This window comes from Haliotis rufescens, unplaced genomic scaffold (assembly GCF_023055435.1).
Source record: "Haliotis rufescens isolate VD_foot unplaced genomic scaffold, xgHalRufe1.0.p SCAF_3, whole genome shotgun sequence".
Classification (NCBI taxonomy): Eukaryota; Metazoa; Mollusca; class Gastropoda; order Lepetellida; family Haliotidae; genus Haliotis; species Haliotis rufescens.
Window position 1 is genome coordinate 6,326,409 of NW_025964001.1, and position 72,089 is coordinate 6,398,497.

The 72,089-nt window shown below is 39.2% G+C and overlaps 3 protein-coding genes across 3 annotated transcripts; all 3 read left to right on the plus strand.

Annotated features, from left to right (window-relative positions):
- Positions 1-5,025: 5,025 nt before the first annotated feature.
- On the plus strand, positions 5,026-11,596 carry LOC124131910 (glutamate receptor ionotropic, delta-2-like). The gene is made up of 4 exons (XM_046495441.2): positions 5,026-5,350; positions 7,201-7,415; positions 9,643-9,914; positions 10,268-11,596. The coding sequence occupies exons 1-4, from the start codon at positions 5,128-5,130 to the stop codon at positions 10,479-10,481; spliced, it is 924 nt and encodes a 307-aa protein (XP_046351397.2). The 5' UTR covers positions 5,026-5,127; the 3' UTR covers positions 10,482-11,596.
- Positions 11,597-29,067: 17,471 nt separating this feature from the next.
- On the plus strand, positions 29,068-30,516 carry LOC125384326. Its single transcript, XM_048403304.1, has 3 exons — positions 29,068-29,142; positions 29,343-29,673; positions 30,218-30,516. The coding sequence occupies exons 2-3, from the start codon at positions 29,547-29,549 to the stop codon at positions 30,514-30,516; spliced, it is 426 nt and encodes a 141-aa protein (XP_048259261.1). The 5' UTR covers positions 29,068-29,142; positions 29,343-29,546.
- Positions 30,517-31,523: 1,007 nt separating this feature from the next.
- Positions 31,524-32,722, plus strand: LOC125384250 (glutamate receptor ionotropic, kainate 5-like). Its single transcript, XM_048402900.1, has 2 exons — positions 31,524-31,776; positions 32,473-32,722. Exons 1-2 carry the CDS (start codon positions 31,544-31,546, stop codon positions 32,696-32,698), a joined length of 459 nt encoding a protein of 152 aa, XP_048258857.1. The 5' UTR covers positions 31,524-31,543; the 3' UTR covers positions 32,699-32,722.
- Positions 32,723-72,089: the final 39,367 nt, after the last annotated feature.

Genomic DNA, 72,089 nt, shown 5'->3' on the forward strand with positions numbered 1-72,089 from the left:
TTCTGTCTAATGGCATATTTATAGTATGTCACACACCACAGACATGTTCCAAATGGATTAAGGACCGTTGTAGTGAAACGTAATTATCTTTATTTACAATAGTCTTAATGCATCAGCTCTGTTAGAACCTCGTAGCTTTACATTCATGTGCCTGAAGGTCCAGTTTTGATTTCCTATGTATTCACTGGATAGACGGGTCTTTTGTCCACAATGTTTATTCCTAGCGACATCACTTAATTTGATCGATTGGTATCGATCTAAACTCGTCTTGTTCTGCAGTATACCATTGTATTGGCAAATATCAATTATTTGTTTTCTTTTTAGTCATGCCATTATATGTATTTAGTAATGCCTTTGAATGGGATTATATTGAAAGTCTATCAATATAACTCTGTAGTCAGTAAAAGAGAGCTCCAACTGTTGAAGCTGTCACGAGTATATTTTCAGCATTGTTTCCAGGACTCATCTACAAAATGTCGTACATTCGTAGCTTTTGGATACATATTGCTTTTACAGGTCTCATGTTGTGTAAACAATGTCAATATGTATTGTCTGAAGGTAAGTGGAATCAATTTGTCATAACGATTTTAACTTGCTCTCAGTTAAAATGACTTTCACATAATTAGCGCGCATCTAATGGTCTGATTTCGTTAATACAACATATTGATACATTGACCGTTGAGCACGTAGCATACAGCATGCTATGCCTGTGTAAAAGTTATACATGAAAACACTTAATATCTCATCATATGTTTAATGTGGTGGTTGTATCTGTTCTAGAAAGAAGGTTGAATGCCACTTGTCTTTCCGATGATCTAAACGACGTGATAGACGTCTTAAATTGGACTTCGGTAGCATTTATTCAAGAAAGAAACGAAGGTAAAATGTTCGGCGGATTTCCTTAACTCTGTCAACAGAGCGATATCGAAATACGAAGCGGGCGTTGCAGTAATGTTATTCTCCTTCAGTTCAGATGAAACGATAATGACGAAGAGAACATGGAAATGAAATCAAACTGATTGTTCAACCATTTCTCAAATGAACTTCAATTGTATTAAAAATAATTGCTTAAAACACTAGTAAAATAGTTCTAGTTTGAAATAATCAGTGTTTTTTCTTTATTCAAGGAATCCGTTTCACTGAACACATGAAGCTACAAATATACTGTTTAGATAAACTAGACAGACATATTTTAAGGGATATTCACACTCTTCTCTTTCCCGACATAAATGTGATCATTGCATTGAATGACACATCAACTCGGTGGCTTTTGGAGCAGGTGAGTCAGTTACCAGTATATGGCTTAGTGATCCACGCAAATACAAATATTTAATCTGACTTTTAAATGTGTAAGAATGCTCTCATATTGTTAAAGAGATATTCACACTGTTTTCCCGACATAAATGGGATCATTTCTCTGAATGGCGTGGCTTTTTACTCTCAATCAAGTCACCTCTATTGTGTACATATTTGAGCATTGAGTTTGCTTCAATTCTGTAGTCCCATCTACTACATGTATTTAGTATGCATATGTACTGAGACTATAGGGATCAGGAATATTTGGGGGGATATTTTCATGAAATTGTGTGCTCAGCCTTCACTTCGAAAAATATCCCAAAAACTATTCATGATCCTTTACTTTTCGTGTTCAGTATATATGTTATCGATTTATGCTTATGTAAATATATGACATGAACATTTTTCACTTATTTCAGCTGGACAATTTTGATTTCAATTCAAACCGTACAACAGATTTCAGACATAATTCGAGAATTATCATTCTGGCGAACAGCATGTCGATGCTACACGCAATGACAGTAAATCACCTAGAGAACGTTGCTGTCATTGTGCAAGATGATACATCCTGTGAATTTTCAGTACGTGAAATTGTTTCGTTGTAAACACACAAGAGATGGTTATTACATCAACAAAATGTTGTTCTTTCTAATGTTGCAACAAAAACGAATAAGCAGTAAACATTATACATTTTAATAGAACCGAATAATGCGTTTCCTTAGTCATGTTCTTGACATGGTGACAATATCACACACAATCACAAGAATGCATGGTAAATTTATAAGGGATAAAAGAAGGCAGCTATCATGTTTCTTTATTATATTTGAGTTTCGTCAGATTGGAAAATGGAATCTTTTTATCCGAGTTTTTCTCGCCATAGATTGAAGCGCCAAAACATAATACATGTACCTTGCACAGATCAGGTTCACCATGCTCATGATGAATGTATCCTTAAGTATTCGAGGGGCGGTGAGGTAGCCAGGTGGTTAAAGGTTCGATTCCCCTCATGTATACTATGTCCGAAGCCCATTTATGGTATCCCCCGTCGTGATATCGTGATTTAGCTAAAGAGGCGTAAACCATATTGACTCACTCACTCACTCACTACTGTATATGATATATACGGTGGATTCCAAAGTGTGAAGAGTAATTGTGATGTCTCGCCACGTCACGTCTAACAGAAGGATTGAATTAGATTGACCAACGACTCAATGATAAATTTCAACCGAATGTACAAAAAGGATTATCAGTATATTGGCAAATTTTAGTTAATATTCGTTGTTAAATTAAATGTAACGTAAATGAATTTTAACATAAATATAACGTTATCAGATTTGAATTCGACACCATATTGATAAGATTCCAAATGCACATTTTAACAAAAATGTATTTCAAACAAAATGCCATTTCAGGACAGTTCCTCAAATGTGTTTGTTTCATATTTTAGACCAACCCAAGAGCACACATGTACACATTGCATAATACTCCAGAAGGGAAAGTATTCATCTCCGTCCCTGGCAAGAAAGAAACAAACGCAACCCATTTGACAAGAATGTATCCCAACACACAGTATGGATACAACAACAGGCGACTGTTGGTCTCTACGCAAGAGGTATATGTCTTGATTTGTCCTTAATTTTCCCTACGTCTCATCACAACTAAACTATGTAGAGTGGTTAAAACTAAAAAAGCCTAAAAGTCATTTTATTTATAAAAGTACAAGGTTATTTTAGATACCTCGATTTGCTGCACTTTCCGCGTTCATTTCATTTCAGTCAAATCCATACGTCTTGAAGCAAATCATCAATGGGACGGCAACATACACTGGCTATATCTTTGATATCCTGGAAACAATCTCCAAGAAACTAAATTTCAGGTATTATTATTATTTATATATACAGATTAAAATAAACAAATGCAGCAAAGTGGGTTTCGGAGATCCTGGCTCAGTCAGACTGGTTAGGCTCATCATCAGCTCAGGGCACTTGCCCCCTCTTCACGAAGCCCAGACAGTGAATGGGAATTCTCCCAGGAAACGCTGCCCAGTTGCACCCACCAAGTACTTTTCGGAGAATGTGACGACCCCCAACACTGCAGCCTTCTGCATTACCCAGATTGTCAGAAGGGTTGTATCTTGGCAGCAAACCCGGTTACTCTCCCAATGTCAGTCAACTTATTGGGAGGTACCAAACCTAAGGCACCGAGAACAATAGGGAGTCAGACAACTTGGTACTTGGGATGCAAGCGTGACATTTCGTACATTTGCCATATTCTTCCTGAACCTTGTAAATCACATTAATGTCACAAGGGATAGAAAATTTAATGATATATATGTTTTTATTGGATTTATCAAAAAGGACAAGATCGGGTTTGTTGGCCTGGATCAGTCTGAAGCTGTAAACGGACCTATTCCAAAGAATTTGTATGTATCATTTTCGGTGACGCCCTCTACATATTCCGGGTCGTACCATGGATGGACGTCTGTGTCAAAACCACAAGCATGTCGAAGACGGTAATAAAATGATCGAGCTACACCATCATGTCGCTTAAGATACTGTGTTTGTAACAAAGCAAGGAATCCACTGACAATGTGTTGGACCGTCTCATTAAATTCATTGCATAATCTACATTTCGTATTTATATTTTGATGCAAAATCACACATTTGTAAGTGACTAGTCCTGAGCAGGAGACAGAAAGCCTCCTGTTTCACTTTTCAGGCTAGCCGACTTCATCCAAGCGACAAACTCCGTGAAGTTGTTGTCTTCTCAACATGCTGCATATAAGCTCGATGCAGCCTCTCCTGGGCCGTTTTCATATGGCACTTCGCTTGGTTGACACTCACATCTGTACCGTCCAGCAGTGCAGAACCATAAATAAGATCAACATTGACATTGAGATGTCCCACATCCTTGGCTCGTTTAAGAAAGCTGCGGAAAGCTTTGTTTTCATCATGAGTCATGCTATGCTTCACAAGTGCGCCATCAGACAAATGAATATGTGCAAAAGAGCACAATACAATTCTCTCATGAAGAGGCTCCATTTTCATCCAACCACGCCCTCGTGGAGATTAGTATGTCGATTTCATTTTCATTTTCTATGCCTAACAGTTATGATGTCATAGAAGCGCCTGATGGTCGCTGGGGCGTATTCGTAAACGACTCTTGGAATGGCATGGTCGCCCAGCTCAACAGAAGGGTAACTATTTTCTGAGTCAACCGAAAGTTATGTCCTTGAGAAAAAATATTATTATATTAGTAAATATGCATACAGTGAAACGGCGTTAATCCGAAAATAATCAAATTTAAGGATGGATTAGTTAAAACGTTCTCCAATGAATAAGGGGTTTCTTGACTCAGGTTGGGTTAAAACTAATTGTGCCCCAACTAATGAAATGCATGATTATAATATGTTCAAAACCCGTGAAGATCCAGGGTAGAATACGTCTTCAGCAACCCATGCTTGCCGTGAAAGGCGACTGTCGTAAGAGTCGACTAACGGGATCGGGTGGTTAGTCGCTCTAACTTGGTTGATGCATGTCATCGTTTCACAATTGCGTGGATCGATGCTCATGATGTCAATCACTGGATTGTCTGGTCCAGACTCGATTATTACAGACCGCCGTCATTTTAGCTGGAATATTGCTGAGTGTGGCGTTTAACAACAAAGAAACAAATATATGTTCAATGAAGGTGATCTACACCTCGTTCATCATTACCTTTCAGGAAGTAGATATAGTAGCTGCCGACCTTACTGTTCACTACGGAAGAGCACAGGAAATAGATTATATCTACCCGGCCTTTAAAGTTGATAGAACGGATATAATATACAGGATGAAGACTGACACCACAGGGTCTTTCTACTTAGTCGCAAAGCCACTGAAAGTTGAAGTCTATCTTACTTTCGCCGCAGCTATTGTGGGACTATTTATTGTATATAGTATAGTTGAAAATTACAACAGTATCTTTACTGCGACATGTGATGGAACATCGACAGTCTTCCTTCGACAATTACCAAGTATTAGCTGGCAATTCGTTGGCTCCGTTTTCAGACAAGGTTGGTGAACATTTTTTTCGACAAGATGCTCTGTTGACATGAAACATTAAATGCTCTAATTCGTTAGAACTATTTCGCGCTGTATTTGTAATCCATTTGTTGAAAATTCCATGGGAGATAAGGGAAAATAAACTGGAAAAAACAGGCAATGTCAATATATATAAATTGTGTTTTTGTAATATTTTGATTGAACATAAAATGTGTAACACAGGTTTGTGGGCGACATTTTCTGTAGCGTTTATAAACAATATTTTTGCATTTGTAACGCACGTGGTGCTTTTCAATCCAAAATATTAATCAGGCAGAAATAGCAGAAATTCCGATTCATATGCATAACTAAACAGATCAACCAGGATAGGAGCACACTTGATGGCCATGGAGATGGTATTTACTTGTTACCTAATTGTCCTATCTCACAATTTCACATAGATCAGGTTCAGATTGCATGAGGAGGTCCAACAATTTCATCCGAAATACTGTCCCAAATTGGCGTGTGACTCCTTCACTCAAGGTTCAATCTTTTAATTCTGCATTTGTACCACTGTTCAATATTTAGAAAACGGTTCATGTGTCCCTTTCAGATCACTTGCCTGAAAGTCCAATGAGCGTTTGCCATGGCCTGGTTGACGTTTATCGCAGTATCCAGTGTGATATAATTAATGTAATTATTGTCCTTGTCGCGCGTGTCGTCGCCAGAATGTCGTGTCTGGGTAGGGCAATTTAATCCAAGAATCACAGGCTAAGGACTATAAGAACAGGAACAGGGACAATCACATGCTTGTTCCAACCAATGAGGACACCCCAATTTCTTCACGATTTTCGAATCAGGTTTTCAAAATGGCCGCCTTTGCAGCCGTCAATGAGCAAATGTCGTTGCGCACTGTCCGTCGTCCGTTCCGTTGTCCGTCCTTGTTAACGGTAACATTTTCGACATCTACTCTGAAATTATAACTTCCAAGTATTTTAAATGAATGATCTCAACTCTGGTTTCTGTAGATACTACTCACTGAATTCCAAACCGATTTGGAACATGGCCGCCATATCTATATACCCATTATTCGGCTAGTACTTGGACATCTCTTTTTCAAAATGTATTGACATTTAGCATATACGTAGTTAGAAGTGGAGCCTACATATATCTTCTGGGTTTGTTATGTGGTATTAAGGATTTTGTCTTTGATTCGACCTTTGATTTGATGGTTTGTGCCACATTTGTGAACATTTTGTCATAGGTATACTATAGTAGGAGCAAACTTGGAAATTATCTAAGAACCCATCTAACCAAAGTTTAATTTACATCAACCTTGTCTGCGATTATCTATTTCACCACTTTTGCATGTGGCCCAATTTATAAACATGCTAACATACTAGTACCTTAGCACTTATGGTTGCAGTAGAAGAGTTCCTTGAACGTGTTATTTTATGACCATCTAGGGGGCACGGGTGGCCCAGTCGTCTAAGGCGCCGCGATTCGCTGTGCAGAGTTGCGTCCCGTGGACACGCCAGAAACCTTTGATTGTGGGTTCGAATCCCGGTTCGCCCTGATTATGTTTCTAGGTTTGTCAGCACCATACCCGTGCTCGTGGGTTTCCTCCCACATTAAGCTGACAGGCCGCGATATAACTGGAATACTGTCAAAAGCGGCGTTAAACACAACTCACTCACTTACTATGACCATCTAACCCCCATATTAGTCTATTCTTGGGAAAGGCATGAGGTAGTAAGTAGCCATTGTGCAACGAAATCCCAATGCAACATGCAAAATGCACTACCCTGACTTATGAAAGTCAGTAGCCAAGCTGTGAAAGTAACATCCTTTTCATTTTTAACTCTGTTTTCTGTTTTATTAGGATTTCAAACAGAGCCACAAACATGTGCCGGAAAGATTCTTCTCTCTTCTTCTTGGTTGCTCGTTATTGTCATCTCGTCTGTATATAGTGCCAATCTGATGGCCGTTTTAACAGCTGGGACAGGATCGTTAAAGATTTCAAGCATCAGTGACCTCGTCGACAGCGACTACACTGTAGGCATGTACGACCTCGGTATAGCCATTGACGTTATGAAGGTAATAGTATAATAAATTATTTAGATAAAGATTTCCGAGGGTTTACCACAGGTTTGATGAACTAAATATCGACTGTATTTGTATCAACTAAATATTAACCGCATGTTTGAGACTTGGGTAGAATGTACTTTGTATGTACTTTGTATGTATGGCTGCACTGTTATAGAAATTAACCTCCTTCTAATTGAACTGCTTATTTATTTGTCTTTTGGCAGGGATGTAAAAGAGTTGTTTAAGGGATTTCGAAATTTCAAATAGCTGCCATTTTCAGCTTACAAAATTGAATTGCACATGGACAATATGTCTACCGTAACGAAACTATTACAATAGCATTCAAGGCCTCGGTAAAACTTTCAGAACGTTTTTTTGTTGACATATTGAGGACATTTTCAAATTTGACGCATCAGTGACGAAAATGATGTCCGATGCATTCCCTATTTTGAGTGCGGCGATAAACAACAAACTAATTACACAATGATGTGAAGGGATAAAAATCCTATTCAAGCAGAAAACACAAAGCAATATTAATAAAAGCGAGGATGCTCTTATTGTGTGAAGCCCTTGAAACTAAAACTTTCAAAAGGTTTTATGGTGGACATGTGGAGGACATTTCCTAATTTGACACACCACAGACAAAAATGATGTCCATTGCAATTCCCAATTGTATGTGTACAATGTGTTTCCGTCTGTTTGTTCAGGTGAACAATTAACTTGCCTTTGCATTTGCTTGTGTCGGGTGTTACCACTGGAGAAGGATACGCTCACCTATTTCGCGAACAGATATTATCACTATTTGAAAGTAATTCAAACACATGCTCATGATAAAGTCGGAATCGTAAATCGACTCTCCTTTTTCTTATATTATGGAAAAGGTTTTGTCGCTTTTATTCGTAATAAGTGACTTTCAAATAGTGATGATACCAGGTTTGCAATGAGATGAGCATATCCTGCCCCACTGATGGCACCTATTACATACACATAAATAGGCAAGTCAAATGTTCACCTGAAAATACCCGGGAACACATGGTACATATCAAACACATGAACATGATATAGTCGGAGTCGTAAATTGACTCATTTACAAAGAGATGTTTTGTGGCCATGGAAAGGGTTTTCTCACTTTTATTTTGTATGTGTTTTTTGCTTGAACAGGATGTTCATCCCCTTCACATCATTATTATTAGTTTGTTGTATATCGCCGCGCTCATCAATACTCCAGCTGTATGGTGACTTCTTGTCAATCATCGATACATTAAAACCAGCATTGTATATATATTTATTGATTGCTGGAGACAAATTGTAACCCTGAATCTCTATGGATATTACAAAATATGTTATCAGAGATCTGACGACATTGTACGGGTTATAGGGTAAATGATATTTTTCGGTGCATTATTATTTGCAGAAGCTCCAGGTATGCCAGACTGAGGGCATCTGCAAATGATAATGCCTTGAAATGTAGCGTATCCGTTATTATATATATATATATATATATATATATATATATATATATATATATATATATATATATATATATATATATAGTGGAGAGCTTTGTCCTTAACATGTAAATATCCTGAAACCAAGTATGATTGACTGTGTTGATGACTAATTATTGTTCAACCTAAATCACTCTAAAGTTCACACACTTGTGTCAGTCATGCTGGGGTGCCTGGATCCCACATGGAACCAGCGTGCTGAAACCGTTGTCATGCTCAGTTCATTCATCAGAATGTTTTCAACTTTCTCGTAAAAGATGCCTACTGCATTGGATGTGTTGCATGTGGTGAGTCGTCGATCATCCTTAATCTTTCTTATGGTGGCAGTTGAAGATGTTTGATCGTCTTTGAGTCTTCCTAATTAAGTTGACAACATGTCCGCATGGAAGGCTGTTGGGAGTTTCAGTTGGATCCCGTTACGGACATACTTGATGACAACGCGGAGGCAAATGTACTGTGAATAGAACTAGAGAATACCCAGTCACTTTGATGCCTACAGGAATATAGTGACTTGTTATGTATTTGGTTCAAATACAGCCAGTGAGCATTGAAAGTATTGTGCTTATTTTAAACTGTTATGGGTGTACTTTTGATTATTCATAGTTAGGCTCAGAACCTTTCCATCACCCGTCTTACCTTTTCATATTTGTTTATTTGTTTGCATGTGATAACATCATTCCAAATTAATTTATACTTTAATAACATGCATATTTCTTGTATTTGAACAGTCATCCCAAAGGACAGATATTCGTCGACTTTACGACAAAATGAAGAAATTAAGTGATCACGACACAGAAATATTCCTCAATGATGAAGATAGGCAAATGGCAAGAGTCAAACAGGGAATGCATGCTTTCGTCGTATATTTATCCTTTGGGGAAGCACAAATAGCTAGCGACTGCGATCTTGCACTTGTTGGGGAACCTGTGTCCTGGTCGAATGAAAGACTAGCACTTGCAATACCAAAAGATTATCCGCTCAAGTCAGACATCGAAAGAGTGTACGTAAAACATTACTTTGTCCTCACAAAGATAATTTTTAAGCAAATCAGTTTGTCTCTTTTCATCTTCTAAAAAATCCAAATAATTCCTGACAACAGCTTGACAGTTTTTTCTATAAGCAGCAATATGAACTTCATCATGTAGGGGTCGGGTAGCCTAGTGGTTAAAGCGTTCGCTCGTCACGCCGAAGACCCGGAATCGATTCCTGACATTGGTACAATGTGTGAAGCCTATTTCTGGTGTCCCCCGCCGTGATGTTGCTGGAATATTGCTAAAAGCGTCGTAAAATCAAACTAAGTCATTCACTCATCATGTGGCGATTCATAAATGTTCACTTTGAATACTATTTCAGCATGCGTCAGCTAAAAGAGAGTGGTATTATGGAGGTTTGGTGGAGTAAGCGGTTGGCGAATTACAGTGACAATTCCTGTGGCGTCAAGAGAAGTGTTAAGACAATAACACTACAGGATGTGTTAGGCGGATTTCTTGTTGTGTGCGGAGGAATTGGGTTGTCTTGTCTGATGTTGATAACTGAGTTGTGTCGACATCATGTGCACAACATCTGAAAGTACATGTCTTTGTTATTCGTGTTGCCTGGATCCCAGCAAGGAGAACCTGGCCGTCGGTGCCAGAAATGCCCAATGAACACAAAAGACCTGTAAGAACAATTACAGATGGAGCTTGTTTTGAGTCTAGGCCTAGGTTCTAATATTAATATACCAACGGGAAATAGCAACAGAGCTTTATATAAAATGTTGTAAATGTTTTGTTGATGTAAATATGAATTGTCAATGCAAGAGGATACAGAATGGATGTCTGCCTGTGTGTTGGAGGCATGATACTCACACACGTGGAATGTGAAAAGCACACAATGGTTGTTTAGCTGTCACGTCCTCCTAAAACACTTTTGTTCAATCATAAACAACGATTATGCAATAACAAGGCTTCTTGAGAATCAGCGTCTCCGCACCGTGGGCATGCTGCGAACAGGAATTGAACAAAACGAAGGTGTTAAACATTTGAATGTTCATCAGAACACAATAACATCTCTTTGGAGACGTTATCTACAACAAGGTAACGCTCATGACTTTCCAAGGGCCGGTTGTCCACGTGTGACATCACATCTACAAGACAACCATATTCGGTAGGTGCATCATCATTCATCTGATCAGTGTTTTATCACAACACCATCACTGACAAAGCCCATACCTGGTCACATGAGACAGAGCGACACGCCATAAAAGAGAGCTTGTGTTGAACTTTGGCCTGAAGAAACAGTGACCATGGCAGTACAGCAATATTAACAATATCAGCAACACGTGCAACATGATGGCGGGCAATATCCTGTTGCAACGTGATGTAACGTCCCTACATTCTACTTGTCTGAGTGTCACGCTTCCCACAAACAAGCAAACATCCATTCTGTGCGCCGTTCTTAAAATGCCCGTGGAAACTTAATCACGAGCGTTAAAGTCGCGGAGATGTCTTCATGTATATCCACTGAAAGATGCATTACTTAATTTAAGAATGAATTCATTTTTAACCTTATCTGAAGCACAGTTTTATCCGTTAGTATACTCCCTGAGAGTTGAATATTTATACACACTCCAAAAAAAGAAACGCACAGGTAAATTTCTAGAAATTTATTGTACTAAATGAAGTCGATATATTTAATTTAATATCATAGATACCAATATGAACTTTTGGAGCTCAATAGACACAAGTTATCGTTGTACAAAGGCATTGAAAACTGTTCGTTGTCATGTCACATAAGGCCACGAGGTGGCGCTGAACTCAGTATCACGTGTGACCGCCCCGGGCAGCAATCACGGCTCTGCATCTCCTCTGCACTGACTGGATAAGTGTACGAATTCTGTCCTGTGGAATTCTGCGCCATTCTGCTTGATGTGCGTTGGCCAGTTGTGGGAGTGTCAGCGGCGTGTTCTGACGTTGACGTACACGTTGATCGAGTTCATCCCAGAGTTGATTGATTGGGTTGAGATCTGGAGATCTGGAGATCTCGACGGCCAGGGCAGGTCGTTGATGTTGGCACTATGAAGGTAGTCTACCGTGACACGAGCTGTGTGCGGTGGACTGTTGACCTGTTGAAATAGCTCCCTCTGGCGGTCAATGATTGGAGGAAGGTGAGGTTGAAGAATTTGATTCATGTCGCCATTTGCTGTCAAATTTACCTGAACCACAACCAGGTCAGATCTCCTGGTGAAGGATATGGCCCCCCACACCATGACACTACCGCCACCGAAACTGTCGAATTCACGTACACAATGTGTGGCAAAACGCTCATTTCGACGACGATAAACACGTTGTCTTCCACCTCGCCGGTGAAGAAGAAATCGTGATTCATTGATAAACCACACTCGTCTCCACTTTCTCAAATTCCAAGGCTGTAAGGTATGGCACCAACGCAGGGTCGCTGTCTGTGGATCTGTTGCAAAACAGGGACGATAACTGGTCTTCTGGGTCGGATTCCCGCCTCACGAAGATGGTTCCTGGCAGTCTGGTCTGATATCCTCCTCAAACCAGGGATGCGCCCTGCAGTCTCCGTAGCTGTGGCACTGCGATGACGTAGGTGGAACAGTCGAATGTAGCGATCCTGTGCAGGGGTGGTAACTCTTGAGCGGCCGGTTCACGGACGGTCTGCAGTGGAATTGAACTGTGTGTATCGGTCCCAAAGGCTGTGCTGTGGTGGACGTTGAAGTGGCGTGCAACAGGAGACAGCGATTCCCCTCTTTGGATACTTCCTGTGGCGATGTTCCGATCAGCAGCGCTGAGTCTCGGCATTTTCGAACTTGAAAAATGTTGACAATTGAATGACAAATTATTGGTTTATTCCTGCCTTTCATAGCCACTCCCACGAGTTACGAATGCCATAACGTGCACGTGCATTTTGCATTACTGTTTTCCTCCATGACATGTTTGAACAAGTGTCGACAATGGCTGCGTTTTGACGCACCGTTTGTCCAATATCTAGCCACCAACATTTTCCAATTACATATATCCAATTCATATACCGGATTTTTTGTTGTGAAGTCAGGTTCAGTGAACTACATACTACCTGTGCGTTTCGTTTTTGAAGAGTGTATATCAATGTTTATGTTCTGTGTATATAAAAATAAACGCATGTGTATTGCACGGATTACATTCTGTCTGCTTACAGTAATACCTGACTAATATATCCACACTGAACTGATACGACTGCAAAATGACATCACAAGTCTATATGATAAACTTGATAAACGCGAAGGTCGTAAAAACGAGATATGTAATTTCAATAATTGCTCTTGTGTTTTCCGTCACGCTATTAAAAGACTGTTATGGTCTTAGAGAGGCTGTCATGTTGTGGGACTACAATACCCTGATGATCCACTGTGTCCACATACTGTTTAAACGTACTGCAGGAAAATATTTGGCAAGTGTTACATATATTTAGAAACTCGTAACCATAATCTACCTATTGAAACTGGCAGACGGAGAAAAATACCTTTAACCGAAAGGATAATGCACACTTTTTAAATTATCTTACATAGGTGATGAATTCCATTACAGTAAAGTACGATTATAACGAACTCAAAGGGACCACTAATTTTAGTTCGTTATAACCGTAGTTCGTTATAAGCATATATACAGTATAACTACAGCAAATAGTCGGGACCAAATGTAAGTTCGTTATATCCGTCAGTTCGTTATAAGCGTGTTCGTTATAACCGTAGTTTACTGTATTTGTGAATTTCATTTTCTACACAGATTCTACTACATCAAACCCAATATGCATTAAATATATTACTTTATTAAGAATTCACGATTAGGAACATTTGGAAAACTGTCCAAATTCTGTAAAATCATCATGGCATTGTTTAAACGTAGCAAGTAACTTTTCCTCTTATTGAATTGTACGTATATTGCTACCCAAGTGAATCTGTATAAATATACATGCATGCTCGGCAAAGCTGTTTTTGTATCTATTCTATATTATTATGTATATGTATTATGTTGTTGAAATATTTTTTTACCTCTGATGCCGCTGATAGCGGCCTGAGTGTAAATAAAAGTTCCGTTCAGTTCAGTCTCGGTTGTAGTGTGATAATGTACAGTACTAAATTCGATACAACTTCGTTTTGTTTGATTTTGAATGATACAACGTTTAAAGAGCTGTCTAATCACATGATAGTTATGACAAACAATTATATTGGAAGTAACTGATGAAGAGTGATGGGACCTTTGATGCCACTTCCCAAACGAACTATGGCAGCAAATAAATCCCCGGTATTTATTAATTTCCGTAAACCATCAATGATGCGGTGTATTATTTATATAGGACAACACAACAGAGATGTACTCACACTGTGCATCAAACCCGTGGCTAAATTCAATTATCGATATTTCTTTTGAAGTATTTAACCAGTCGATGTCTGTCACTGCAACGAAATGGCATCGAACATTATGGCAATCGATCTTGTCTATGGTCTTATCGCTATCTTCAAAACGGCATGTGCCAAAGTGATCACACGCACCTGTACAAACTAAACAATCTTTTTGTCAACTGAAATGTGTGTACAATTTCATTATCAGGGTTTGGAATGTTCAATTAATGTATCGTTTCCAGACGGACGTTTACCGCAATTTGACAGCTATCGATCTGCACAAGCATATCAACATCACTATTTAATATCATGGTTTCACCAAACATTCCATGTGTGCATATTTGAGAAGGTGTTTGCAAATTCGGAGGTGAAATCGTTTCATCCTGAAGAAATTATATATGACAGTGTAAGGACTGTCTGAAATTCGCGCTCGCCCTTACGATCGGCGGTGTATCCTTTATTGGGCTGTTGATGCTGTTGTGTCTAAGAAGACAGGATTGACATGGATTTCACGAAAACCGGTTAGTGCCAGAGAGAGAGAGAGAGAGAGAGAGAGAGAGAGAGAGAGAGAGAGAGGTCTTCAAGACATTTTATTATACAAAATGGCTTATCAGCTGAGAGACAACTCGGATTAAGTGGTTTAGAGAGAACTATGCCTTTGCAGGTTATTACCAGGGAGTTTTAGATATCTCGATTTGCTGCACGTTCAGCTTTCATTTGGTCAAACCATAACTTCGTCTTCGGCTCAACGAGTAAACGCTCCAATCTCTAGGCTACCACTACCGCCCATAGGTATGCAAGAATTGAAGACTAAGTGTGTGTATGTTATGACCTGCTTGTTCGTTGTCTGTCATATGTTCACAACGATGGTCATATCATTTGAAAATCAGCAACGTCAAGTTTGTGCGCATGTGATCACCTCTGGTAAACATTACATGTTCCTTTTCCGGTCTCAATATGGCGTATGATTAGTATTTAGATTTTAACCTGACGATCTTTGTAATATGTAAAAACAAGTTTGTATTCAGAACAAACAAATGTACTGGTTAGCGACATATATTCCTATTTTACATATGATTATCATGTAGAATATTTGTCGCGGAAATGTTATTGAATATTGTACGAAACACTGAATGTTCTGTACTTATGCTGAGGCATACCACGTGGTACCATTTGTAATGCAGAACAGGGAGACAAGATCAGAAAATTGATATCAACATCGATAGACTTCTAGATGGACTCTTGTTTAAACATTGTGCTAAAGGCGCGCAAACGTTTTGGAATATTCGATAGAACTGATTCATCAAGTTAAGTAAGTCAAACACATTAACCCGTTGTTCTTCTAAGCGTGAAGTTCTGTGTAAGCACACGCACTGCACACGACAAATATTCTTTTTTCTTCAGATAACATTATGCTTTCGGTATAGGAAATGAAGTAAACCTCGGTTTTCCTCAGTATATAATTACTTGAGCTGGTGTGGCGTCACCACAGTTAAACGCCCATAGATGAATCTTTCATTTGCCTTAATTCGAATCAGCAACACATTTTGCCGAATGTCGGGCTATCAAGGTCTTTGGAACCACATTTTCGTTTTAGGTTTCATCTTCAGCAACGCATTTCATTGTGTAACAGTGTCTCGAGGTGAGTCAAATAGATTTCGTGTGTGATTTTCATGCAAATGAACTCATTTGTTTGTTAAATCTGTGTTGTATTACTAAACCTAATCGTTTGTTCTCTAGTGTTCTGAACGTAGATAATCATTGCCTGTAGGCTGAATCGCATCAAGTTGAATTTGGAACCGAACGCCTACAGTATGAATCTCCAAACTTCAATGACAAAATATAATTGACTGGTGTTAGTATTGAAATGATTGGTGTTAGTATTGAAATTGAATGAATCGTAAGTGAAGATACTGAGTCAATTGGCATTGGTTCAGTACATTATCCTGAGGGTTGTTGATCTGAATTAGGGAAACCCTGATACTAACCTTCACTTAAAGTATAGGGCGCTGCTACTCAATATTTGTATACATCATTTATATATTTATCACATCATTTATATATTTATCACAGATATTCAACCGCTCACTGTGTGACGTCACAGTCGAATATAAACGCACGTCAATTGTCAAGCTCGTTGTTGTCGCTGGAATCTGAAATGGACACTCGTAGTAATTATATCATGTTTTCTTCCTAAAACGTATTGCCACACAAACCATATAGCGTAGGATCCACACAAATAGTGGAGCAGTATTTGTTTTAATCATAGGTGTGTGGTGTGATTTGAAACCTCTGAGTCGGGTATTTTCCTTATTCATGGTAAAATCACGTGTTCAAATAATAGCACCGTTACCTTGTATTTGATGTCGTTGACTTTATCCCCGTTGGGACCCGGGGAGGATAAACAAGAATGTGTCCTCAACACCCAATTGCTGGTCGTAAAAGGCGACCGAATTGGGCAACCTGTTTGCCGTGGGCTGCGACCCTGTGTCGGTGTCAGAGAGTGGGATTTTCCCCCAAGCCTAAATTCCCCCCGGAAAGGGTGCTATATAGCCTAATTCCCCCCCGGAAAAAGGGCTCGAAGCTTAATTTCCCCCGGGGAAAAATGACTACATAGCCATATTTCCGCTTTAGAGTGAGATTTCCCCCCTTAACACAAAGGGGGAAGTATGGCTATATAGCAGAATTTCCCCTATATCCCTCAGATTTTTCAATGCAGTATTAAAAAACATAACCTACTGCACCATTTAACAAACATTGATCAAACAGCAATGGCAAAAGCGAACTTCTTGCATGCCATATTTGACAGAGAAATTCGATTTAACGTGTCTCAATTGAAAACAAATTTTTAGGAATCCTGTATAAGAAGTTAAGTGATGAAAAGACAGACGATTCCGACTTGCCACTTGTTATTCATGCCAGAGAACTTATTTATGAACTGTTGCTGGATACTAGTAAATACTTCACGTCAGTGATTTTCTACAATGCAGTGATTAAGGGTGTGTTGGAATCAACAAACAGCAAAACAGTGGAAGACAGTTATATTTTAGAATTTCTGGACAAAGTTTTGTCCTGTGTTTCTGGCGCAATAGACCAGCTTGAACTCCAACTCCATTAGTATTCAGTAAAATGAATAAAATTCTTTTTACATTGTTATTCTGTTCACCAATGTTATGGTTTGAATGGTGCTGAAAATTTCACTGTCGCCTTTATTATGCTGAAGAGCAAGAGGTCCCAGGTTCGAACCCCGTTAGTGTTATTTAGAATAAAGCTTTATTACACCAAGGGGAATTGATTATATTTGAAGTGAAAAGAGTATACATACACTCATTACGAACAATACAATTTCAGACAACACATATATCTGCACTCATACATAGCACTCCATGCAAACTTACATAACACTCCATGCATACAAACATACACACAGAACATACATGCATAACATAAAGCAACAAAATATGCACTATTAAAGAAGATAAAATATGAATTAACACTAGCACATAAGAATTAAACAATGATTAAGAGACAGGTTGACTTGGTTCATCATTTAAAAATAAAATACTAACGGGAACAAATGAAGATTTGGCTCTATTTGATTTAAAACAAGGTACACGATATCTTCTTTCAGATGGTAAAACGTCATAACAAGGGTATAAAAAGTGATTTGGTTGGTCTAAAATTCTATTTGCAAGCTGTAAAACACGTTGATTGTAAAGAGAGTCCAGACTGTTGAATTTGCATCCTGAGATTTTGCTAGCCACTGTTGTTATTTTAGTTATTTAACCTAAGGGCTGACATTAGTACAGGTCCTAAAAGTGTTGTCGCAAGCATAGCCTGCAGTTCACAACCCTGTGCACTAAACAGAATCCGCTCATCAGTTGGTATATAGCCCTTTTTCCGGGGGGAAATTAGGCTAGGGGGGGGAAATTCCACTCTCTGACACCGGCAATAGTGCTCCTTAGTCCAACACACCACTTCGACCCTAACTTTGCCTAGACGGGCGGTAGAATGGACCCGATTCTATCAATCGGCTGGTCATGTCATGTCCTGTGCAAACAATATTTCGCACAAACTTTTGATAAAACTAAAAATAAATTTATTCTTAATGTCTATTGTAAATGTGTATGAATGTATATAAATTTGCTTAGAGCCCTATACCCAGAAGGCAGGGGGGCTCATGGGCCAATCTGGTGATGCTATCCTCTGAATTATGTACGTCTCCAATTGATTGTCATGGACCAAACCTGACCTTTATTTTGGTGGATAGTTATAGCTTTTCGTGTCAAATTTGCTGGAGTATACCACCCCTTTATCCTCGGTCTTTGCAGCTTGGAGATCCGCTGCAGCATAAGACTGTCCTTGTTGACCCTCCATGGTGGGTGAGGAAAAGGGGTGCAGAATTATTTTCCTTTCAACATGGCTTCCCAGCACCCTGGTTCAAAAAGACGATATATGGAGTCTGACAATTCACCCGACGAAAATACCCCCAACCGATCTGACCATTGGCCACGTTTTGTATTATCGAAGCTTGTGACATAGGAACCCATAAAACTGAATCCGTTTGCAATCTCCAAAGGTACCGCTGGTATCTGTGGAGAGGTTACAAATGTCTCCAAGCTTCGATCGGGTTCTCTCCTTGTGCAATGTGCACGGAGACATCAATCCTTCAACCTTCTGATATTGATTTTGGGGGGTTTTTTTGCTGTCTCTGAACACAGGACACTGAACTCATCCAAGGGAATTGTCGGCGACAGGGCTCGCAGCATGTCCGGCATGACCGAGGATGAAATCATCAAAGAACTTGCCCAACAATCTGTCACAGCTGAATGCAATATTAGGCATCATCGATGGACAGTACAAAAACGTAACTAGAATAGCACAGATTCGATTCAAAACAAGTTGAGAACATTTAAAAAAATACATTATTAGTAAACAACACAATATAAAAATGGGTTACAGATCACAGCAACTGAAAGTAGATTACCATCCTACGGACCATAGGGACGTACAATGCCTTTGCTACCTGCATGGACCCCAGCTGAATTTACATATTCGAAATTTAAAAAAACAGTATATTCTACGGTTAAAAATGTAGAAGAAAAAAATCTACTTTGGAAGACAGCCACCAACAATCTAAGGATCAGTCAAATTTCTAAGAGTCTAAAGACAATTATCAAGTCTAAAACGATCATGTATTACTTACACAACATTACATAAGAAAATTAACGTAATTTAATGAGTAATGATATGGTTAAAAAGATCCTTTCGAGATGAATCTTTGAAATAGTTATCCCTTATGATCGGAAAATGAACACCGTTCAATACGTATTCATGTGTATAACGTGAATGGCTAATACGATATCGTCTGAATATATGGCCTCTTCAAATCTGGACTGACGACCCAAGTAGGTGTAACCAATATTTGGTTTTATTGAATATGATTTATTTATACCTACTTGGGTGTCCCACGTCTTCTGCATGAGATCTATGGTCTAACATCTAATTACAGGCTTATAGTCACAATATTGGATACGAATTGGTGTCACAGATTTGTTGAGTGCTGCTTTAGCAGCAGCATCGGCCATTGTGTTACCAATGATTCCAACATGGCTTGGTAACCTTTAAAAGACGAGGTCGTATTGGTCGGTACCAATATGATTATGTTATTCAATGTTGTCAAGTAACATTGGATGCTGAAACTATTTTATTAATACTAAACAACATTACTGATAATTATAGCATGTTTCACAAATGTCTCCTGTCTAACCAACTGGTCAACCGTACTATTTTCCTAAAACCACTTTGAATGTGTGTTATTATACAATTATTTGTTTATAAGTACCATATAAGTATTTCATAAGTCATGCAAACTCAGCTCGTAAGTGAGATTGGCCAAAAAGTAGAAGGATCAATAGGATCACGGCAATGTTTCGGTATTAGATTTATGACAGCAATACGCCACAATGAAGGGACAATACCCGTTGTCCAGATATGATCTAATATAGTTAACAATGTTTCTAAACAGGAATGAGATAAATGTTTAAATAACTGATAGTGGATGTTATCAGCATCTGAAGCAGTATCATGAGCTTGCAATTAAGTCGGCAACTCATGAATGGAGATTTCAGTATAGTCCTCGCCATTATCAGAATTAAATTGTTTTTCTATATTTCTTCCCCTTCTTTAAATCTCTGAAATTTCGGTAAATAAGTCGATGAATAAGGACTAAGTAAGGATAAGATATATGGATGAACAACTTCTTTATACGAATAGGAGCGAGGTTTCGGTGTAGGTTCTAACACCATTACCAAGTAACCGATGGAAAGAGTATGGTTGACAAGTATATATACACGTAGGAGGCAGTGTCTGTACAGCAGAGTAGATTGGGATGTAGTTGCGCCGGGGTGCACTGGCGTTCATTCTGTTTATACGTAAGAGCTTTAGCATTTAATATTTTAACTTTACGTTATAGACAGTCGGGTGATGGCGGAAATAATTCTCTGCCTTTTTCTTAACTTTCCAAGCTTGTTTACATTCGGAGTTATAAACCATGGTTTACGTGCATATCGATTTGTGGAGGACTTTGGTATATATATCCATCAGCAATTTCAAAGGTCAGCTTGTTTCCGGATAATGTTTAAATAAAGGTCACACTAAAAATAGCTAAAAAATCGGTCGCGACGCGTGGTGCAATCCGGAGAAGCCGGAACTATGAATAGAAGGTCAACGCAAGAGGATAACCGGTGTTGACAGTCAGATATTCCTTGAAAATACTTAATACTAAATACTACATGAATGACTTAGCTTATCAGTTTGGTATGCGGGGGAGAATCGGAAAACTGCAACTGCAAATTGCAAGACCTGTCAGTATTTGAATCACCAGCCGAGACGCACGCTTCGGGGAGAGAAGCCATTTATTAATTTCAAGGATCTTGACTGTGAACATTTCATTCTGGCGTCATCATCGCAAACAATTTTCATGATATGTACGTCGTTGGTAATCGTATACAGTTATACAGTAATTGTGAATTTTACATAAATGTATCCCCTGAAGTATGTTTTTGTTTTGTTATATATATTCATCGCCACAGTTGTGTTTTGGCCATGTAAAGGGACACATCTCATGATTCGCAATCCATGTTATTTGTCAGCAACATATAGGTGAAGTTAATAAAGAAAGAAACTACAATTTGAATGACTCGTGACAAAACTATCGATGTTTCGAGAAATGGCGTTCCAAAGATGTGCACGCACATCAAACACAAATAGAATAACATCATGGATATTGACACATTTGCATCGAAAATTATAAAGTTCTGACAGCACAATTCGTATCTGAAAACTGTTTTCTTTATAATGTCTAGTTTCAGTGAAATAGGATCTTGAGCATTCATTTTGATTATTCTGAGATTGACATCATACGAGAAAGACATTATTTATTACCCACAAATTGTCCGTCACATTATTATCATTAATTAGAAATAGCCACCTCTGAATTAGCCTTTTAAATTTAACGTATTAAATCTCACTCTTCGTGTTCGGTTCCTTATTCAATTTAGCACGGTTAAATCTGTGGTAACACAGCTCTACATTGAAAACACAGAATGTGTATCTTATGACAAATTATTAAATCTTCACCAAAGGCTTGAATTGTGCGGTTGTTATGTCTAAAATATTTTTTTTACGATGCGGTAACAGCACAAAGCTTAAACTCTCTTTTTGCTTGGCTGCAATTAAAGAAATACAATTAATAATCCTCATCTGCTTGTATAAAATCATTTTCGTGTATCATAATGATGTATGTGTTGTAGAGAGACGTCTTGATATCAGATGCCTTTCAATTTACATTAACAACTTGATTGATGAGTTGAAATGGACATCAGTGGCTGTAATTCAAGAAGACAACGAAGGTAGAATGTCTGAATTTTTTATTTTATTTTATCGAAAACATACATTTAGGTAAAGTCATATGATATAAAATACGTAGCATTCGGTGTGTAGGTCTCACTCACTCACTCATTCACTCACTTATTCGGTCTTTGACTTATCAAATAATTATTAATGTACTAGGGAGTGATATCAATCCGTATGACGAACCGAAAGAAGAAACTACTTTTAAAAAGGACAATACATCGATGCGATGACAACTACCTTGCCTAGTAGGCTATTGCCTCAGGTTCCCAATACGTTTAGATGTGATTTAGATTTAGATTTAGATCATTAGGCACAACATGACAGAATCTAATTGGGAATTTTAATAACTCTAGCATTGTATTTACATGTTTTTTCGAACGTTGCTCCAGTGAATGAAACTATTTTAAGAATAACATTATCTATTAAAGAGATTGTTACCTTTGTGTGTCTCATTATCGGATATTAAGAACAAAATATATACATATGTGCAAACGTTCAGCACCACCCATGAATTTATAAATGTGTTATCTTTACAATGACTTACATCGTTTACGCATGCATGAAATAGTACTTAAGCGAGTAGAATATTTTATTTAAACCGAAATTTCTCGTTGTGTCTATTATTTGGTTATTTTCTCGAAATTAAAAGTTTTTCTGTTATTTTGATTCTATTTTCGTTATTTCAAATATTTTCTCGTTACTTCCATTTTTTTGCGAAAATAATCGAAAAGAAATAAAATTAATTGAAATAAATGTTGTTGTTTTTAATTAAACTTGACATATTCGAAATTAAGAGAAAATAATCGAAGTAACGAAAAAGAAATGAACTTTTAATAACGAGAAAATAATCAAAATTATGCGAAAATAATTGAAATAACGAGAAATTACATCAGCTATTCCCACAGAGTGTGTTTGTTAGAATTTTCGGCAACATGTTTTCGATGACAGCAAATAGGATCCAAAACCTTACGCATGGGCCCTCCCATACAAAAATTTGGTGAAAATGTTAAACACTCAGTAAAATGTGAAATACTGGTTTTTAACTTTTTATTGCTACATACTTGAGTAATAGTTGATACATACAACGTAACAGGTTTACAGTCAATGTGAAGATAACACATTCATACAATTATGTGTGGTACTTAACTTTTGCGCAGGTATATATATAATGCTTGTTAATGGCTCGCTTAATACAAGTTGTAACAATAGATTTATCATCAGGAAATATACTCGCCTATTAAGCTCCATAAACCGAATAACAATAAATGAGATGTGAACATACATCTCTGTCAGGAAATGTTCTTGTTTGACTTGATAATCGTTTCTTGATAATGTTAACAAGAACTCCCGACAAGAACACATGGTTTTTATAATGTCCATTTTGTCTTCTGAGTTTCAGAATTTCATTTTCCTAACAGTACAAAGCAACAAGTTTACAACATACATGATGTGAACAGTATTTCAATTAAGGACATCTACACGCTGATGTTTCCTTCTATAAATGTAATCATGGCACTGAGCAAAACATTAACTCATCAGTTCTTGATGAAGGTGAGTATGAACTGTGTAATCTGTATACAAACGTATCATGACTGTATATAAATTCCATAAGGAGCAAGACTATTAAAGTAAACTGTAAACTGTTGCCTGCTAATTGTACACCGATGCTGATGCCGTGTTGGTCTCATGGTGGTTATAGGTGATATCGCGAGGAAGGTTACATTGGTGTACATCTGTTAAAGCGACTTATAAACCTTTCATGGTGTTGTAACCATCTCCCAGACGACCTTTCTTTTGTAGTAAGACCACTCAGCAGGTTTTACAATTGCTCCTCAGGTTTTACAATTTTATTGCTCCCCAGGTTTTACAATTGCAACATTTACTGTGTTGATGCTATTTGGGTCATGTGATATCACCTCGACGATAAATTATAATGCCAGACAATACTTTACATGATTTCGGTGCAAATCTGGTATAGGGAACAATATGAAAATGTAGGCAGTCGTGTCACATAGTTTGACAAAGACATTCATGAACGCAGGTATACTGTAGCATCTGCATTCTGGTTTTGAACTGTGGCCACCATTTGCTTTCTGTGTTTCCGAATGACAGAAATTATGAATGTCACACCAAATAAAGTATTTCTTTGGAGATAATACGGTAAACTCTGTATATGTATTCTGTAATGATTCGTTCCAATCAATTTATTTCAGATAAACAGCTTTGACTAATTCAAAACGTACTACAGATGTTCATGATAGCATTCACATTTTTATTTCCTTTGTTATGTGGTAACGATTGAGTTTAGTGCAAAGTGTATTCAGTGATGATTCGTTTTTGTCAATTTATTTCAGATAGACAACTTTGACTCCCGTTCAAACCGTACTACAGATTTTCAACATCATTCATATCATGTCATTCTGACAAGGACTCATTCGTTGCTGCATGATGCGTCAATGATTAACCACCTAGAGAACGTTGCAGTAATAATCCAACACGATGATGAATCCTGTCCAAATTCAGTACGTATGATAACCATTGAACATGCTTGTCGCGCCTCAACGAAATGCTAAATAGTATGATAATAGTTAGATAATGATTTCCGTCGTTCCGCTCCAAGGGGAAAGTTGTTACGTGTTTATACGTCGGTGGATGATCGACTCGGGTTATTCTCTGGCGTTGCTGTTTGTATTTACGGGGTCGTATTCAGTTGGTTAGTTGGTTGGTTTGTTGTTCAACGTCGCACTCGGCAATATTCCAGCCTTATGACGGCGTTCTGTAAATAATCGAGTCTGGAACAGACAATCTAGTGATTAATATCTTGAGCAGCGCTCCACGCAATAGTGAGTGAGTGAGTGAGTGAGTATGGTTTTACGCCGCTTTTAGCAATATTCCAGCAATATCACGGCGGGGGACACCAGAAATAGGCTTCACACATTGTACCCATGTCGGGAATCGAACCCGGGTCTTCGGCGTGACGAGCGAACGCTTTAACCACTAGGCTACCCGACCGCCCCCTCCACGCAATAGGGATCGATGACATGCATCAACCAAGTCAGCGAACCTGACCACCCGATCCCGTTAGTCGCCTCTAACGACAGGCATAGTCACCTCTTACGGCAAGCATGGATTGCTGAAGACCTATTCTACCCGCGAATCTTCACGGGTCGGGTCGCATTCAGAGAAGTACTGTCATGATGAATTGAACATCGTAATCGTAATCATCATCTCTGAAGCTGAAGGAGCAATAATGTTGCTGAAACCTGCCATGTTCGTTTTGAATAAAGCTATCTATGTTGCATAAGATGTTTGACTCGATCTCCAATATACCCGCCAGGCGCAACATGGGAAAAAAAGATCGCTTTGCTACCTGAATAAGGTGTGAGTGGGTTTAAATATTATTCCAAAACGCTGTTTCGTCTGAAATTAAATTGGTTAGATTTGAGTTTAGAATATCAAAACAAATCAGGTGTCAGTGAAAATACATAAAACTGCTTTAGTTAATCACGACTACTCTAAGAGCATCTGTACACTGAAGAAGGAATAAGCAATTTTTGGAAACAGAAACAGCTCCAGAAAATACTATACGATGGGGATTCCGGTTCCCAGCCTATGCTTGATGTTTCTATCAACTTAATTGATCAGGAGGTAACGTCTTTGACTTGGTTGATAGCGTTTTAACGACGAGGGACTTTTCTTAGTATCAATCAGTGGCTAGTTTGTGCCCAGATTATCACAGGACAACTGTACTCTTTCTGCATGTGGCGTTAAACAATACACGAACTATACTATATATTATAATAACTACATATCAATGTTCCTACCTTTGTACGGACCACTTTTCATTTTCATTTTCATTGCACATGAACTTCAATGATCATAATTATCATTGGACCTCCGTGTATCGCTTCAATATTGCTGACGATGACAAAACATAACCTCTTTTCAGACTTTTAATCCTTCTTTTAGACTGAAACCTGCAATGAGCCACAGATGTACACCCTGCATAATACACCAGACGGGCGGGTATTCGTCCCTGTCTCTGACAAGGGAGCCACAACAGCATCTCCCTTGACAAGGTTCTACCCTAACACCCAGTATGGCTACAACAGCCGGCGACTGTTGGTCAGCACGCTTGAGGTATGGGTATATTCAATGAGATTATGAATATAATATGTCCAGGACTGTTGTTGATGACATGTCCTAATCAGTAAAGATGATCGCATTCAGGCCTCTAGCTGCCCAAAAGATAGATCGGGTAGTCAAGCTCTGTAACTTGGGTGATTACGTGTCATCAAACCGCGATGACGTGTGTCGTTGTTCATGCTTTCTGTCACTGGTTTGTCTCGCCCGGACTCGAACACTATCCGCCATGGTATAGCTGTAGCTGGAATAGCACCGACTGCGGTCGTACGCCCCACCTCTGATTTATGTATCATATATTATTACAAGTTCCCCAATACCCATAAATTGGCAAGACTATTTTCCAACAACATCACTAAACACTTGAGACATTTATGTAAATTTATCTTTAAACTCGTGAATGAGTTCTAAAACCCTTCATCCTGATGTTAAATTAAACATGCCATGTATGTACACAGTGTCTTAAATTGTTCTACGTTCATTTATCAAATGCTAATTATATATTGTACTCTTGTACCACCGTTGGTGGTTTTGAGTGAAACAATGAATCTGAATCTGAATCTGAGACTCAGTTAGTTGTATGTTGTCCCCCATTATCTACATGACCCGTGAAGATCCGGGGTAGAATAGGTCTTCAGCAACCCATGATTTCCGTAAAAGGCGACTGTGCTTGTCGTAAGAGGCGACTAACGGGATCGGGTGGTCAGGCTCTCTGACTTGGTTGATGCATGTCATTGGTCCCAGTCGCGTGGATCGATGGTCATGACGTCAATCACTGGGTTGTCTGGTCCAGACTCTATTATTTACAGACCGGCGTCATACAGCGGGAATATTGCTGAGTGCGGCGTTAAGCAACAAACGACCAAACCATTATCTACGTTATTCCGTAAAATGTTAGAGTATCTAGCGTATATGTATCTTTGTTGTTTAACGCTGTACTCAGGAGTATCCCGGCTGTATATTATCGAGATAGTTGTTGGAATTCCCGTCATTTATCATAACTGTGTTTTACACAGCTTTGCTGCAGATTTTTATTGCCACTTGCTCTCCATCTCTTAATGTCAATACTATGTCCCCTAAAATATATTATTTTGTGAAATTTTTTTTTTTTCTTATTTGTCTTACCAAGTCCATGGTACTGCAATATATATCCGTTCTTCCAATTCTATTTTAGGCGCCTGTGTACGTCTCTAAGCGAGTCACCAACGGTAAAGCAGAATTTACTGGCTTTGTGTTTGATATCTTGGACATAATCTCAACGAAGCTTAATTTCAGGTATACTTTGAATATGCTCAGAATGTGTGTGTGTGTGTGTGTGTGTGTGTGTGTGTGTGTGTGTGTGTGTGTGTGGTTTAGCGCCGCACTCACGAATATTCCAGCTGTATGACGGTGGTCTGAAAATAAACGAGTCTGGACCAGACAATCCAGGGATTGACACGCAGCATCGTTTGCGTAGCATCGATCTACGCAATTGAGATACGATGACATGCACAAACCAAGTCAGCGATCCTGACCACCAGATCCCGTTAGTCGTGTGTATTCATGTACGAGACAAGACTGATGATGATGTTCATCTATGCTAGCCCACGTAGATTCTATGCCACAGTTTGACATGTGCATCTCACTCACACACAGTATACCATCGTTTAAATACTATTAGTATGACGAGAGCATAGTGATACAGTGTATGCTATTCATCAGGCGCGATATAACTGTAATACTGTTAAAAGCTGTGCTAAATCCAACTCACTCACTCACTGACTTGTCAGAGCTATTAAGGACAATCACATACAAAATAATATCCCCCGGGGCTTGATGTTTTACGAGGGACTCCGACCCCGGGTCATATGTTTTAGGTAATATATATCAAAGGTACTTGACATGTGGCTGATAATTCTTTTGGTAACAAAAGTATTAGTTTAAGTGAACTTTATAATCACAAATGTTTTCCATGAATAAAGAGTCCGGGTAGAATAGGTCTTCATCAACCCATGCTTGGCGTAAAAGGTGACTATGCTTGTCGTAAAAGGCGACTAACGGGATCGGGTGGTCAGGCTCGCTGACTTGGTTGATGCATGTCATCAATCCCAATTGCGTGTGTCGATGCTCATGATATTAATCAGACCGCCGTCATATAGTCTGGAATATTGCTGAGTGCGGCGTTAAACAACAAACCAAATTCATGAATAAACACTTCTTTAACCGCAAGAAACGACAGAATTTTTACAAATGTATTAACGGTAAATTATTATAATTATGGGCAAAACCATTTACTTATTAGGTCCCCGGGATATTTTTTCATTTGAGTGCATTTCACATGCATTTTTCTTTAGCTGTTAAAGATTATAGGTCCCATTTTACATCATGACATAACACGATCTGTCATTTTACGTTTTCGGTAAAATGAACACTCTGCGTACACGTGTAAATGCACATAACAGTCGTGTAGAAATTATCAGTTGATCAATCAAAAGTAATCAACCTAAACAGCTTAAGTGCTTTTGTTTTAGAGCTATTAATTCGAGGTGATCACCCCACACAATCAGGAAACATTATCCCCACGCCATGCTGGCTGCGGCAGTTATAAGTGGCAAACTGCAACCTGATCTGATTTGTCGATCATTCTCCCTGTTATCTGTAAAGCATATACACTGAAGTAATAAGCAAGCTGCTACCGCTTTGGTTTACATAACACAGTTATGATGTCACACAGCCAGCAGATGGGAAGTGGGGCGTACTCGAAAATGGTCGATGGAATGGGATCGTCGGTCAACTGAGCAGAAGGGTAAATATATAAAGTATAAGCAGTATTTTTTAAAGATGATTGTTTGAGTAAGCTAAGCGAGTTTGATTGTACACCGCTTTGGAGAAACGCCAATAAATATGACGGAGAGGATGGTAATACCAATAATCGGTTGCACACAAAAAAACATTTAGCACCGAATAGTCAATTGAAATTGTATTAATTTCTTCAATTTCCTTCAGGAGGTGGATATTGCAGCTGTCGACTTATCCGTGCAGCATGCACGAGCCCAGGACATTGACTTCATCTTCCCATCGTTTAACTATGACAGACTGGACATCATATACAAGAAGGGACCCGATTCTACCGGACATCTTTTTTTCTTTACCAAACCCCTTCAGCCAGGCATTTATCTCATATACTTTGCTGTAACTGTTGGATTGCTAATGTTATTCTTTTTAGTGGAACACCACTGCTTTCCCCTGCATGAACCGATTTGTGCAGCGGCACCAGCTGTTTGTCGGCAGGTTGCAGGCATAGCCTGGGAGTTTGCTGGCTCTGTATTCAGACAAGGTAGGCAAAGATTTATCACCTATTCTTATCTACAATTGTCATTAATGGACTGGGATGGCATGTCGTTGCATGTCGCCGTGTGATGCAGAAGTAGAATAGATGCCAAGTACCCGAAGCGTTTGGCAGGAGAACACTAAACTCGGAACTTGGTGTATACCTGTTGAACTGAGTGTCGTCGTAGAAATTTGTATGTACATGACATTATAGGCGATATTGCAAAGTAATAATTATGAATGACTTAAATGTCGTCTACAGAGACTGACCTCAAAGGTGATGGACTGGATGTAATATGATTGTCTGGTGTCCAACCTTGTCATATGCTCTGTGAGATTAGGGTAATAATTAACTTATAGGTTCCAAATGATACCAGAATATAATTAAATGTCTCATTTTCATACAAATGGTGGCAGACAAATAAAAATAAGTTTGGAAAAAGTTACGTCATATTTGCTTGTGCGGCCAATATGCCAGAGCCTGGCCTTTTGAGCATTTTTGTAAATTGTGAAATATTTCATGTCATTATATGTTATGTAAATCTCGACAGGATTTCAAACACAACCAAGAAAAAATGCCGCGCGGATACTTCTCGCCTCATCTTGGATATTAACAATCCTCATCTCGACCATATATTGCGCTAATCTCATGGCTGCCCTCACAGAAGTTACAGATACGTCAGCGATATCCAGCATCAACGACCTTGTCGACAGCAACTACAGCACTGGGATGCTTAATTCCGGTACACCATATGATGTCCTACGGGTAAATCGAAACGTTTCCTTACAATCAAGAAAAAGTTATGTTATCGTTGTTTTGTCCATTCATACATCTAGTCGGTTACCGTAGACGTAAGTTCTTTTACAAAATGAGAATTGGTGTCTTCCGTACATTTAACGTAAATAAAAGCAACATCATTTCCATAACCATAGCAACAAAGGCGACAATAGATAAAAAACAAAATAGATGTCTGCTAAAAGCAGAGTACGACCATATCGTTAACATGTGTTATGAATCACTGTGAAATTGTGGTGATACGAGGTGTTCGCGAAAAGTGATGGCATAATGTCCGACCGGTGGCACCTGTCACAAATACATGCAAAGGCAAGTTAATTGTTCAACTGAAAGAAACACGGGAACATTACGGTACAAGTCAAAATGGGTAATTGCATCGGACATGTAAATCATTGATGCGTCAAATTTTGAGAAGTCCTCATCTCCACCTAAAGTAGAATCGACTCACTATAAATCACATGACAGTTCTTGACCTTGTTACAACTCTAGATGGGATGGTGGGTTCGATTCCCGGTTCGCCCAAATTATGTATCTAGGTTTGTCAGCACCATACCCGTGCTCGTGGGTTTCACCAAAGTGGTAAACGTCGGAGACCGGCATCACTTCGAGCTTTCCTCCCACATTAAGCTGACACGCCGTGATGTAACTGGAATACTGTTAAAAGCGGCGTTAAATCCAACGCACCCACTCCCTCATTAGATGCGATGGAAAGATACACAATAATTATGGGTTTTTTAAAAAGACGAGGTCACCAGACACTTTTCTCTCACTAAGCCAAAAAATGTGTCAGCATCAACTTTAAAAGCTGGACAACCCTGTACTTTTGAAAAATAATGTTTTCTCATTGAACAAAGCCAAAAGTATTGATCCCCCTTAAAGGTTTTGTTAATTTCTTTTGCCAACTATAACAAGGTGTACATCATGATGACTACATACACTCATATTCGGAATTATATCTTATTCAAACCTCCTTTCCTAAATATTAAGCTATCATCAAGCTAATCACTAACCGGCTGTTTGTTTGTTTCCTTTGTTTGTACAGTCGTCAAAGAAAACAGGGATACGGCGGCTTTACGAAAAGATGGTAAAATTAAGTGAACAGGATGCTGGCATTTTTAACAACGACGAGGAAACCCACATGACGAGAGTCATGGAGGGGAAACATTCTTTTATCATATATAAATCCAGTGCAGAAACATACATGGCTGACGACTGTCTCCTTGCACTTATTGGAGAACCTGTAAGTTGGGAGTATGAAGAGATAACGTTTGGAGTACTGAAAGGATCCCCACTGAAGTCGGACTTTGAAAACATGTATGTTTTATCCAGCTCTTGTTTACAAGTTTTGCTGATAAGGTGTCTATGTTGATATTGAAAAAGATCAAACTTCAGATTGCTTGAATGACCCTTTTCATAGATTAACATAATTTGTATTTGGCACACAAAACATTTTCTCGAATACCATATATGTTGGTTAATTTATGAAGAATTACTCATATTCAAATAGTAGTAGATTGTTTTGATGCACACACGAACGTACTGGTATGTTGTGTGAACCGACGCTCATGAACGCATCATATATGACGTCATACATCCATGACACGAGATGCACCATTTGTCTCGTGCAGGATTAGCGTGTAAAGTTGAAAATCACGCGCAGCATAGCGTGATGATAATGATAAAGGCACTCTGTGGTAACACTTGACTGATAGATAGTTTTGTCATTTATGGTACCCATTTGAAACATCCCTTCTTTATGTTACACACTTCTCTATATTTGTTTCTGTGGCTCGCGTTTCTTATGGCAGTAAGACTTTGAATATTTGGTTTTAACATATATTTATTGATTATTTTATAATTCTATTTTATAACTGTTTATGTATTGCGTTTTTCGTTAAAGATTCCTTTGAGCGGAGGTTATATATGTACAGTATTGACATATTTCTAAGATATGTTGTGTTGTTTACTTTTACTGTCTTGTACAGGTAAGACTGTGATTCTGGTTTTCAGTATGTACACTCTGAAAGAGAGCGGTATGCTGAATATTTTGTGGACGAAATGGACCACTGGTGGCAAGACCACTGGCCAATGTGGAGTAGACAGAAGAGGCAAATCCATCACAATGAGAGAGATTGAAGGAGTCTTGCTTGTGATTGGTGGAGGACTGGGGCTATCATTTTTAGCCATACTTGTAGAAATGTGTGTACACCGTCTTCGCAAAACTTCACACTTTTGAATATATTTACATAAATTAAGGAAAATAACGACAAAGGTTTTCCTTCAACATGTTTCATTTGGAGCACTAATTTGTTTATACTGAACACTTGCTATGAGCACTTTCCAATACTCTGTGTGTGTATTTTCCTCTGACGATGTCATAATTGATGGGAATATGTCCCAGCTTGTACATGTTTATTTCTTACGTGGTACTAAGTAAGCCGTTTTTCTTACCTGCTTTCCAAATCAAGAAAGTAAAGAAATGTTCATAAGAGTTACTTTATTATCGCCGAGTCTGAAAAACACATTTAGCAATAACATATATCACAAATTACATTCAATGTAGTGATAATGTATGTGGAATAAAATAGCTTTCGAGTATTATGCGCAGTAAAACACATCGTATCGCTTCAGTAGATAACAAACTCCGTGAATAATAATGTTTGTTTGTTTATTGTTTAACGCCGCATTTAGCAATATTGCAGCTATATGACGGCGGTCTGTAAATAATCGGATCTGGACCAGACAATCCAGTGATTGACATCATAAGCATCGATTCACGCAATTGGGATACGATGACACGCATGAACCAAATCAGAGAGCCTGACCACCTGATCCCGCATAGTCGCCTTTTACAGCAAGCATGGGTTGCTGAAGACCTATTCTTACCACAGCAAAAAAAATGCAGTTTCCGGTATCCGGATACCTGCCGGATACCACCGGACACTTACCCAAAACGCGTCCGGGTATCCGGTGGCAGATACCTTGCCGGATACCAGATCCGTGGTATCCGGCATGGACACCTCACCTGAAAGTATGCCACCTGGAATCCGGGTATCCGGCACCGGATACCTCACCGGATACCTCAATCTGGGTGTCCAAGGATCCGCACCGGATACCAAGAATCCGGCACCGGATACCTCATTCTGAGTTTCCAAAAACATGTAACAATTTGGGGGTGCATTTTGTTCAATTAAGTGTGAGACACCTAAATATATATTGGAAACTAACCATGAAAATTGAACATTGCTGAAGGTATCCGGCAGGTATCCGGCAGGTATCCGGATGCAATTTTTCGAGATGTCTTATTTCTTGTAAATAATGTTAGCCTGGGCATATCAGATAGCTGTAGTAATATTCTGTGTCATTTTAGTTGTAAATATCCCCTTAAAGTTGAGATCTATGGCCATGTACTTTTGGAGAAGACAATTTTTTTCAATTTCATCTATAATTCTTTTTAGATGTTAAGCTGTTTAATGAACAAACATCAGTTCTAATACATGTATGATGATATCCTTAAATTTCATGTTCAGACTTCCAGATTATTCTGAGTGAAAGTATAAACTCAGCGACTGTGTGCTCACTTGGGCCTTTGGTCCTAGTGAGATGATAATATGATTATTTGTAAAGGTACAAGTACTTGTTATGAGCATACCAGCTTCATTTAAGTTTGAAACACAATATGCCTCACTCTGAGGGTGACATGTACCAGATTTCATCACACTACAGAGAGCTGTTCCTCAGTTACTGTGAACATTTTTACTGAAAGACATTGAAAGCTAATTTGACCTTCAATATCAGTTGCGACTATTTCAAAAACAATTGTAAAGTGCTTCATTCAGTGTAATATTGACAAACATATGACAATGATATACAACTATGTGTATAAGAGTTATTTAGACTTCTGCGGGAAAAGGCACATTAGAGAACAAGAGTCATCAGAAAGATGACATATCCCCCCGGCAGCTGTCTGTAAAGTAACCACTAGTGCATTTCTGTATGTAATGAGTCAACAGTTGAATGTTCTTTCAGAAGCATACATTGTTTACCCACAAAAGATCCACCATGGTCGCATCCATATGAATGCCAAGTTTCGATCAAATACATTGAATGTTTTTCGAATTCTGCCCCAGAAATGAACCTCATCCCCAATTGAGTCTATGTCCAACTTGATTCCATTAAAAAAAAAAAAAAAAAAAAATTAGAAAAATCCCAAAATTTGAAAGGCACCACTTCAGTATGTGCATGATAGCTTTGCCAAGTTTCGATCAAATACACTGAATGGTTTTCGAATTCTGCCCCGGAAACGAACCCCATCCCCAATTGAGTCTATGTCCAACTTCATTCCATAAAAATTTAAAAAAATAAAAATTAGAAAAATCCCAAAATATCAAAAGGCACCACTTCAGTATGTGCCTGATAAGAGTTGCCAAGTTTCGATCAAATACACTGAATGGTTTGGGAATCCTGCCCCGGAAAAGGAAATGATTACGGACGGACAGACGGACAGACAGGCTGATCACTATATCCCCCGTATTATATGCCGGGGGATAAAAAGTAAGTGTATGACCTGTTGCCAACTTCTATCCCTGCCCTAAGGAAGAGTTTGGCCATTAACAATTTTTTTGTCTGGCTGTGACATTGACCTTTGACATAGCAGATCAATGTGTTATTCCAAAGATGTCCAAGCAATGCATGGTTTTATACGATAACTGTGGCTATCAAACTGAGGCAAAATATTGGAAAATCCCCATTTACACAGCTGGCTAAAGAAACAAACAACAAACAAATTATCAATTTCTTTTATTTATATGCATATATCACACATTGAACAGTGTTCATATAATGGTTCCTGATGCAGTATGCACTTTCCTCCTATTCTTCAATACTCATAACAGAGCGGGATAACTGTTCGCTTGAAAGCATCAGCAGACCATGCTCACCAGTTCAGAGTTACTTGCCCTCAAACATCCTTTTCCTTCTATATTGCCATGGAAAAACAGGAACCAGGATGAGGGGAGGCCAGATGGGCTCTATCCCTGTTGCATTGTGTTAGTAGAATTGTGAACATTCTATTTGGTGTTTGGGTCCACATTTATAGACAAGTAGTCGCAAACATCATTCCTTTCAAGTGATTACCACATGGCCAAAGACAATAATTTCTTCAACGTCCTTGAAGGATCCCACTCCGACTTGGCATTGGTTGGTCTTCTCCCATTTGCCTGACCACCCTTTGTGAGTGTGTCCCAGTGTCAATTGGCATATAACTTCTCGGTAGGCTCCCATTGAAATAACAGGACTCTCCTCATCGCTGTCTGACAATCACTTCGGATATCTGGAAGGGCCCTTCCAGACTGTCAACCTGTCACCCGGGTATCTCAAGCTGGACTTCAGTTTCTGCAAAATTATGTATAAAGATTGTAGCAAAAGAAAAGAATTGTTGCAACATGTACTTACAGATAAAAGGCAGCAAATTCACTTAATTTATCATCTTTGAGTTTTGTTATATACCAAACATTTGAGATATATATTGTGACATCTCTTAAAAATGTTCCTAGCAACCTATGCTTGCCATACAAGCCAAAGTAATAGATGAGGTAGCAAGTGGGCTCATTGAAAGCTCGTAATCGTACCCAATAACATGGGATGTTGTCCATAACAGTCATCATCGGTGCGTCTGGATCGAGCTCATAACATTAATCTCTGGTTTGTCTAGTTGAGATTTGAGATTTGATTAATTTATAATCCTTGTCATTTAGCCGAACTATTGCTGGATGTGGTGTTAAATGAGTGAATTGGGTTTAACGCCTCTTTGAACAGTATTCCAGTTATATCATGGCATGTAAGCTTGATGTGGGAAGAAAGCCCGAAGTGATGCAGGTCTTACATGTTTACCACTTTGATGAAACCCACAAGCAAGTGTATGATGCTACCCTCGATTCAAACCCACGACCACCGGTTTCTGTCAAGCCCAAGAGATGCAACTATGCACAGCAAGTTGTAGTGCCTTTGATAATTAGGCCATCCATGCCAACAGGTGATAAAGAACAAGCAAACTGAAGAAATATTTGCAGAATAGCTACATGAACATGATGAACCAAACAGAATAATTTCAAATATTTACCACTCACTGCTACTCTTCTCTTGTTCCTCATTGCTTCCCTTTTTCCATTGATGCTGTGCAGATGACTGACTCATTCATTCATCCAGACATTCTGCAAACATAAGTAGCATTCACATTAGAGAAATGTCCAAACTGTACATGCTGTACATTGTATTCAATTGAAAAGGCCCCAGTTGAGTTTCCAACTTAGAACTGTCCTTATTAAAATATTTCATCCCAAACATTCAGAGATAAAACATAACCCCATATTTAACAACTGTCAAACAATTATTTGACAACAAAGCCAGGGTCATTCAACATACACTTTACATAAGGAATCACTTGTTGCAAAAAAGATCCTCGCCAAGGTCAGAGTCATTCCATGAAATATTGAATGATTAAGTTATGAAGCTTATACAAAACAAGGACATAACAGTGTAATTATAACAATATCCTAAGCGTAAAAAAATAAAGTCTTTGGTGGCCATTATTGTAAATTATAATCTGTATTAGCATCCCACGAAAGTTAAGAGTTAATAATCGTTCCTAGATCTTGGTACTTTTCTTCATTATCCATAAAAAAGCGGATTTAATTTGGATCATCTTGTTTTGACCACAAATCCATTACGCCTCTTATGCTAACAAACAGTTGACCATAATACTAAAAAAAGGACCCTTGGCGTTTACGGTAAAGTATGTAGAGCAGGAAAATATCTACATCAATCCGTTCCATAAGATCTCTGCACAGAAATCATAAGGCCTCGAAGCCCTGCTACGTACCTGGCAATGCCAATCGCCTTTCCAAATACTGTTGACTTCCGCGTTGTGGATGGCTGAGAGGAACTTCGGCCGGCATTTCCGTGGTGGAGGTGAAATGAGAACAATGTATCGATACACGAGGTAAGCTTATCGTAATCAAGAATCACAGTGTATATCGATACACGAGGTTTGTTTACATCCATGTTCTAAAATGGCGCTCTGGACCGTAGGGGAATATGGGTAAAATGGCTTGTTCCGGGTTAACACTAAGCTGGGCCCCGTCTCTAATATCACATTATTGTTTGGCGCAAGTTGACGAAGCGCATAGGGAGCCGGGAACCAGGTTAACACGACAAAAGCTGGTCCCCGGCTCTCTATGCGCGTCGTCAACTTGCGCCAAGTTATATTAGAGACGAGGCCCAGCTTATACACTGAACACGATCGGTCATTTCGTCAAAACTGGCCAAATATTGAGATTACAGCTGAGGTCATGCTGGCAGCTGAAGTGACACATTAAGGTAAGGAATATGTGAATATTACAATGATCACGTATTAAAGTAATTTACCACATGTAAGCCTGTCACATGTGACACATTAACTTTTATAGCCAACATGTAAGTAAATGTATAATTATATTTTTATATGACAAGTAGCCTGTCTATCATATGTTAGTATTTGCTTATGTATATAATGTAGAAATATGTTTACTTTAACTGGATAATTTGTATGCTAATGTGACTCACTGTCTTATTTCATATACTCCCTGTACTCTGTGAGAATGATTAATAGCCTCAACATATTTTTCCAGATGTGAAGAATCAAGAACAGCTTTAATAACAGGGAAGTTTTGCATCAGAGATCATCGTGAAGTGGAAGAAAAGACATTTTAAGGGTATGAACATTTTCACTTGAACTAGTTGAACAATAACCATGATGACAACTTTATCATGGGGGAATTTTTGGTGGTGGGGTAGCCTAGCGGTTGAAGCGTTCACTCTTCGTGCTGAAGACCCAGGTTTGATTCCTGCCACATAGCTGCGATATTGCTGAGTGTGGCGTTAAACATCAAACAAAGCTAACAGCCGCATACTTACTCACGTGGGGATTCCAGGTTGAAGTTAGTCCCCATAAACATGATCAACCTATGCTAGTTGTGACAGATAACTTAATGGATCGGGTGATCAGGCTCCCTGACTTGGTTGATCCATGTCATTGTATCCCAATTGTGTGGATCGATGCTCATGATGTCAATCACTGGATAGACTGGTCCAGACTTGATTATTTACAGACCGCCGTCATATAGCTGGAATATGGCTGAGTGCAGAGTTAAACAACAAACACCAACATGATTCTACAACATGCTCTTGTGGATACCATTTTGAAGATCCTACACATAACTTCTTTTCGGGTCTTAACTATTGCAATATGTTCTACATGTGTTTTAAACATATATTTTTTTTATAGTGAACTGGATTTGCAAACAAGCCGATGGCTTATCTAAATGATGCTGAAATACAAAATAAGTATTAATAAAATACTAATTCTATACTATTGCAAACTATCAGTTGAGCAATAATGTAATCATCTGATTATAAGTAGATAATGAAGGAGAAGTCCATATTGATTAAATGTACCAGATTCTGAGATAAATGCACGTATTGATTGATTTATTTCAATGTTTTCCTGTACATAATTTTCAACAATTCCATATAAAGCTTTCTTATATCATATCCATGCTGTATCATAATACCTATTATTTCTAATAATAGCATAATTTGGACACACAAATAAGTAATGAATGGTATTTTTATATCAGGTGCCACACATGCGGGATAGGTCATTTGACATGAATCAGTTTTATGTGAATTTAAATCACTACAAGCTGATCTGAGTCATGAAAGGATATGCCTTCGATTCTGTGAAAATGGAAATGCTAAAACATCTCCCAATATTAACCATGCTATTACAGAATCTGTTCACTTGTTTTTGTATGTAAAATATTTTTGAAAGATTACATCCATCTAATGATTGTTTGTATGTGTGATATGCCAGTAGAGGTATATGTGTACAAGCATGTGCATACACATAAAAAAAATTATGTTTGTTTGGCTAGGTACCAGTATATGAATAGGTTGTTTAGTGCGACTTGTATATAAGCATCATCATAGTTTCAACAGACAGTTTATGTATATCAAATGTTAAATGTCTTTGTAGGGAGAATTGCATATCAAAACTGTCATTATTTTATTACTTATGAGTAGAACTTTTTAAGTATCTGGCATGATACATTTCCTTGGTCCACAGACACATGTTACCAGTAAACTGGCTTGATAAGTAGCATAACAGTCAGTGTGGTTGGAAACTAATTAAGCCGTCACTACTCAATTAAGTAATTAACAGACAATTGCAAGTGATAATACCCACCTGACACTAATTGCCCTGTTAATCCCTAATCCACCATGAGTTGACATTGAGCTCATCTTGCTAATGAGCTGTTGTGAGCGTAACGTGATGATAAACATCAAAGGTGGGGCAGGCTTTGATCAAGTGTTCTGTAGAAGAGATTATGTCACTTGTTTAATGTTTATTTAGGATTAGCTACATCCCTTGATGCGACCAAGACCATACTTGAGGTTATCAGACAGTTTGTCTGGATACAGCCTGATGTCTCAACTGTACTTATTGGATTCTGCCTTGTAGCAAACTATGTGTGTGACAAGGACTTTGACCACTCTGTGCAGATGCATAACAATGCATAATGAACTTGGGGTATGATTCAATTATGTCACACAAGTCAAAGATAGGTTCCAATGTATTTAGAAACAGACGATAGATGCAATACTGTGTAACTTTATAACAATCAAATGATTTACAATTACCCTTGAAAAGTTCCAAAACCAAATAGAACTACTTAAATTATGATTACACTTGACCAATATATTTGGCAGTTTTTGCCGTTATTGTTAATCTGAATTAAAGATAGGATAAATGATAAAAATATGATAATGCATATCACACACAAGTGTGTATTATACGCAAATAAATAAGTCTTGTATACATTGATTAATTGGAAAGGGTCCTAATTGGGATTGTTCACTAGCCAATATATTAGCAAATATTCCCATGGGCGCTTATTACAGCGAGGCGCTTATTACGTCAAATACTTTAGTTCTGTTTTTATGTATAAGAACCTATTTTATGCAATTTGCATTGCCTTGTTTACCTTTCCTTATGTTTTGATGTAATGCAAACATTTGAGAAAAATTCAGGTGAGCCTGCCTTATGGCACTACAGGAATTGTTTTCAGAAGATCAATTACAATTTTGTATTTTCTGTACAATTTACTGTTTGCTATGGCTTTTTTACATTGGTTAACATGGTTTGGTTAACAGTTGCTTGATAAATTGTCATTACCTTACTCATTGAGAAACCAAATTTTTACCCTTTGTCAATATATGTGTGTTTCTTATATTTTTAATAACAAGCTTTTATAGATGTTATAAATTGTTTCAGGCACCTGGATTTCACAGTGACACCAGATCAGACAAGTCATACAAAGGACTCTCCGGATGATGAATAATCCTCCCCAAAACAACTAACAGGTTCACCTCAGAAAGTGATGATTCTGAATGAATAATGCCACATCAGTGTGATTCTGTAGGTTGTTTTATTACGACATTAATCAAGTCTAAAGGAATCAATACCACAGCAGTGAGACTGTTTATGTGGTGTACACTGACGCTGACTATACAAATCTGAATGACTTTTGTGGTTTGCTGCACAAACATAATTGACTTTAGATATTCTTCTACCTTGAAATTCTTCTGAGATTTGACTAATTTGTTTATTTAGAAAATGGCATTGAAGCATCTGTTTCTGTTTTTGAATGTTCTTGCAAACACCTCTGGTTACTGAACCAATGAAATGTCATAAAATCAATAAATATGATTTTTTATCTTAACAATTTTTTTGTTTTGCTTCTTTAAAGAAATATGATATTGATCATTCATAACATAGGTGCTAACATATATCAAATATACTAATGCCCTGAATGTTTTCCTACAATTAATACAGCTCACTGAACGAAGTTTTTAGTTCCATGTCAGTAGAAAAGTTACATTGATATTTTTATGTACCAGTACTTTATTAGGTGTTTTCTGTGGATGCCATTAGTCTTATGCACCCATTTGGGTTAATGATATTCTGTTTCGAACTTCAATGAAACTCGTCTGTCAAGATGTAACAAGTATTGATACAGTTCCAAAATAAACTTTTAATCTCACCAGGAACAAAGGCCCAAGTGAGCGCATAGCCAATGACTTTCATTTTTTTGTCAGAGTGAGTATGGTGTCATGCCACTTTATGAGCAAAATTCAAACAATATTATGATGGGTGACACCAAGCAATGTACCGATGTGGTGAAATGAATGCTTCAACCACTAGGCTAAAACAAACTGGGAATATGAAGATGATATGTAAGGATACCATCATACCAGGACTGAATGCTTTTCATTTAATACGCTGAACATCTAAATTGAAATATATATGAAATTGAAAAATGTTTTCACCAAAAGTACATGCCCATAGATCTCAACTTCAAGGGGCTATTTACAACTAAAATAACACAGAATATTACTACAGCTATCTGCTATGCCCAGGCTAACATTATTTGTTAGGAGAAAGACATCTCGAAAAATTGCATCCGGATACCTGCCGGATACCTGCCGGATACCTTCAGCAATGTTCAATTTTCATGGTTAGTTTCCAATATATTTTTAGGTGTTTCACACTTAATTGAACAAAATGCACCCCCCAAATTGTGACATGTTTTTGGAAACTCGGAATGAGGTATCCGGTGCCGGATCCCTGGACACCCAGATTGAGGTATCCGGTGAGGTATCCGGTGCCGGATACCCGGATTCCAGGTGACATACTTTCCGGTGAGGTGTCCATGCCGGATACCACAGATCTGGTATCCGGCAAGGTATCTGCCACCGGATACCCGGACACGTTTTGGGTAAGTGTCCGGTGGTATCCGGCAGGTATCCGGATACCGGAAACTGCATTTTTTTTGCTGTGTACGGGTCTCGTGAATAATAATGTGACACTTGCGATAAAGCATCACTAAACTTGATGTTTTACCATATAAATTGTATTCATATATGTATATATATTTAAAATAATAATAATCACATGAGGCTTCCCACTTTTAGGAGTCAGTGTGTGTCATTTATGATGTATGTATCCACTGTAGGGTTTGTTCAAGGCATCAGTAGCGGTAATCTGATCCGTGGCTGTAAATAACGGTGAGTTGGGGCAATCTGCCAATCAGTTTACACGCGATTTCACCAAAATTAATTAAATTAATAAGATAGGTTGCAAATATAAGTCTAGATATAATAATAACAGAATTGACTTGCGAATTGCACTTTCACCCTGTTTCTCCAATATAAGTCCAGATATACAATTAAGACTTGTGTATAACTAGATAGTGTAATAACAGCATTGACTTGCGAATGGCACCCTGTTTCCCCAGTTACTGACCAACTTGCATCATACACGACATCTCAAGCTTGTTAAAGAACCTATTCCCTTGTCTTTGTACAACTCCTGATTTCCGAGCAACAGCATGCATTTTTAGTCTACTCACGACAGCATTTCAACAGAGGCTGAACAGACCCTTAACCCCGACAAGGATTGAAATAGACTTTGAGATGGAATTCTCCAATCCAGGGCTGCCTTATCCATTCAGCTGAGCCCTGTTGTGACAAACTAAATATCCTAGACTCAGTGTGCTGTTTAAGAAAGTGAGTGACTGGGTCAGTATGGTTTTACGCCGCTTTTAGCAATATTCCAGCAATATCACGGTGTACCCATGTCGGGAATCGAACCCGGGTCTTCGGCGTGACGAGCGAACGATTTAACCACTAGGCTACCTGACCGCCCCTGTAAAAGGAAGACCCACAAGTGAGACAGTTGTTAAGAAGAGCTGCTGGTCTGGCACAGCTTCCACAGGACCTTGTCCAAGACACATGGATAGAAACTCGGGCCAACAACCTGGAAGAGATCGGTTTAGGGACCAAACTTGTGCAGCCGATCTTTGGAGATTTGGAAATCCTGAATTAACAGTCAGTTGAGTTGCTTTTCACTAAACTATATATTGTGTTGTTTTTAGCTGTGCTTTCGAGAAGCTACCAAACAACATCATTTTTTTCAGTTTTTGTTGTTGTTTAACGCTACACTCAGCAATATTCAAACTATGACATGCATCATTAAAGTCACCGATCCTTACCACCCGATCCCGTTAGTCGCCTCTTACGACAAGCATGGTTTGCTGAATATCAATTCTGACCCGGATCTCGACGGATCACATCCTAAGTCATTGCCTACCTACCTCTACACTGCTGTATTTCGGCCATGCACTCTACACAAGAAATTACCGTACTCCTAAGGGAATGAACACCGTTTTTTAACATTTATTCACCCCAAACAATCACAAACTGTAGGAGATGCAATTGTTTCCATGTTGGAAGATGATACAACCATATTTGACATCGTGTGTTGCAACTGTGGTCATTCTGGGGGGAGTCATAATGGGATGGCCACTGCAGCGACAATTCCAAATTCTGTTCTGTCAGAGTTTGGTACAAAACATATTTCTTTCAATACCTTCCGACTCTATGTTTTAACAAAGACAAAACAAATTTGAAAATGCTCTCTCTTTTTTCAAGTTTTTTTTTCAGTTACCAACTTACAAAAATAGGCCTGAGCAGGTATCGTAACAAACTGTTTTGAAACAGGTGTGTCATGAAATTTGATTGACTTATACGCGAACGTTAATCTTTCTGGTTGTATTTTTTATTCAGTCATTTTCTCACTCATAAGTTTGATCGCAAAAGTAAACAAGACTGAATACCTGATAATGTAGGTTTATTAACTGACACAAAACTTTGTACCTAAAGCATGTGCATAGATACATAAAGATATAATAAATTACGTAAATGTTTCTCATAATTGTTTTATTTAGTGGTCTAAATAGACTTCATGTTGAATCGCTTCCTCTTTGATCAACTGCAAAAATGGTCGAACAAGGGGAATCAATCAGAGGCCTTTGAAAATGCATTTTTACAAATAAGAAATAGACGCATTCAGATCCACAGAACTTTTTATATTTTTTGTAATAGATGTGAGGGTGTTTACTATGTAGGGTCTGGTATGGTATGGAACTAAATCTTATAGCGCCCGTTTCTTTCCCCTTGAAAATTTAACATATTTGTAAAAGATAGTCACATGTGTGGGCTGACCCACTCATCACAACATTTTGAATGTCACACAATGTTATTACGCTGAGAAATTTGTGTTTATTAAAGGCTGACAGGATAGTACCGTGGATAATCATCCACGAATCTGACTGTTTTACTGTCTGTTTCATGTCTGTTATATTTCAAACAAACCCTTATTTAAACATAATCCTGACATTAGCCTGACTCATTACGACAGCAGAAACGTGCCGAGCTGTGTGTTGTCGCGACGGCAAATCAAATTATTTCAGTCATGTCAACGTAAGATCGATGTAAGATAAGTACATAGCATAAGAAGGGAATAAAAGGCGACTGTTGTGACTACAATTAGGTTTGATTTCTCAAATAATTCAGATGTCTCTATTCTTTGATGTAATGGTGTGCATTCGGAAAGTGATGCGGCTTTATGTTTACATGTTGTATCCTTTGAAAATATACGCACTTCGCTCTCATAATACGGATGCCTTGATATGGCGTAATTTTGTTGATAAGTCTCTGTGGAATGGGAAGCTGGTTCAATATCCTATAAAAATATATGTTGCCACATCGAGCTCGGTATCAATCCTTATCAACGATCTAGTCCATAACAAGGCTATTCGAACATAACATCTTCGCTGGGTAGTGATACGCCCTAAGTGAACAAACGAGTAGCAAAATGTTCGGACTATTTTGTTTTATAAAATATAATATATGGCTAATTGTAGTTGTTACATGATAAATTTATTTCAAGCGTTGTATGATGGAAATAAAATTGGTATCTATTTAATTTGTCAGTTCATATTTAATAGGATGTGTGTTGACAAACCGTTAGCTTGTTATTGTTGTTGTTGTTGTTGTTGTTGGTTTGCTGAGCAATATTCCAGCTATATGACGGCGGTCTGTAAATAATCGAGTCTGGACTAGACAATCCAGTGATTGATATCATGAGCATCGATCCACGCAATTGGGTTCGATGACATGCATAAACCAAGTCAGCGAGCCTGACCACCCGATCCCGTTAGTCACCTTTTACGACAAGCATAGTCACCTTTTACGGCAAGCATGGGTTGCTGAAGACCTATTCTACCCCGGAATCTTCACGGGTCGTTAGCTTGTTATTGGTTACACTGGTCCTAGAAGAGCTGTAACAGTGATAGGCGTCCGACATCCATCCCGCTGTCACATTGTGGTTTTCTTTGGTGACTTTCGGGAGTTTCATGGTCGGAATGGATCCCCCGAACACAATGCTATTTGTCAGAGAGTTGGATGGTTCGATTATGTCCTTGATGATTGTATTTAGTTTACTTCAGTACAACATACTGATGAACAAACATAGGTTCTCGCGGAATATCTTGAACACGTTCAAGTGTCATGGACGGTGGCCAAATGCTTGTATGTCAAATTTCCGCTTCAACCATGTAGTTTCAGAGGAGAGAGAGTGAGTGAGTAACATCGGCAGTATTTAAACCATATCGTGACTAGAATACATTAATTTAATATAATAGCATAAATTATCAAAATCCGTCAACGACGGACAGTATTACAGCAAGCGATTCCCAGTTTGGTTTTAAAACTAGTATTGGGGCATTAAAAATTGTGGCTAGCTATTTTTGACATTACAACATATTGCTCACTAGCAACTAAGGCCAGGCCCCCGTACTGGGGGGCCATTGGGACTTATCAATACAATCAATCAATACACTCAAGCAAAACATGCTAGACTGTTTTGTTTTCTTTACAAGGAATGCAGAACGGGTTCCAGGGGAGAATTGTTTCCAGACAACGACGGGCGACATTTCGGCTTATAGCCCACAAAGGTAAATATAGAAACCATTTTGTCGATGTGGCTGTAACGGTTATTTTAAAATACCTTGAATGGTAGTTTATGTTGTGTATTCTGCTTCAACAGAAACACTTACATCAGTATCATAAAAAGCAACACCGGGTTCTTTGGTCAATATATTCAATACCAGTTGTGTCTTCTGCGTTTGTGTATTTGTTGTTTATCGCTGCACACTATCTCGGTTATCTGTAAATAATTGAGTCGGGACCGACAACCATTCATTTACATGTGCATCGATTTCGATAACATTCATTGCACAATCAATTTGGAGAAAATCCATTCAGATTGGTCAATCAGAGGTTTCAAATAACAATAACCACCTCTGATTGAAACAGCTGATCTGACGATCACTCACCGCGGGAGCCAATATCAAAAGACAAGAGCTTCTTTCGCAATCATTGTCCGTTGGCATTTTCAAATAGTGATATGTACATTTTTAGGTTACAAAATGAAGAGTTTTGGTTATTTATGTAACCACAATTATATTCAAAGTATGTATGGCAAACGCATTTGGCCGAAAACGCAACTGTGAAAGTGTAGTTCAAGTTTAGGGACAGCATAGAGGTTGAAATGTGCACTTTTCTATATCAGACTATGACGTCACATATTTTATTTCACAGTGTGCGGTGTGACGTCTTAATAGTGACGTGCGATGTAGAACAAATCTTTGAATTGTCTTTAGGGGTGTCCGCGTCATGATGGTTCACAAAGTACGTGTATCTATGCTGCAGACTTTCAATGCGAGTAACGTATGCAACACCGTCTTTGCATAAAACGGGTTTATACGTTGTTCAAGTCAATAATCGGTGTTTTCCTTTATTTAGATCGAGAATCCAATTAAATTACTGGACTCAGTCCATGCCATTTAACTCCATCTCTTCGTAAACACCAAAGAATTAGCTTCGTGGTGCAAAACTTCTCACTTGTAATACAACGTGTGGGTTTATATTTAATTTCGCGCAGTTAATTTGCAGTTAAACCTCGCTCTACATTGAAAAGACAGTATGTTTATCTCCTAAACCAACCAATTCAGCGAGTCTGACCAAACGATCCATTTAGTTACCTCTCATCTATATTCTTACCCGGAGTGCCAGCGAGTCAGTTTCTTCTGAGTGAGATTCGAGACGATATTTTGTACATAAGAAGTTGACTTTATTCACAAGTGCATGCTTAAGATCATGCTTTAAGAGTGAGTTAAAAGGGTCCTCACAATGCTAGAAAACAATTGGGACTGTGGTGTAGCTCAATTGTTAAAGCGTTCGTTCGTCATAACGAAGGCAAGAGTTCAATATCAATAACAAATGGGCCATATGGGTACAATGTGTGAAGCCCATTTCTGAAATTGCTGGAATATTGCTAAAAGCGGCGAAATCTGAACTCACTAACTTACTGAAAACATTTTTACCGCATCAGTTTGAAGGTTACGAAAACAATATTCTCTCAGTTTTCAATTCAAAATGATGAATACATATTTACACAAAACGTAATTAATTTCCAACAAGAAAAACAACGTTGACACTATGGGCACATGCTAATTTTGTTTGTTCATATAGCTATATGAGCTATAAAAAGAGTCATGTAAAGCCTGAAGAAGAGTGAGTGAGTGAGTTGGGTTTTAACGCCGCTTTTAACAGTATTCCAGTTATATCAAGGCGTGTCAGCTTGATGTGTGAGGAAAGCCCGAAGTGATGCAGGTCTAAGACGTTTACCACTTCGGTGAAACCCACGATCACGGGTATGGTGCTGACAAACCTAGAAACATAATCGGGGCGAACCGGCATTCGAACCCACAATCATAGGTTTCTGGTGTGCCCAAGGGACGCAACTCTGCAAAAATGATTAAATGTGAAATTGATACACACAGGGCCCCTCTTCTGAAAAAAATAATTTATGGCACAAATTCTCGAACTCAGTCTTGATAAATATCTCTTAGATAAACTATCTTCAGTGGATTCTGAAAAAAACTTGTCCCCATTGCAGATACTATGTACCATGTAAAATAACATGGATGAAAGGCCGTAACTGTGTATGCTAAAAAATCTAAAAACATGTATATGTAGTACCTCTGGAAAACAAATTTAAGGATCTAAGTTTCGAACGCAGTCTTTCATGTAACGTCAGTTGTTTCTGAGGAAAGTTGTCCCTATTAAAGACATTATGCAGTAAGTTGAAAAGCACGGAGCAAGGGTCATAGCTCTGTAAAAACAAAATTACGGCAACAATTTTCGAACTCAGTCTTGACAAGTATCTTTTATATAAGCATACAAACTTTCATTCATCTAATTACAGTAGTTTCTGAGAAAACTTGTCCCCATATCAGTCAGTATGAACTAAGTTGAAAAGCACGGAGCAAGGGCCATAACTCTGTAAAAAAAGAATTTAAGACACCAATTTTCGAACTCATTTAAGATCATGACCAGTCATATCAGTATGTAAACTTTCATTTCTCAACTAAAATGGTTTTTGAAAAAAGATCTTCCCCTATAAGAAGTCGAAGGACGGACGGACGGACGGACGGAACCCACGGAGGGGTAATAATGTCTATCACAATGGAAATAAAACATTCAAAATGTCACGTGCAGTGGAAAACCAATATTATTGATAAAAATATGCAGGAAGTTATTTGGTTACACTAAGTTGTGAATACACACCATATACGACTTCATATCACGATCCAATGACATACAAAATGCCTACGGACAAAAACATTAAACGTGCACTTTCATATTGATCATGAACGAATCTTTCACTCAAAACACGTCAATTGATCATGAAGATACACTGTTGTCACAATACAAGCCAACATGATTTGTCAATACCTTTACGTAACGAAACCACTTAAATGAACACCACCTAATGGATCTACAGATCGATCAGTTTCTTACTCAATGATCAATGGCTCGTCAACGAATTAAGAACCCACCAATATCACACTCGATCTCTGTTAATTGGGAGCCATGGGGATTATGCAAACATAGGCCTCAGAGCTCAGACTCCATTGTATGTTACAGTATGTCAATCGTAATGTAATAGTGCTAATATACTCACACGCAAAAAAAACGTAAGTGGTTTTAAGCATATAGGTAACAAACACGGAATAATTAATTGATACGAGTTTTAGCATGTAGGGAAGCCTGATGGTGTTATCAATATTTTTGGTTGCATTTTGGAAGCCCCGAGAAAAAACGCAACATAAAAAACGAATCGCCAAAACGCACAATTTCAATGAATATGTGGGTATCATGCACCCATTTCTCGCGAAATCGAAAATGCACGAACTGTCACGAACTGTAGCGGGTATAAAACTGTGGCCGATTCTTGGACCTACCACTCCTTGGTGAACAATGCCACGCCTAACTCAAATTCAGAGAAACCAGGCTATCGGACGTTTTGAAGCTGGAGAGTCTGTCTCAGATGTTGCCCGTCATTTCAACGTTAACATAACCACAATTTACCGTCTCCTGCATCGATACAATGCTACACAGACCACAGATGACCTTCCTCGGAGCGGTCGTCCTAGGGTCACCACCCCTCGACAAGATCGGCATATTACCTGTCAACACCAGCGACATCCGTTCTTAACTGCAAGTGAAAGTGCTCGACAGACCATGGGAACACATAATCGACACATTAGCCGGGACTCTGTGATCCGACGTCTCCGTTCCAATATCGTCAGATGTTGCCGACCAGCACGTCGTCCTGTTCTCCAACCACGGCATCGACAAGCACGACTTCAGTGGGCACATGGTCATCACAATTGGCGTCATCACAATTGGCGTCATCGTGAGTGGAGGCGTGTCATCCTCTCTGATGAAAGTCGCTTTTGTGTCTCCCATGCAGACGTAAGAGTCAGATTTTGGCGGCGTCGAGGTGATCGTTTCGCTGACAGAAACGTTGTGGAAAGGGATCCATGGGGTGGACCTAGCGTCAAGATATGGGCACGGATTGGACTTATTGTGAGACTTGGACCCATGTCCTTTCTGAATGTTGGTCAAGGTCTGGGACACGGGGTCACGGCCTTCACAAATCGTCTGATCCACTCAACGTACAGGAGGTGTGTGGCAGTGATCAATGCTAATGGTGGTCACACCAGGTATTGACTGACATTTTGGGTATAGACCCGAAACTGTGTAAGCCCTTAACATTTAAAAAAAAAACAATTATGTCATCTGCTTTTTAATCCATTAAACGGTCTTCAGTCAAATTTTTGTCAATCTTGCCCTATTAGTATTTCTTGTCTTTACTGTTGAAAATAAATAACATGTATGCTGCATACTCGACTTGCGTTTCTTTTGCGTGTGAGTATATAATGATGATGTACATTACTATATTCGTAGAAAGCGCCATAAATAGAAAAGAAAGTTGCGCGATTGTTTTCATCTGGTCCTTGGAATAAACAATGTCAACCGTTAAATATGTTATGTTCAGATTTTCATTATTATCGGTTTCTCCTATTTGACCGTCGTCGTAATGAACGGCGTCTGTAAGGGGGTGGGTGTAACATACATGTTGTGGTTATAGCGTGTGCCCATCATGTGTTATTCTTTGTTTCCCCACTGGAATATCTGCAAAACCTGCAAGTCTTCGAGGGATGAAAATTCCTGCGAGTGAATGAAAATTCCTGCGAGTGAATGAAAATTCTATTAACACATCCTGATCGGCATTAACTACGTTCAGCCATTGATGACGGTATTGCAAAAATAATAAATTCTCTTCATAAATTTATATTTTTCTTCAGAGAGCATAAGACCCATAGTTAAAACATAGAGCAGAGGACATGTCAGCACTGAAATTTATTGCCACTCATTTACAACGCCGTGACTATGCTTGAAGTTCACATTCTGTTGAAATATTGCCTCAAATCAATGACAATGTACAATGTGACTATTTTAAACCTGGTCGTAAGTAGTCCAAGTAAAATGCAACTAATAGGTAATATCCTGTTTATTGTTAACACAACATTAGATGATCAAACACTGTCTGTATTTACAAAACTTTTATATAATACACCATGTCAACGCAAGAGAATTGCGAAACAGGTTCCATTGGGTGCAAAATGATTTGAATGGATCACTGAAACTCAATGATGACAACAGGTGTCAGCGACACGGCTGAGCATGCCCTGCCCTACCGGTAGGCCCGCCATTTACACAATTAGAGTAAAACAATTGGTGTTTATATAAACCTGTCTTTTTCCTATTAATTATCATCCAAACCGTTCAATGAACAGAAGATAATCAATACGCAAGCGACATAATTTCAATAGGTGTCCCTACATCAATTTCTGTTACACACATATAATAGAGCCAAATGTTTGGAAATCACCATACAACGAATAATCAACAGATGGATTCCATTTACGTCACTGAAGATGTGTCGTCCGTATGTCTACCATAAAACATTTTGAAAGCTTTACAAAGGTCTTGAACAATGTAACTCTGATCAAACAACTTTTGAGCTCTTTGAAAATGTTAATAAAAAATGGTACTTTAAGAGTTAAATATAGACACCATATATCTACTCACGCCAATGACATTAAAGAATTTCGATACGAATTAAAAAAAATGTCAAAGATGCTTACGTTCATCTGGAGAGAAAGTTCGAAAGGAATGATATACACGAATCTACAGTTCTACGCTATCGCAGAAGAACCAGAATAGCAGAAAAATACTTTGAGGAACTTTTTTATCACTTATTTAAACTTCAGCGTTCAACGAGTCGACAAAATTTATTCAAGTTGTCCACAGATCGCCCAAGTCGGAACATTAACATGCACTTCGTCCGTTTGCTCCACGTAGAATCATAGCCCCATTTCTTCAAAATGAAGAAACGGAGGGCTATTCTCAGTCTGAGTTTGAGGAGACGGAACCATTATTATCCTGGAAACCAGAGACACGGCCATCCCTCATTCCAACTGGCAGAAATACGACTTAATCATTAACAATTGCAATATGTACTTTTTGTGCCTTATTACTCTGTTGACATCGTCAAGTGTACATGTATACTATGATGTGAGCATGTTATCCTAAAAGCTGAACATGGAAACTTTCTCTTGTACTGATAATTCAGACTTTCTATCATAAAACATTATAAAGTTCCTTGAAGAGCTAAAAGGTAAATCATTTGCTTTTACCTGTTTCGTAAAAACTAAACAGACATATTTATGTCATTGCATTGTAGTGTAAACTGCTGCCACTACTACTTAACACTAGTGGTAATGGTAGCGACAGCTGACAGCATATTGTATCGATATTGTAAGGGTGAACAAGTAAGGAGTAGAATTGTACTTGTACTTGCTTTGATTGCTTGATCTTGACTGTTCGGGACGTTGAATTCCAGTGCGCTGATTAGCTGGGAGCTGCTTGGGTCCCCTTGCCTCTCTGGCACGTGTCACCGCACTCGGATAGCCTTCCGGACATCGCCGATCACCACACACCCCTCAACTTTCAGGACCACTTCGTCTTCTGCGACCTCTTATACCTCAGAAAGGAATCTGAAACTTTTTCTTTGGCAGATGAGCTTCGTGCACAACTTTCTGCCCACATTTGGTTCCCAAGCATAACCTGGGACATATGGACTTTTGAGGATACCTCAGTTCTAAAAGAGGCCTTCTGACAAGTCTACTGGGCCAGCTTCCAACCACTTCCACTCTATGGACCCCAGAGCTCTTCTGTATTCGGTAGATAGCCCTGGCATAAACTGTGGCATAATGCAAGACTTCTCTAACCTTATTCCTGGAACTCTGCCCTCCACCACCGGACTCCCATCATTCACCGACACACGACAAACAGGTTGCAAAATTTAGTCGCCTAGCACTGAGGTCCTGAGGACACATTCCACCCGGATCTTCATGGGCTAGGGGTGCAATTGGTGCTTAATCACAAATACTTAATCACAAATGCTTGATTAATATCATATTTGGAAAACGGATATGGCGTAAAACAGACGACAAAACATGACAGGCGAAGTCGTCCTCCAAACGAAAATTCCGCTACTGATAGGATTTCTCTTAATTATTATATAAAACGGTTCCCGGTGTTTGAAGCTTTGCGCAATTTCAACCGATCATGGCGATCGGGACTCCCAGCCTGCCTACGTCTGTCTCGTGTGATTTAATTTACATTAATATTATGTCTTTTTTTCTGGATATTTTGGAAAGTTACCAGTACTTGTTATATCTTCACATACCACTTATATTGACTTTCGAAGCACAGTATCCCAAGTACTGCATTTGATCCCACCATAGTGAGCACTTCTTCAGTGAAACACATTGAGAGCTAATTTGACCTTCAATATCAGTTGCCATTGTTTGAAAGACAATTACAAAATCCAGAAAAAGCCAATTATGATGGCCAATGGCAGAATTCTGTGTAACAATGAAAATATGGCTTATGTTTCTCATTGCAAAGGGTCAAAGTGACTAGTTTTCATATGTATGTATTACAAGATTATTACAACTAAATGCATAAGACTTCTCAAATATGTGCAGAAATAAGCATTTTAGTGATAATGGAACACATACTTTATGACTATATCACTTTAACTATTGCCTTGACCTTACACCGAGATCACTCAGGATCTTTTCCAATCCTGCCCTAAAGATGACACATTAAAGAATGTCATTTACACAGCTTCCTAATGAACACAAATAAGTTATCAATTTTATGTATTCATAAATGGATATATCATACATTGAACTATGTTCACATGATGGTTCCTGATGCAAAATGCAAATCACGCCTAATGTTCAATATTCATAATGGAGTGTGAAAACTTTTCGCTTGAAAGAAACTTTGGATCACGTTCAGAGTTACTTTGCCTTCAATCATCCTTTCCCTTCCATATTGCCAAGGAAAGACAGCAACCATGATGAGGGGAGGCAGGATGGGCCCTATCTCTTTTTCATTGAGTAGGTATACATGTAGCTGTAAATTTTCATTTATTTTCCATTTGGAGTTTGGGTCCAAATTCAAAGACAGTTCAATGACTCCCATTTACAACAAGGCCAAAGACAGTTTCTTTAGTATGTTCTCCCCGCACGCCCTTGAAGGGTCCCACTCCAGCTTGACGTTCTTTGTCATTCTAACATCAGCTGGACCAAGCCTTTGTGAGTGTATCCAAGTATCTCTTGGCATACAACTTCTCGGTCGGCCTCCATTGAAATAACAGGACCCTTCTCATTGCTGTCTGCTAATCGCCACTGGCATCTGGAGGGGTTAAGACCTCCTCGTCAGTGGTGAAGACCTCCTCGTCTGGTCCTTACAGACTGTCGACCTAGAATACTTCGAGTACTCATCATCCAAGGATCTTTAGTTTCTGCAGAATTTTGTATTAAAATTGTAGCGATAAACAAATGCCACATGAACTTACAGAAAGAAGGCAGCAAATTCACTGAAGTTATCATATATACTTGCTGCACTTGTAACATGTATATAAACAATGTCATTCAACACTAATTACATCCTTTGAATTGTCACTGCTGGGGTAAAGACAAGAGTTCTACACACTTATGTCATCACTGATCACACCTGCAAGTCCAGACGGACGCCACCCACGCAACACGGTGTCTTTGTGCTTTGCGACTGCGTCAAAGGCCGACACGAGCCAGCGCGCATGTATTGTTTTAGCGGAAGTACTCTCCTCAGCGCTAATAAGCGTTTCTATTTGGTGTGTGATTGGATTAATGTAAGGTTGGGTTAAGGTGGGGATTCTCCTGTATTTTCTTTAGATATAAAACCACTGATGCTTCAGCTAAACTTTCACTTTTTAAAACTCCCAGAAATAATCTGCCAATTTCAGAATCAGAAATTAAAAGCATAACAAAACAGAAATGTTTTTAAAAAATGGCAAACAAAATACAAAAACTCAAATTGTCAGGTAACAAAAGTACTCAAAAAACCTAACTAAAGCCAACATTCTTCACCCATCCAAAAAAATCGACAGGACCATAACTAAATTACAAACAGGTCACACCAAACTAAACAGCCACCTTCAAACACTGCACTCAAAAAAAACCCCACAGAACATGCACTCGTGCACTGCCCACACCACAAGACACACAGAACAACACTCCAAAACACACTTAACTTAAACTCCGAGTTAACTCTAGAAACAAAATCTTAAACCCACTAAACAACACATCCAACTTTAAAGCCCTAAGCAAATACCTAATAAAAACAGATCTTATTAACCGAAAATAACCCACAAATAATAATAACAAACCCAATTTTTAAAAAATAAAAATAAAAATTATTAAACAAATCGAACAACTTACTCAGCACTCACACCTCCCTTAGCCTTAGTTCCTCCCCCCCCCCCCCCCCCCCCCCCCCCTTAGCCACCTCAGCTAAACGCCTCGCCACACACGCTCGCCCGCCAAAGACGCTGCCTTCAACCGCTTGGCTCCACCCCCTCCAACCCAAGCCCAATCTTTCCATATTATATTAATTTTTTTTACCCCAACTCCCACCCCACTTGCTTTGTTAGATTAAGCACCGCAAACGTTTACATTTTTTTTAGGTTGCACTTCTTTATTTATTCATTACACTTTTTTTCCCCCAATAGTATAAGTGCAACGCCGTGTGCGAGATACGCTATAGTGTAATTATTTCACGCGGAAAGCGTACGTTAAATCTCCGAAAACTACTACTACTACTATAAATTCCCGCTCCTGGGTTGCACGAATCCTTTCCTTCGTATTTTTTGGCAAAATGCATTAAATGGCCTGGCGGGCCCGTGTGCGACATACGCTTGCAGTCGGATAGCGCACGTAAAATCCCAAACCTGTCAGTCAGACTAACAACACTCCCTTTCAACCTTTTCAACATCCACCTGAAGGAAGTCTCTAATTAAACCAAAGCTATACTTAAAAATAAACAAACCACCATTCCCCCCAAAATGGAAGGACTGAACATTTTCCAATGGAACGCCAACGGACTAACCTCCCTCGGCCACGAATTAAAAACTAAATTTAAAGTAGACAAAGGTCCACACATCGTCTGCATACAAGAAATTACATTCTCTGCTAGAACTAAATTTACCCTTCCACATAAACACGGCAAATTTATCTCCGAATGGATAGAACATAACGACCTAATACTGCTTAATAACAACCACCCAGTAGATACAAGATGCACCATAACATGTCGGCTATCGACTTAACTATATGCACCCCAGATCTAGCCCAAAGTATACAATGGAAAGTTCACGGAGTATCACTAGTAATACAAAAACTACAAAAATAGGGCTTAAAAGACAAATAATCAACTACATCCAGGATTTTCTAACAAACCGTAAAATTACAGTTGGTATCGACCAAACGCTATCGGACCAATGTCCCCAAGAAAACGGCACTCCCCAGGGCATCATTCTAAGTCCCACACTCTTCAATATAATTATTACTGATCTCTTCGTGGGGCTATCCCCTAAAGTTAAACACTTCAAAATTCGCGGATGATGGAGCCCTCTGGATCCGCACAAAAGCATTAAAATGGTCAAAAACTTACTACAAACATCACTTAATAAAATTCAACAATGGGCTGACAAATGGAATTTACCTGGATACCCGCACATGTAGGAATCGTCGGAATTGACCCTTAAAATCCAAGACATAAGCCTAAACTTTCCAATCTCCAAATCAGAAATTAAAAGCGTCGCTGAACAAAAGATCTCCAAAACATAGCAAACAAACTATCAAAATTCAAACTGTCAAATTAGGAAAATCCTCAAAAAAGCCCTTCATCAAACCAGAACTATTACATCCATCCAAAAAGAATCGACAGAATCTTAACTAAGCTACAGACAGGCCATACCAAATTAAACAATCACCGAAAAATAGCTAAACTACACGCAACAGGAACATGCCCACCCTACAAGAAACACCAGAACACGCACTTATCCACTGCACACACTACCAAATACATAAAACAAAACTACAAACCACTCTAAACCTAAATACGGGACTGACACTAGAGTCAATCCTAATCCCATTAAATAACTCACAAAACTTCAAAGCCCTGGGCGTATTTCTTATCAAAACAGACCTAATTAACCGCATCTAAAATTACTACTTATATAGTACATACTACATAAACCAACAACCATCCACCACACACAGCTCCCTTAGTTCACTCCTCCCCTTGGAATTCATTCTAAATCTCAAAATTATAATATAAGCAACCCCTAAACCCCCTTCCTGGGTTGCACCTCCCCTTTTCGCAAACTTCACTAAATGACCTGACGGGCCCGTGTGCGACATACCCTTGCAGTCGGAAAGCGCACGTAAAATATCCAACATAGGTAAGTAAGTGAGAGAGGAGGGGGTCGTCGCATTCATATTGAGTCGCATTTTTGGCTAGGGGCCAGTGGTCGCATTCTTTTGGAGACGCATTAATTTCACGATTTACAGTGCAAGTGTCGTAATGCGAAACATTAAAGATACATATTGTTCCATATTGATGAGGTCAAACAAGCATTAACTGACATCTCCTTAAAAGATCTCCAGCAACCTGTGCTTGCCATACAAGTCAACTTGACAGATCAGGTAGTTATTAGGCTCATTGATCGCTTGTAATCGTACCCCGACGACGTGGGTCTTTGTCCGAAACAGTCATCATCGGTTCGTCTGGTCAGAGTTCATAACATTAATAATAGACCCGTGAAGATTCCGGGTTAGAATAGGTCTTCAGCAACCCATGCTTGCCGTAAAAGGCGATTATGCTTGTCGTAAAAGGCGACTAACAGGATCGGGTGGTCAGGCTCGCTGACTTGGTTGATGTATGTCATCGATCCAAATTGCGTGGATCGATGCTCATGATATCAATCACTGGATTGTCTTGTCCAGACTCGATTATTTACAGACCGCTGTCATATAGCTGGAATATTGCTGAGTACGGCGTTGAACAACAAACAAACGAACACTAACGGAAATGTCCACACTGTACTTTTGATTCAATTGAAAAAAGCCAAGTTGACTTTCCCCAATTTAACAACAAAGTATGTGTTGAATAACCTTGACTTTGTTGTCGAAAAGGGTTTTTTTTAATATGAGCGGTCTTTTCTGCTACGTTACGGAAAGATAACAGATTTTCAGATAACAGTTCACTTGCTGCCATATTGGGATCAGCAGTAAATTTGAAAGTATTTTGAATAAAAAACGTAGGTCGTTGAATGGCATATCTATTTGAATGATGCCAATCGATAAGGCGTAATGTTGCCAATGTGTCAAAGGGGCCTTCCATCGGATGAGATACTCTCTCAGCAAACACGATTCTCAACCCTCGTCAACATTGACCAATTCTTGAGACCCAGCAGTTGGTAATTTCAAGAAGTGAGAAGTTGAAGACGTGACAGGTTCTTTCATTAGGTGAGGGTATTATTGATCAGGTATTAAAGTAATTTACCACCTCTTAGCCACTCATTCTTGACACGTTCACATTCATGTGTCATTTTTTAAACATCTTGTTAGCTCTGTGACAGTTCGGGTTCGAACATCAGACCATATCGGGGCAATGAGTCTGAAAGTGAAAACTGCAACTATGAACACTGCACAGAAACGCAACCGCTGTTGCTGGCCACATGCTGCACGTGAAAATCAGATCTCAGGTTCTTTAAAAGCACACACAAAAGTGGTCATCGGTTACTTGTTCAATATGCCAAGACTCGACCAAGCCAGCAGGAACTAGGCGATCGGAGGCGACATAATCTTGTCTTCCAGCATGTCAATGCACGTCCACACACTGCAAGGTTCACGGAAGACTTTCTGACCAGAAACATCATCCGTATGATGAATTTTCCTGTCATGTGACCTGACATGAATCCACTTGTGGGACAAGTGAGTTATTTAACGTCACATCGGCAATATTTCAGCCATATCGTGACGAGAACTGACACATAACACATAGATTTGACTGGAATAAATACCTGTCAGCGAAGGACAGAAAAATAACTAGAGTATCACAGTTTCGATTTTAAACTAGTTGAAAACATTTAAAAGAATACATTTTCAATCAACAATACAATATAAAAATGGGCAATAGATCACCAGTAACCAAAATTAGGGCACCTTACTTGGGACCGCGGAGACTTAAAATACTTCTGCTACCTGCACGGCTTCCCAGCAGGATTTACACCATCACTTCAGCTGTTGGTGGTGATACGCAATTAAGCCAAATGTTAAAATATACAAATATACTACGCTTAAAACTGGGGTAAGAATAAATGTACTTCGAATGATGTGTTCTTACATATCCTCTCATGGGGACAATACTTTTACGCTTCTTCAACACCCTATGACGATATAGCCACTAACAATCTAAGTTACAAATTATACCTTGCCAATATAAAATATAGCTATTTCCACAATTCAAAATGTATCAATAAGTTAAATTTCTTTTTAAAAACCAAGAATGAAATGAGTACTTACCTGATTAAAAAGATCCTTGACTGATGAAACCTGAAATTATATAATACAATCAAGCAGGACATGCTTGACTGTGATTCTTTGATCACACGTACACAGAATGGAGGATCTTCGATTTATTCGTACCTACTTGGGTGTCCCCCGGCTCATTCGGGACCGGACCTAGCAAATCCCAAAGTGACGTCATGGGTCAACCGAAAGTGACGTCATAATCGGAAGGGACGTAGCATGAGGATTTGGGGTAAATGTCAAGACAGGAAGTGACGTCATAACCGGGAGTGTGAGTATTCTGGAAATGAAGGTGGAAAGGATGTCATAGCATTTCCGATTTAGTGTGTCTACCGGTTTGGTGAGAATGGCGTGATAAAATGGCGTCTCGTGTAAGAAATGACGTCTGTTAGCCAGATTTGTGTGAGACGGGAAAATGGCGGACATGGGTATCGAGAAAGTCTCGTAGTAATAGAGACATACGGCGAACATGTTAGTCATGTTAGAAATGGCAGTCTCGACACATATAGTCGGACATGTATGCTGTATACCTCTTTGCTAAATAAATAATGTAATGACGTGTTTCTTACAACAGGCAAAATACATCGCATACAGGATAATCAAGACAAATAATCATGTTTTCAAGCTTTCTTTCGTTTTATTTGGTTGGTCCTTATGATGACCCTTGATTTGAAGCGTATATCGGAGTTATACGTTTCTAAACACCATCTTCATATACGAGCAGTTAGGTGAATATCGCCTGTGCTCTGTGACGGGACTATCTGTACTTTTCCAACGATACATTTTTACTCTGCAATGAAAGCACTGAAACCGATCGTTAGTTCCGGTGTAGAAGAATCTACTCATTGCCAGATCCAGGGGTGTTTGTTTCATCTGTATGGGCCATCGAATAAATGTATCAAACCGATCTTGCATATACTTCATATTGGGTCTGGCAGGCATATCCAACGAGTCGGTGTCGAAATACACCCGACTCGCGTAAAAAGATTTTGACCCGACTCGCCTTAAAATTTTTTTTAGCGAACTACGGTCGGTTTTTGTATTTTAGAATATGTATGTAACTATCAGAAATACATAGTAATGCATTTTATACACATAATGTACCTAAATGTTAGTGTTGTAGTCTCGGTCCCAATAGCGTAACCGACTGGGCTCTGACTCACTGACTCAACATGAAGCGCAGCGCGTTTAGCACAGTAACCAGCCGTTCTATGGATATTGTTCTCATAAGAACACATGACAGTAAAAGAACAACAGACTTGTTTCATATCAATATTGTATTCACAGAGACTGGTTTCTGTATTTTTATATTTTATTTTTTCAATTTCAACATTTTTTCAGATGTGACACGCTTCATTGTTACAACAGTTTGGCCACTGCAGCTAAGCATTGGAGTTGGGTGATGACTCTCTCCTCATATTTCCGCCAGACTTCTGTTAAGTCCTTGTTAAACTTCCTGGTCCTGGAATTTTGGTGATGGGACATCTGGCTCTGGCAGACGAAGGTCCGTGTACTTGGTAGATTTTCGGCTTCCTTGTGAAGGATGGCGACCAGTTTGAAGAAATTAATGTTCCTCTTTGCGGCCCTGATGTTGAGTCGTCCGTGCCATCCTAAAAAAAAAGATAGAGAACTATTATATATTCATGTTATTTCATTACGTTTCATCAGTAATCATATTTTAATATTACGTTTCACCACTTTGTGATCGACATCAAAATTGTAATTAAAATCGTAAGAAAATATTCACCTTCACACTCGTTGTTGGTGCGGACAGTCAACCCATACACGGACCAAGTCTGCACGGGCCAGGTATCACTGCAGACCCAGTTGGTCACCTGCTTCTTCCTTTAGTTTGAAAAATTCCTCTCTGATGTGGCTTGTGTGTAAGTATGGCAGCGCCATCAGTTTCTTGACAAATCCATACAACTCGGTCGACTCTGAATATTCCGTCTGGAAAGAAACAAACATAATTAAATATATGCGAAATATGCTATAATAAATATTACTATGCATGGTTGGTTACACAAATTTCTATCAATTTTATTATATTAATACGTACCGCAAGACTAAGATTCTGTATTCGCCTGAAGACCGCCTGCTGCCAATGGAAGGCACAGCCATGGACTTGCACCTCCGGAAGGACCCGTCTTAGAGCCTCCCACACAACGCTCGCTCAAAATCTGCGACAGACTTCTGGAGGTTGATGGTCCCCCATCTTGGATAGCAGCGTTCAAATACCTAAAATAAAGAAGACACAAATTACATAACATATCACAGGTTGACGTCTATTTCTATAGTTTATTTGTTACATATAATTTTTCCTTTAGTTAAGCTGAAATACAAAGTATGTTGCATACCTTCTCATAATCGACACGCCTCCTCCGAGACACGAAGATGAAAGCAGTGGGTACCTGCTCCATCTCCCCTGTCTCGGAAACCAAGAAAACGTGAACGGAGTACAGTTGTACGAAGGGCGCTTTGACGACACGGAATGTCCCGTCAAGGAACCAGGACTTAGCGGTCTTCATTGTCTCCAGTTGTTCAGGCGTCGCTAGGATTAGATGCCGGGCGAGTCGGACATGTTATCTTAACACTGGTGTGGAATACTCAGTAAGGCGTTGAAATAAAACAAACACGCTCTTCCAAGGGAGCATTCAGTCTAAATATGGGTATTATAAATGTTCTCGTCACGATATGGCTGAAATACTGCCGATGTGACGTTAAATATTAACTCACTCACTCCAAGGGAGCATAATCCCGCATCAGGGTCCGTCCCAATATCTTATCGTCATCGGATTAAGATACCTGGAGTACATCCACGCTTTCAAAATATTAAGCCGATTCATACTCAGAATCCTATCGGGTCCTTCCCAGCTTGCCTACATAAATTTAAGATACGCAAATCACATGCACGCTAAAAATTTAAACAAAGGTCTAGTAATCTTAAGTCGAGTAATACTCATAGTATACTGACCACAGAAGCCGTCAATGTCAACGAACTCGGACAGGCACAAACGATTATACAATTAATCCGCAAAGAACTTGGTGTTCTGCTAATCAACAACCGTGATATTATACAAAACGCTATCCAGTGGCGAATTCTTAACAACACTTTTTGGGAAGTTTTACGTACATTCTCCGTGTGTTAACGACTGACGCCACAAATCAATGAAAACATAAAAATAGGAGTTCTGTTCATTCATTTTATTTCAAATTTATATTGTAGTACGTCGTGCCAGCTTAGGCATGTTCAAGTAATGAAACATGTTGTCACCCACACACCAACGTTGAGGCGTGGCACTGCCGATTTCAGTGTGGGGAAAATGATCCATTGTCACCATACAGCACACATCTCTTTGTGTACACCATCCCGTATTTCTTGTCTGTGCTGACAGTCAACAACTGGTTGCCCTGATGGAACCCTGTGCGTACAATGAGGTTAGGGGAGTCCACGCTTATTGACTCCTCCTGTTTGCCGCATATGACTTCTTTCACGCTGTCAAAGTTCACTTGCTGGCTTGCACGGTAGTTCAGCGTGAACCCTCTAAACCTTGCATACTGTCCTTGTCCCGTCCTTAGTAGGTCGGACCAATTTGTAGGCATAGTTCTTTGGGCCACCTGACACGAACGTTGATATACTGTTGCCATCCAGCTCATCGGTCAGGTCGCCCAAAGTATCATCTAAAGGCAGATTCCACCACTAGCCTTGTGGACGTAAATGATGCTATCCGTGTCAAAGTACAGCACCCTCCGCTCAAGTGGCACGAAGTAGCTGTGGACAAATTAGAAAGATGACATGCAAATACCTGTATGATTATTTCATATTGAAACCAAATTATTACAAAATTATAATCTAAGTAGCAATTTTGATAAATGCAATAGCTTACCTGTATAACTTGAGACGGGCTTGTGCTGTAACCCAGGCAGCGATGACGACATTGGAGGCAGGATGCGAACTGTGGAAGTCTTTCCTTGGTTCAGTGGAGACGAACAGGATGTTTTCATTGACGATGAGGACATCTTTGACTTCATGCCACTCGTCTCTCAACATGGCAAAGAATAGGTCTGGCTCTGTCACATAGCTGGCTTTTCCAAAACCTAGCCTTTACCCAAACTTGCCCCTACCCAAACTTGCCCCAGTGGTTATTCAAACATCCTTTTGCCAATGTCCACAGCCCAGAATTCTTCATGATTCGGTTGACATCGAGTGTAACTCCCTCTTTCTGATATATCTCATGGGCGTAGTTTTGGGGGTCGGTACATCCTTCAGGGAGGGCGCTGGCCTCTTGTTATATTTTTAAAAAGTTGTCTACGTATTTTGCAAATAATCCTCCTTGGTGGATACTTCTGCTATATTCGGGAACATTATCAAAATGCCAGACCTCAAATATGTGTAGAACCCTGTATCCACACTCGCGTAAGGCTGTTTGCAGCTCAGTGGTTATGTAGGTTCCCGCCCATGCTTGTTTCTCATCCGTATGACGGCAGTCCCCATCCATCTGACCATCTGCACATGTTCTGCATAGAGGGAACATTAGTTTCCAACCAGCTCTGTGGGGTAATAAGGGATGCTACAGTTGTGATGGTGGAAGAATGCAACACCAGATTAGTCCTTCAAGATGATTCAATTGCGACACATGGGGATGATCCACAACCTTGGGGTGGCCAAGGGGAAATTTTCCGTACTGTATGGATACAAGGAACACACATCTACATATTTTATTTCTTCCACTTCTTGGGCGATATAATGCAATTTTATGGCATTGGTTCTTCCTCCAAAGAAGCATCGCGAGGATCTGTCAGGTATTCAAAGGTGGATAGGAATCCTTTCAACTCTGGGTTTGTTTTCTGACTGTTTTGAATTCACATTCCCATATCTGGAAAATTATCTCGACGTCCTTGTGCTGGCTTGGCAAAGCAAGGCGATACAGTTTTTTTTGATACACCTCTCTCATGGTTGTTCCCAGGGTGGGATGTGGTTCACACCGCACAGCCTTGTAGCACTTTGTGCAGCCATGCCAGAAACATCTCATGAATTCAAAGACAGTCTTGCTTTCCCATCAACACTGTAGCGAGAACAATCGGAGCAAAGAAACTTTGCTTCCCATTCAATGCGTGCATGCTCTATTTTGAGATCTTGATCCTCATGCATTAACCATCTTGACCATTGGAGACACTGTATTGAGTAGCGTCTCTCCGGTCTATTTCCATGAGGTGGTATGATGGCAATTGTTTGAGGATCCAGGTAGTATTTTTCTGAATATGAGCATACACGCTAAATGAAGGGTTGTTGCCTCTAGGAATGGATCCACATTGTTTTGCCCGATGAATACATCTCGGAAAGCAGCAGATCCTCTTCTAAGAATATCCACATCAATTTGGCAGTAGGACAGTATATCCTCAGACATGTTGAATATGGCATTGGAGGAAACTTTCTCTTCGTACCATTTGATGAAAGTTTTCCGTTCGCCCGAGGACATACTGTCGGGTCCATAGGTGTCCTTGGGTACAATGTGTGAAGCCCATTTCTGGTGTTCCCCGACAAGATATTGCTGGAATATTGCTAAAAGCGCGTAAATCCAAACTCACTCCATAGGTGTGCATGAGAGGATAGGCTCCTACATAATTCTTGTTGACTGTTGTGTTGAAGAAATGAGGGAAGTATCCTTGTGAGAGCCCAAATGTCTTTGGAAATGATTTCAATGGCATGCTGAGAAAGTTAAAAGAATCTTGAAGGCCAATCGTCCCAATTTCGTCATCAGTATCTGCTGGCCTTTGAGTACAATCTGTGGAGCAACCACAATGTGTTTGTTGCAATATGTAACAGCAGATAACCATCATATCCTCGATAATTGTGAGCTATGACCAATACTTCACCTTCGTCCTCATCCTCCTCCAAGACATTTAAGGCTTCCTGTAAAGCCGAGTTTGGAGCATCCCTCTTCTTCCTCTTGTTTCGTTTCTGGTCAACAAGCCACCCTCCCATGTCCTCCAAAGTGTTGTCTCCTCGAAATACTTTCGTTCTTGAAGGCCCCTTATCTTTGTTTCTCTAAGGACACCCCTCACACAGATTGGTAGATTTATCCCCAAAACACCTGCCACAACCAAGCTGTACTACACACAAGTTAGGTACATGCACTCCCGTCTCCTGTTGACATTCAAAGTCATAAAATATAAACTTTTGTTTTTCATGGGCAGGTTCGCAGTGTTTGATGTAGTACCATGGTCTTCCTTTATGGGCGTAATGTAGCATAGGTGTTTTGGGGTTAGGGGCTCCTTACCTTTCCTGAACGGCGCCTTTGTAAGAACTGTATGTGCATAGGCATTGTCCTCTTGATTGCAGCTGGTACACCGATGTAGGGATTGACATGTACTGGTTGGAATACCATGTCTTGATGTCGCTGGTAACAATAAGTTGTTTGAAACCACCTCTTGCAATCGAGACATGGAATGCCTTCCTTTTCACCTTTACCACAATAGCCGGGACGTCTACATTGATGACATCTAAATTCCCTGGTACAGCGATGGTCTTCTTTGTTATTGAAGCCCATGTCGCAATCTTCACAATATTCACTGTACCCGGTAAATGCTGCCATGGATGTAATCACATCATAGTGGCTATTGTGGTGGTAAAGGTGAATGATCTTAGAGGGGTTTTCCACTGCACTCTTGTACAAAAGCTTATTGTAGACTTCTTGAGAATATACTTTCAGTTGGTATTCCGGTAATCGCTGAAAACACTCCAAGTATCCCTACAGGTGCAAGGCCCAGGCTCTATACCAATTTCACTAAACAGTCTAACTGCCTCCTGTTTTTGAACATCAGCCCTGTTGGTTCTTGTCAAGGCAGTTCTTCTTGTATCCCATGCTTTACAAATGGGATCCAGCCGTTGAAATGGTGCACTGACATCGAGCCTTAGTTTTTGAATGATGTTATAAAACTGCTCCTGAGGTGCCTGCGGTAAATCTTCGAGTCTCTGTTGTTGCAACCAGGCGGGGTTAAATTGCACATTAAAATTTACGGCATTAGCTCTAAATCGTCGAGCCCTTTGCCTTGTCACACGCCCTAAAAAAAGGTGGAACAGCTCCCCCTACTTGTTTGGGCTGTCGGTCCACGTCATCCATATGATGGATTAATGCCAGGTCCTGCTCAATTTCTTCCAAATATTCAAGTAGAGACATATCGTCTTTAAAGTTCTTGTTCTTCCTGTTCGAGTTGCTGTTCTACTTTCTCAAGATGATGAACTAGAAGTTGGGAATCTCCGTCGTGATGGATCGATGCCATGATGTCTTCAAGCTGAAGAGATAATTGTTAAGATATAAAATACGTCAATACTCTCAAACCGTAGCGTTACAATGTTGTCGCAAAACAATGTGTAATGCTTTAAGTGTGAGTGAGTATGGTTTTACGCCGCTTTTAGCAATATTCCAGCAATATCACGGCGGGGGACACCAGAAATGGGCTTCACACATTGTACCCATGTCGGGAATCGAACCCGGGTCTTCGGCGTGATGAGCGAACGCTTTAACCACTAGGCTACCCGACCGCCCCTAATGCTTTAAGACTAGAAGGGGCTGATAACGATCCACTGGTAGTGTGTATACATAGTGTGTACATGATATGTAGAAGCCAAATAATACTCTTTATTGTTATTATTATTATTGAAAATAGCATACAAGGGAAAAACAAGGAGCATACAAAGCAAAATGCAATGAACAGTCACTAATCTTTTTCCAATGAGTGCTGGACCAGGCAAGTTGTAGTTGGCGATCAACGTGTGTGTTTGCTAAGCGGCTTACCCTTGCGACATTGGCTAGGTATCCCAGATTTTCTTATCTTAGCTGATAAATTGGGTGGGTATAAATGATCCTCTTATCACAATGGCACAGAGTAGGGATATCTGCAAGTAGCCACATCTTATCTTTTACCATGCTTGCATGTCTCAGCAAGTTCCACGTGTCAAGACATGTCTACAAGTCATACAAGGGTTATAAGTAAAGCTGTATACTGTACCTTATTATCAGCTTGAAAATGTTAGACAGTTCAGCAGTGTTCTCAGAGGATGATCAACGATGCCAACTGGCTCTCTTGGAAACAACGTCTTTGTGGTGGCAATGTTCTGGCATGGAAAGATAAAAATACACATCACAGAATATAAGCAAGAAAGGGGAAGATGGGGAAATGTCATCTAGGAGGAAATATGTATGCAGAAATGGATAATACATACCCTGGACTGGACTGGACATACGCAAATGGTATTCGTGTGGAAAGCAAAACGTCGTCAAACCTTACAAGCGCCCAGGAATCAAGCTGGATGTGGATCAGAAGAAGCAGCTGTTAAACTGCTTTATCATCATGCCGGACTTTGTGTCTGAACTTTTGAACGTAGTGCCCTGCTACATGCAGAAGGATCACATGAACCAGTTTGGTTATTTTATGTGTCCAGAATGTAACCCAAACGGCCTGTCCGTATGGGACCCTATTCCTGTGTAACCTGTACTTGTGCATAATGTATATAAACTATGTATTATTTTACTCCTTGTCGTGTTTCTTTATTATTCATATTTCTATAAAGGTGTATATATGACTAGCGTTTAGCATTAAAGATTAGGTACTTGACATGGCTGGACATACTCTTGTGTCCTGGGATACTATTATGTTCAAACACCCATTTCGTCTAGTCGTTAGTGGATGTAGTGGAGCGGGCGTAACCACTTTTGTATACAACTTATTGCAAAGTTTTGATGGAGATTTTCCTTTGTGCTATAAACCGGATGTCATAGTATGGGTATTCAGCGAACATCAGCCTCTGTACGATCAAATATCGAATGTTTGTGCAAGACACGGTGTCGCTATATATTTGGTGCATAGTGTGGTAGAAGCGGAGGGATTCATTCAAAAAAATAGTTGGTTAGTCGTGGATGATTTTCTGGGTGATATAACCTCTGAGGAGGAATTAGAACTTCTAATGTGGTTTGTAAAGAAATCGAGTCATAGAAACGTGGCGTTGATATATTTACAACAAAATGTATTTAATAAAACACGTCATCACAGATCGATCAGTTTCAATTGTACATATGGTTATTCTCAAAAACCCTCGCGATAGTTCTCAGGTCGAAACATTAGTGCGTCAAGTATTTCCCCCAAAAATACCATATATCCGAGATGTATATTATAAAGCAACAAGAACATCATATACACTACTGCCTAAAAGTTCATTCCCCTAAAATTGTACTTCACTCTCACGAAAAATATATTGTCTGTGAGTAAATTTATATGTCACGTTACATCGGCATTTTTCAGTGATATTGGGACTACATGAAACATGGCTGGTGTTACATTTCTGATACAGGTGCTTGACTGACTGAGTAGTTCATTATCAATTAGATATGTTTAAATCAGTCAAGTTTGCAATAATAGATGAATAAGTTGATACATTTGGACCGCAGTTACCGATTAACAACTTAAGACATAGAGACAGGGAGGAGATATATAAATAAACCTATAGTCCTGTTGAGACAGTTGACAGTTAGAACGTTGGATTAAATGACAGTAACTAATTTGAACATTCCCCAGTAATATCATAAAATACATCATAACTCATAACAGTCCGAGAGACAGCTTCCAGCCATATACCAGTATTGAAGGGACAATCGCTTTTGACAGTTTAAAAATAAACTCACCTTAAGGTGCTCGGCAAGTCAAAACTGACCTCCCCGAATATGTTTTTAGGTTTGACAGCAACTATGCTTGTGGATTTCAGAGATAGACATGATTTGTTAGCTAGATGTTATTACAATATGCGAAAATATCTTAAAAGTCCACAGTTTGTTTAATAGTACAAAAAGTGTGTTATAGATCTATCAACGTTTTCTTTTATTGAACATAACATTTGCACTATATTGCTGTAAGCTGTAAATAATCTAGCCTCCCCATGTACGTAACTTACATATATTTATGTATGACCAGAACAGCAAATAAAGTTCTGGTAGATAGGCTTAAGTCGGAAAGCGCACGTTAAATATCAGAGGTACCTATCTCGCACACGGGGAAGCACTTATACTATTAGGGTAAAAAAGCGTATTTTCTACTAATGATTAAATGAAGAAGTGCAACCCCCCCAAAAATATATAAGTTTACAGCCTATTCTAATAAAAAGTATCTATCTTTTCAAATGCTTCATCGAGCGCTGGATATAAACTCATAGTGTATATTACGATCATATAATAGTCTTTAATTGGTCTTGCTTAAATGTTTTGAGACTATACATCAACCTTATCAAATGTATATTATACGGCAAGAATATCTTAGAAAGAGAAATGCTGTCACTTTTAATAATTTGGACCCCCTCGAGGGTTGCAACATGGGCTAGGTATCCCAGATTTTCTTATCTTAGCTGATAAATTGGGTGGGTATAAATGATCCTCTTATCACAATGGCACAGAGTAGGGATATCTGCAAGTAGCCACATCTTATCTTTTACCATGCTTGCATGTCTCAGCAAGTTCCACGTGTCAAGACATGTCTACAAGTCATACAAGGGTTATAAGTAAAGCTGTATACTGTACCTTATTATCAGCTTGAAAATGTTAGACAGTTCAGCAGTGTTCTCAGAGGATGATCAACGATGCCAACTGGCTCTTGGAAACAACGTCTTTGTGGTGGCAATGTTCTGGCATGGAAAGATAAAAATACACATCACAGAATATAAGCAAGAAAGGGGAAGATGGGGAAATGTCATCTAGGAGGAAATATGTATGCAGAAATGGATAATACATACCCTGGACTGGACTGGACATACGCAAATGGTATTCGTGTGGAAAGCAAAACGTCGTCAAACCTTACAAGCGCCCAGGAATCAAGCTGGATGTGGATCAGAAGAAGCAGCTGTTAAACTGCTTTATCATCATGCCGGACTTTGTGTCTGAACTTTTGAACGTAGTGCCCTGCTACATGCAGAAGGATCACATGAACCAGTTTGGTTATTTTATGTGTCCAGAATGTAACCCAAACGGCCTGTCCGTATGGGACCCTATTCCTGTGTAACCTGTACTTGTGCATAATGTATATAAACTATGTATTATTTTACTCCTTGTCGTGTTTCTTTATTATTCATATTTCTATAAAGGTGTATATATGACTAGCGTTTAGCATTAAAGATTAGGTACTTGACATGGCTGGACATACTCTTGTGTCCTGGGATACTATTATGTTCAAACACCCATTTCGTCTAGTCGTTAGTGGATGTAGTGGAGCGGGCGTAACCACTTTTGTATACAACTTATTGCAAAGTTTTGATGGAGATTTTCCTTTGTGCTATAAACCGGATGTCATAGTATGGGTATTCAGCGAACATCAGCCTCTGTACGATCAAATATCGAATGTTTGTGCAAGACACGGTGTCGCTATATATTTGGTGCATAGTGTGGTAGAAGCGGAGGGATTCATTCAAAAAAATAGTTGGTTAGTCGTGGATGATTTTCTGGGTGATATAACCTCTGAGGAGGAATTAGAACTTCTAATGTGGTTTGTAAAGAAATCGAGTCATAGAAACGTGGCGTTGATATATTTACAACAAAATGTATTTAATAAAACACGTCATCACAGATCGATCAGTTTCAATTGTACATATGGTTATTCTCAAAAACCCTCGCGATAGTTCTCAGGTCGAAACATTAGTGCGTCAAGTATTTCCCCCAAAAATACCATATATCCGAGATGTATATTATAAAGCAACAAGAACATCATATACACTACTGCCTAAAAGTTCATTCCCCTAACACGCGTTGAGAACGCGTGTAACACGCATGTGACACGCATGTGACACGGGTGCTCAACGGGTTGCACCCGGGGTGACACGCGTGTAACACGGGACCGGGTTCCAGTTGAAGTTGACAATTTTATCAAATGAATAGTGAGATAAAACAAAACAGTGGGATGTGAAATTTGAGTTAATGAGCGGCCATTGAGCTGTGTTCACCAGACCGTAAATACAAGGTCGGCCCGTCTTAATTAGTGTTCGGTTGCTAGACTGTTATGGCATGAACCATTCCACTAGGGTCCAGTCTAGCCGTTGTGGCTAGCCGACAGTAGAACAGTATTGAATTTAGATGCGAGTTTATTGCTAGGGGAACCCCCGTGTTGACACGATTGTCGCGGGTTGGTAAATGTTCGCCATTAAGGAATATGTCCCATTTCCCCACACCCCACTTTCTG

Excerpts from the sequence above, each read along its gene's own strand:
- LOC124131910 (XM_046495441.2), top strand. The coding sequence starts at position 5,128 with ATGAAGACTGACACCACAGGGTCTTTCTACTTAGTCGCAAAGCCACTG. Across the intron at positions 7,416-9,642 it reads TAGCCATTGACGTTATGAAG|TCATCCCAAAGGACAGATAT; the intron begins GTAATAGTATAA and ends GTATTTGAACAG. Across the intron at positions 9,915-10,267 it reads AAGTCAGACATCGAAAGAGT|CATGCGTCAGCTAAAAGAGA; the intron begins GTACGTAAAACA and ends ATACTATTTCAG.
- LOC125384326 (XM_048403304.1), top strand. The coding sequence starts at position 29,547 with ATGTTATTCTTTTTAGTGGAACACCACTGCTTTCCCCTGCATGAACCG. Across the intron at positions 29,674-30,217 it reads TGGCTCTGTATTCAGACAAG|GATTTCAAACACAACCAAGA; the intron begins GTAGGCAAAGAT and ends AAATCTCGACAG.
- LOC125384250 (XM_048402900.1), top strand. The coding sequence starts at position 31,544 with ATGGTAAAATTAAGTGAACAGGATGCTGGCATTTTTAACAACGACGAG. Across the intron at positions 31,777-32,472 it reads AAGTCGGACTTTGAAAACAT|TATGTACACTCTGAAAGAGA; the intron begins GTATGTTTTATC and ends TCTGGTTTTCAG.